A 72,089-nucleotide genomic window follows, 5' to 3' on the forward strand; every position below is an offset into this window, starting at 1 on the left:
GTTCAAGCGGAAGATATTCAAATTAGTAATGATGGAGTGGAAGATATTCAAATTAGTAATGATGGAGTGGAAGATATTCAAATGAATACAACGACTATAAACGGCTATAAATTCAAATGAATACAACGATTATAAACGGCTATAAATTCAAATGAATACAACGGCTATAAGTTTCATTATATATACCAAAGCCTCTAATGTAAATAAGTTACAAAAAAAAAAAAAAAAAACCAGAAAATATTCTTTGATCTATAATCACTCACATTTATTCTCTGAAAAATTCTCTAAGAAGTGTTCTTCAATTTTTGTTTACATCCTCTTTCAGAAATTATACACTGAGACGTATAGCTTTAAACCCATCTTTCCTGTGTGAGGTTTACAGAAAAATCAGAGCTTCATTTTTATATCTATCTTTGAGAGATAATGCTTGTAACTTTCTATAAAAGCAAAAACACCTTCTTTTCAACCTTGTAAGAGTGTAGTACACTCAGTGTTCTTGACTTAAAAAGTCTGTGTAAAATCTGTGGAGGATTGCTCCATTTGTAAAGAGGTTGCTAGCACTCCCGTAAAGTTAGAGCATAGTGAAAAATCTCAAGTGAAGTTTGAGGAGTGGATGTAGGCCGAGTTGAAACTGAACCACTATAAATTTGTTTGCCTTTCTCCCCCCTATCTCTTTATTTTATTTAAATTGCTGTAGTTATATTTCACATTTTCGCTGTGCTAAAATCATTAATTGACATAGTTGTTAGAACACTTATTTTAATTATTTTTATTTCATTAACTATATTTATCTATTGTGCTGGTCATAATTTTTATTAGGGTATTATTAATTGTTAATTGTAAAAACCTAATTACTTGTTAGGCATACTTATGAATTAGCGCTAATCATAGGTCGGGATTGTTATAATTTTGTCCCAAAATGACGTCATTTTGGGGCATAAGAACCACCGCAGGAAAGCCTTGTAGAGGGTTTGGACTCGAGTGAAGTGTATTGTGGAGATAGAGAAAGGGAGGAGGAAAGTGACATGGCAGGGGATTTGGCTGTGTGAGTGTGTGATGTGTGATGTGAGATGTGAGAGATTTAAGAGTTACCTTAGGTTTGTTTGGCAGATTAGGTTGGATGGAATTGTTAGTAAATAGATGATTAGTGAAAAAGTTGTTAATGAGAAAATTAAATAAAATTGTGTTTGTTTTGATGATAGTAGGAGAGATAATTAGTAATGAAATTGTTAAATTATTTTTATATAAAATAAAAATAAAATATTTCTATATTAAAAAGGTTGCACTTGGGTTTAAAAAAAAAAATGTGCAGCATGATCCTCTCACTATTTTTTCAATCGTAGCTCATCTAAGAGAAACCTAATCTGGTTAAGGTATGTGAACGATATTCTAGGTGGAGTAGCAATCCCCTCAACAAGGAAGCTACCAAACAAGTTATAGTGAAACCCACCTCGTTACTACTTCAAAACATGATCTAAGGTTAAAATGGTAAATGATTATCAATTTTTCATGCCTTCCTAATTTTCAAAGATTTCCCACTAATTTATGGTTTACATCTTCTCCCCCACGGGTAGGTAAATCCCCCTATTTTATTTTTATGATCATTTTAGAGACTAAATAAGTTTGAATTAAATACTTTAGAAATTCAATGGATTCAATCGATAATTTAGCGACTAAACAAATTTTGATTTATATACTTTCGGAATCTTAAAAATACAATTGATAGTTTAGGGAATGTACGGGGAGCAAATATTCGGTAATGCCCGTACTCCTTTCGTCCAAGCTCCTCGTCTGTCCGATCGACCTGCGAACACAACGGCAGTAAGCTACCCGGCGATGTGTGGCCGGAAAACCCCTCTGACGGTCAAGTTAGCACACACTCAGGGATAGAGAGAGAGTTGAGTGTTTTTTATTTATCTTACCACAAAATGTTTTTTTTTTTAGCATGGGGGGCGCAAACATGCTTATATACTTTCTACGCCCAAATTTGCTCCCATTAGTCTCTTGACATGTAGTGCTACTCTCTCATCTGTCAGCACAAATCCTGCAATCACCACCTAACCAAACCGTCAGGCTATATTAGCGGAGCCCGGCAGACCAGCAGAACCACCTCGGCCTTTCACAATCGCGCTGCGCAGCGTACCCGAGTGCTCCACTCGCCGAGCTCCAGAACGACCGAGCTCGATTGCATTCCGGCAAAGCCGAGTTCAAGATAGGTCGAGCCGGTAAACCGAAAGCCTTCCTGCCGCGCTAAACGCGTGAACCATGGAATCCAGAATGGCAGGCAATCATCTCGGCCGAGCAACTCAAGTAGCTCAGTTTCTACATAGACAAGCCCAAGCTACCACGACCCGAACATGTTCGGCCCCTCATTTTGCCGAGCCTTTACTATGACCCATTCCAGCTCATAAATCTCCCTCTCAATTGCCTCTTAATTCTGTCCGTGCAAGCGTGACTGGGATTACATGGTCCGACCAGGGTAGACTCTCCCTCGGTCCCTAGTTTGCAAGATTTAACCGCGCTAATCTCCATGCTTGGTTAATGGGCTTGCTCGGTCAACGCCTCAACCTGTCATCTTGTCTCTTCAGAACTGACGTCACCGCCATTATGAACACGCGTCGTGCATTTATTGGCCTCAGGCAGCCAACCCAGACGTCCCTTCATATTCAAATTTAGGCGCCCTTTCACTCTTATAAGTACGTCATTTCCCCTTCACTTTCTCTTCTTACTGTCTCTCTTCCATTCCTGGCGTCTTAGAGCTACAGTGCTTGACCTCCATTCTTGTTCTTTTTCTTCATTCATGCTTGAAGAAATAGCCTCTGCCTCTAAACTGGTAAGTTCTTCGAATCCGCTTTGTTGCTTTTTTTCATTTGGTATTTCACATTCTAGGGCATAAAATCCGTAGGTTTTAGGATATATCCCCACAAAAACCCTCTCCTATCCCTGTTCTTTTCGCTGTTCTTCAATTCCAGTAATGAACACACGAAGATCTAGAGGGGACCGGGCTCCAGGTCTTCTTTTGATCCCAAAAAACATCTAAACCGAGCAAATTGCAAGTTTGCAAAAACCCCTACAGAAACCGAGGTAGGCAGAGGACTTGACCGTTCGACCGGGCTAACGTCTGGTCCGCTTGAGCGGCCGAGCTCCTAGGTTTACCTTCGTGACCGAGGTGGTCTGGCACTCTACCTAACCGAGCTAAAGTCAAGCTCATTTTGCGCGACCGCGCTCCCGCTTACACTTACCCTCCTTTTCTTGCAGAGTCCAAGGGGACTACACACCAATACCGAGGCTCTCAAAGACCGAACAGCTATCAAACAAGAGACTATGCCAAACCACCTCAACCGCGCTAAGACCAACCGGCTATACATGGGGCGCTACCGCTTCCTGGTCGATACGCCAGTTGCTCTAGCCGCGTTCCGGGAAGAGTACGGTATCCCGGACGATGTACATTAGAGCTCGGTGCTGAGAAAATAACCCCTTAGGGAAAACTAGACCAGTGCTCCTTCACCGTGCTCTCCGTCATAGAAGGTGGCCTCCGCTTCCCGGTTAACCCCTTAATGTGCGAGTTCTTGTAGCGCACCAGGCTAGCACCAACCCAAGTCTCAACCAACACTTATCGCATAATAAACAGAGTTACTGAGCTAAACAATCGGCTAAGAACCAAATTAGGCCTGGCCAAGATACTCCGCCAGTATACCCTCGGGCATAAAGGCAATGGCCTTGCCTATTATTTAAAGATCAGACCGGGTAAAGTGAAGATAGTGACCTGCACCCCGGACAAGGACTTACATGACGACGACTTCTTCTGGGTGTTCGATAACTACGAAACAGCCGACGTGCCGGGCTGGTTTATCAGTAAGAATTTCGACGAAACATGTAAGCCGCGCTAACTGCTTGGTTAGATTACTTAACCATTTTGTACTAATGCGCTTTGTCCCTTTCCTCTTTGCAGTGATCGAAGCTTTGCAAGCCAACTACCATTACCCCAACGAAGCAGCAATCAGAATCGTGCTTCACTACCGCAACCGGGATTGCCACGATCTCCTCGATTACGTACCGACCTACAGATACTCTGCTCTACGTCGGAGTAAGGTCACAGACTTTCTCCGTGCTCCATCTCCACCTCCCGATCCCACTTTACCGGACGTGCCTCTTATCCGGTTGACTGAGGCAGAAGAGATGGCAAAAAGAAGCCGTATCAAAAACCTCATCACTGCTACCTCCACCGAGCTACCGAGCATGCCAACTCGAACAGCCGTTGTTGGTCAATCAAGCAGGACCGTGGTCGCACTGGCGTCTCCTGCCGTCGGGCAAGCAAGCAAAGAAAACAGCCGAGCTGGGAAAAGGCCACGTATCGACCTCTCTGCCGAGCTAGTTGCGGAGTTAAACACCGAGCAACCGGCGGTGACAATTGACCCAATACCGTCATGGAAGCCGCAGCTCAAGCACCGAAATAAGGAGATCCCGGCAACTGCCTCGATCAAAGGTGACAAGGAGCATCTACTCGCCTTTGACCTAACCAAAGCCTTGCTGCTACCGAGCGACGTGGTCAGCAGTGACCACGTACCGAACACCTGGCTGGTGAAGTCCTCGGTCAAGTCCATGACCCGGGTGAGAACTTTGCATACTCTGTTTAAATTTTTCCAAGTGTTTGCTCGATTTCCACTCTCTGATAAAGTTTTCTTCTTGCAGGCCATCCAGAAACAACACTTGGTGATGGAAAGGATCCACCGACTCCAGCAGAAGGCAACCGATACTTCCAGCCAAGTTGAACACCTTCAAGCCGAGCTTGGATGATCCAAGGCGTCACTGGAGATAACAAATTCTAACAACTCTAGGTTGCTCGGGCAGCTTGGTGTCGTCGAGCAAGAAAGGGACGCTCTCCGGACCGAGCTGGAAACGTTGAAGCAGTCAAGGAATGAGGAACTGGAGGACGCCAACAACGCCAGCTTCAAGGAGGCCGAGGAGAGCTACACAAAGCAAGTCCATGCCACCCAAGACATCTTCTTCAAGGCGGGCTAGAAGGCTGCTTGTGAATAGCTCGGCCAAAGATTTGGGACCGACGTGTTTGACTCTCCCCCAGCTGCCTTCCTGCCGACGTACCTTCTGCTATATGCCAATGACGTCTCCAGCAGGTTGCAGGCTGAGGCCGAGGAAGAAGAAGCAGAGGACGATGAGGAAAATGCTGAGGTTGACAACCGCCCAAAGCAGGCCAGCCAGGAGCAGACTAGTGTCCAAGAGACCACAACCACGGTCGACCTGCAGGCGACCGCGACCGGGGATGAATTCACAGACCTTTCCCCCTTAGTTTAGTTTTCTTTGTCTTCTTTCTTTTTCGCTTGAAAATGTAACCGGGCTACTGCCCCACCTTTTGTAATGCTATTCCTTATCAATGAAAAGTTGTATTTTCGTGAAGTGTTTGCATTGTGTTTAACCTAAGCAACTTTAGTCAAGAAAATCACTTCGGCTAAGCAAATCGTTAACTCGCCCTAGAACAAATTATCAACTTATTCAACCAGAGTGAAACATCTTGGTTGAAATCACATAGCTGACTAAATCATCAACATGGTTAACCGGAAAAAGACATCTCGGTTTTGATCATAGAGTTGAGTAAATTATCAACTCATTCAACCGGAATAAACCATCTCGGTTGAAATCTCAAAGTTAAGTAAATTATCAACTTGTATAACCGGAACAAGACATCTCGATTTGAATCACAGAGTAGAGTAAATCATCAACACATTCAACCGGAGTAAAATATCTCGGTTGAAATCACAAAGTTGAGTAAATCATCAACTCATTCAACCGGAATAAACCATCTCGGTTGAAATCTCAAAGTTAAGTAAATTATCAACTTGTATAACCGGAACAAGACATCTAGATTTGAATCACAGAGTAGAGTAAATCATCAACACATTCAACCGGAGTAAAATATCTCGGTTGAAATCACAAAGTTAAGTAAATCATCAACTCATTCAACCGGAGTAAAACATCTCGGTTGAAATCTCAAAGTTAAGTAAATCATCAACTTGTTTAACCGGAATAAGGCATCTCGGTTTAAGTCACAAAGTTGAGAAAATCATCAACTCATTCAACCGAAATAAAACATCTCGGTTGAAATCTCAAAATAAGCAACGGAAACAATCGGATGCCAAGGCAAAGATAAGACACTTCTATTGTATTGACAAAAAGAATATTACATTCTGAAGTGTGAGGCAAACAATTCCTTTGCACAAAAAGAACACAAACTATGAAAACTAAAAATAGTACAGTTTGAGGTTGGCCGTATTCCATAGCCGAGGTATTCCTCTTCCCTCCAAATCTTCCAAGTGGTATGCCCCCTTGCCCGCCAGACCGGTTATCTTATAAGGCCCTTCCCAGATTGCCCCTAGTTTGCCTTCACCTGGCACCAGGATGTTGCCCATGACCTTCCTTAAAACCCAATCCACAGCTTTGAATGGTCTGGGGTGCACCGTTTTGTTGTATTTTCTTGAAAGCTCTTGTTGGTACGCGGCTACATGGATGAGAGCCTTTTCTCGACGCTCTTCCGCTAGGTTCAATTCCAAGGCGATGGCTTTAGAGTTCAGCTCGGGGTCGAAACTTTCACTGCGGATGGTGGGTATGCCGATTTCCAATGGGATGAACACTTCCATGCCGTACGCCAGGGCAAATGGAGTTTCCCCAGTTGATCGCCTCGGGGTTGTTCGGTATGCCCAAAGGACACTAGGAAGTTCCTCGGGCCATTTTCCCTTGGCCTTCGCAAGTCTTTTCTTCAACCCATCAAGCATGGTCTTGTTGGATGCTTCGGTTTAGCCGTTGGACTGCGGGTAGGCCGGGGTAGAGCTGTAGAATTCAATCTTCAAGTCCTCACAAAATCCTCTAAATAAACGACCGTCAAATTGGGTGCCGTTATTAGAAATCAGAATCTTGGGGACCCCAAACCGCGTTACCACATTCTGCCAGACAAACCGCTTGACGTCTTTCTCTTTGATGGTTGCCAAGGGCTCAACTTCAACCCACTTGGTGAAGTAATCCGTAGCCGCGATAAAGAACTTTCGGTTGCCTGGTGCCGTTGGGAATGGTCCCACTATGTCCAGCCCCCACATCGCAAAAGGCCAGGGGCTTGTGAGGGGAAGAAGTTCTTTGGCCGGCTGGTGAATTTGGTGGGCTAACTTCTAGCATTTCTCACATTTGCGAACATATTTCTGAGCGTCCGCCTACATGCACGGCCACCAATACCCTTGCGAGATAGCGAGATAGGCTAAAGATCTGCCCCCGATGTGACTCCCACATATGCTTTCATGAATTTTGTACAAGAAAGCTTCTACGCTGTTTGGGTGTACACACTTCTTGTATAAAGAGCCAGATGGAGAAAGGCAAAACCGCTCTGACTTCACCGAGACTTTATGCGCTTCCTTTTTATTAGCCGGAAGGGTCCGCTCTTATAGGAAGAGAATAATCGGGTCCATCCAAGAAGGGCCAAGCTCGGTGCAAAGTACTTCTGTCTGCTCGGGTTCCTCTATACTTGGCCGTAGAAGATACTCAATCAGGAGAGGACTAGGAGATGTTCAGTCGACCATGGAAGCAAGACCGGCTAACTCATCTGCACGGCCGTTGTCTTCCCGGCCAATTTGTTGGACCCTGATTGCCTGGAATCGCTTGATGTGTTCCCTTACTAGAGCTTGGTACTTTGCCATTCTGTCATCTTTAGCTTCGTAAACCCCAGACACCTGGTTGACAACGAGTTAGGAATCGCTGTAAACCATTAGCTCGGATGCGTGCACCTAAAGGGCGCTCTTGAGCCTCGCCAATAGCGCCTCGTACTCAGCCTCGTTGTTTGATGCAGGGAACCCGAGGGTGATAGAGTGTTCGATGGTCAGACCATCTAGTGAAATCAGAACTATGCCCAGCCCGGCACCGTCACGGTTCGAGGCTCCATCTACAAAGAGTTTCCACATTTCGCCCACAAAGACCTTCCAACACTCTGAGGGGTCCTAGGAGGCTTGAAGGTTGATGAGATCTTGGCTGCTTGGCTGTTCAGTTTCTGGTTCGCTACCGTTGGCTCTATTTCATCCCTCCTCGGCGATGCAGCTCCGGACCCAACAGGTTAAACTGCCATACTCAAGTCCGGAGTCGCATCGCCGGGCTGAAGTACTATGCCGGCTGGAGGTTCTATGGCAGGGGGCGCAAGTTTCGCGTCGCCAACATCGTCCTGCTGTGCAATTTCTGGCGAGCCTACATTCACCTCCTCGGCTGCCGCAGCAAGATCCACCAGGCATACTAGATGAATTCCTGGTGAGAATTCAGCAACAAAGTCGGCCAATGTCTGTGCTTTTATGGCAGTTCGGGGTTGGAACTTGACATCGAATTGTCCCAACTCGACCGCCCACTTGAGGATTCGGCCAGAGAAATCCGCCTGCTCAAAAAAGGCTTTAGTGGGAACTCGGTTAAAACGATAATTGTGTGAGCATGAAAATAGTGTGCCAATTTTCTAGAGGCCATCATCAGTGCCAAGGAAAGTTTTTCCAGCGGCAAGTATCTCGACTCTGCTGGTAGCAAGGTTTTGCTTACATAGAAGATGGGAAGATGCTTGATTCTTTCCGATCTGTCACGACCCCAAACCGCCCCTAGTAGTTTGGTGTCGTGATGGCCAGTAATCCGAGATTATCGAAGGCCAACTTTCAAAATTCACACACAATCAGAGTATAAATATAGGGGGCTAACATGTGCGGAAGCAATAATTTAAAATACAAGTGGTCCATAAGAGCAGTGCATAAGTCAAATGGAATGACATACATCTTTACATAGTTTTAAAACTCGAATACAAATAAAATGAAATACAAAACTACATATTACATCTTGGTAAACGGCTTTTCAAGCCGACATGAACAAGGTACATGAAATACAAGTCAAAAAACAAAATCTTCAGGATTGCCGACATAACATGCATCCAAAACATCTTGCAAAACACACATCTCGGCGTAACCAACTTCTTGCTTGTTACCTACATATATACATAGGAAGGGTGAGCTTGGATACTCAGTAAATGGTACCAGTAATAAAAGGGTTAAATGAATGATACTCGAAATCTTTTCAAAACAATACATAGTATATCCTTGTCAAAACCATACATAACATAGCTTAGCTTGGCTTGAAATAAAACATCATTCGAATCTTGGTCTTTCAAAACTTACTTACTTGCTTAACATACGTCAACTTAAAACATGGGGTGATGACATCCCGGCAAAACAAGAGTATAACCTCGACATCGAGCACACCCGTTCATAGTCCGTCAGTGGCCGATATCTTAACAATGGTGCTACTTAGGCTTAACGTCCCTTAGCACGAAAGGACGGTGCTACCTAGGCTTAAAGTCCCCTAGCACGGAAGGACTATGCTACATAGGCTTAAAGTCCCCTAGCACAGAAGGACTATGTTACATAGGCTTAACGTCCCCTAACACGAAAGGACGGTGTTACTTAGGCTTAACGTCCCCTAACACGAAAGGACGGTTCCAAGAATGTCATCCAAAACACAGCTTATACTTGATACATAAAATAGGGATATCATTCATGCTTAACAAATACTTTTATCAAAACAAGGCAAAGCTTTATCAAAACCTTATAACATAGTTTTATTAAAAATACCACTCACATAGTTCTTGGGACGTCGGGGTCAAGGCAAAGGTCCAAGTCCTACAAACACATGGCAAAATCTACTAAACATACATCTCGAAACAAGTCTTACATATATGCAAATGATCTCGGAAAACATGCTGGTAGTCAAAACACTGTTTTACATGTCAGGAAGACATGCTGGGTACCAACCAGGTCTTCGCCGAGGTCCCACACCTACTGGCCGAGGTGTGGCTACCTAGGCTTCGGCGTGCGGTTGCATGCCGAGGTGCGCACAAGACAAACTAAGGTGTTAGTGGTCATGCAAGGTAAGCCAAGGTGAGATACGATACTTGGCCTAAGTGTGAGGTCTAGGTGAGAGTGATCTCGGCGACTACACTTAGGGAAATGAGGCTTGGATATCTGGGTTTCCACCCGTGAAGAACAAGAAGGACAAGAACATGAAGATCATGAAGAACATGAATGCTAAAATCACAACTCCTTTGTTAAAAAAAAAATCTAGGATTTCATGCTATGAGTTCGAAAACATAGACCTGGGCACCCATACTTGAAAACCATGTGAAAACAAACACAAAAACGTGGATCTTGGCATGAACTTTCGGATCAAAAAATGACTTTTCTTGAAGAACACATGAATGCTATTTTCTCTTTCTAAAACCGAACTTCAAAGCAATGCATGGCTTACAAATCATATTCGATCATGCAATGCAATAACATAAACATAAAGAACAACATGAGTAGATCAAGAATCTAACCTTAGAACACGGATCTAACGGTTCGATTTCTAGGGATCAAGCTTGGAAATCTACTCCTCTCTCAAGAACTCCTCTTCCTCTCCTAGAGCTTCTCTCTCCTCTTCAAAACAAAGATATAGAAAATGATGGGTTTCTCCCTCTGCCGGCTGACTTAACACACAGCTCGGACACGTGGCAACGACTGGTTGGCTCTCTTCAAAAAGGTGATAGATTGACAAGACAAGACTATGACAAAGTGTATCTAACAAGCCATTCGGTAGGGCACTCCGGCAAGTAATGACATCGGCTAACAACATGACTTCGGCTACTAAGGTGACAATGACCTCGGCTAGGAAGGACAACACTTGACTAAGCTGTGCCACACCTTAGCCTAGATGTGCCACACCTCGGTCTAGGTCATACCACTCCAGGACAAGGTCACTTAGGTGCAAAGGTAACATCTCGGCCTAGATAATACACATCTCGGCCTTGGTGATGAACACATCGGCCTAGATAATGACATCTCGGCCAATATGTCAAGGCGAAGGTGGAGGTCAAACAAAGTGGTTCCAAGATACTACTAGACTGAAGATGACCTCGGCTTGGAATGATCTAAGCCTAACATGACCTAGGCTTGGCATGAATTAGGCTTAACATAACTTAGGCTTAACATAGCAGGGAAGGGACAAAGCATGCAAGCAACACTTAGACATAACACATAAACACAAAGCAAAACAAGATTCATGAATGCAAAGCTATGCAAATGAACATGAACATGACCATAACATGAGTATGGGTTGTTACAGCAACTTAACATGGCAAAACATATAAATGCATACAAGCATGATTAGGACATGAATGTGGGTTGTTACATCCTTCCCCCCTTAAAGAAGTTTGGTCCCCAAACTTCACTTACCTTGTTCCCAAGCGACTCCGGATGTCAAGCTCTCATCTCTTCTTATCTTTTCTAGCTTTTGCCTTGGGACAATCCTTAATACGATGACCCATCTCACCGCATCCGAAACATGCTCCAGTTGCCCAAAGACAAATTCCAAAATGTAACTTCCCGCAACTTGCACATGTCGACTTGCTGCCACCTTCCTGATTCGCGTTATCGGGACTATCCTCCCTCATCTTCTCCTCGGCATCATTCGGGTCTGCCTCTTCTTCACGATCGTCATAAGTCTGCCTCTTCTTCTGATTCCTCCCCAAACTTTGACTTCTGTTCAGGTTGGCTTCTGCAAGGATGGCTTTATCTAACACTCCCGCATACGTCGGCATGTTAAGCAAATTAACCTGGTCTTGTATTGGCCCTCGAAGTCCACTCTCAAACTTCCTAGCTTTTCGGTATTCGTTGTCGACCATGTGAGGTGCATACCTTGCCAACTCGGTGAAAACGCGATCATACTCTGCCACTGTTTTGCTACCATGTGTCAACATCTGAAATTCTGTAGTTTTGCGATCTCGGACACTGAGTGGGAAATGCTTGTCATAGAACAGCTCCAAAAATCTGGCCCAAGTCAAGTCTGGATTACCTTCTCGGATCATCATCCACCATCTACGAGCGTCGTCTTCCAATGTAAATGCTGCCAGTGACACCTTCTGGGCGTCGGTGCTAGGAAAAACCTCGAACAACTTCTCCATTTCAAGTATGTTTCTGCTTTCATCGGCTCTATACCTCCATGGAACTTCGGCGGTTTCATCTTCTTGAATTCTCTGATCAGGGTCAATGCGTCATCTCCATACAAGGCTGGCTGCGGAGGCACTTGTGGCACTGGCGGCGGGGGAACTGCATGTCGACCAGTTGTCTGCTCGGCTTGGGTGGAGGTGGTACCGGTGTTCTGCTGCCTTGCTTGCCTTAACTCATTGGCCAAACTTTCAACCAATCTTTCTAATCTGTCTATTCTGTCTTCGGACTGATCTCGGCCAACTGGGGGTCTACCTCTTCCCATGATGCTAGGAGTATGCAGGATGTGACGCTTAGAACAAGATGAACAAATGAACATGTATGCAAGTGAACATGATCATGCCGATGTAACAAATGCTCATGCCGAGATGATGCACACCTTGTCAAGTAGCAAGCAACATGATGCAATCCTATCATTATTCTAAGGGACATCCTATGCTCTTTAGGATTCAAAGTGTGTGAATAACGTACTCTAAGGAACTTGTGCTCTGATACCATTTCTATCACGACCCCAAACCGACCCTAGTAGTTTGGTGCCGTGATGGCCAGTAATCCGAGATTACCGAAGGCCAACCTTCAAAATTCACACACAATCAGAGTACAAATATAGGGGGCTAACATGTGCGGAAGCAATAATTTAAAATACAAGTGGTCCATAAGAGTAGTGCATAAGTCAAATGGAATGACATACATCTTTACATAGTTTTAAAACTCGAATACAAATAAAATGAAGTACAAAAATACATATTACATCTTGGTAAACGGCTTTTCAAGCCGACATGAACAAGGTACATGAAATACAAGTCAAAAAAACAAAATCTTCAGGATTGCCGACATAACATGCATCCAAAACATCTTGCAAAACACACATCTCGGCGTAGCCGACTTATTGCTTGTTACCTACATATATACATAGGGAGGGTGAGCTTGGATACTCAGTGAATGGTACCAGTAATAAAGGGGTTAAATGAATGATACCCGAGATCTTTTCAAAACAATACATAATACTCCCTCCGTCCCAAAATATTGGTCCCTTTTGGGGAATCCAACTTTTTTTGGTAGTACACTTATTGCATTTGAAAAAAGTTGGTTTTCCAAAATTACCCTTTTGATAGTACATTTTTTGGGAATATCAATGTCACAATTGTACTTTTTAAATTGTTTATTAATTAAAAAGAAGGGCAAAATAGGAAATTTACATTATTTTTGTACTTGATTTATAAAGAGGGACTATTATTTTGGGACAATGAAAAATGGAATAAGGGACTAATATTTTGGGACGGAGGGAGTATATCCTTGTCAAAACCATACATAACATAGCTTAACTTGGCTTGAAATAAAACATCATTCGAATCTTGGTCTTTCAAAACTAACTTACTTGCTTAACATACGTCAACTTAAAACATGGGATGATAACATCCCAACAAAACAAGAGCATAACCTCGGCATCGAGCACACCCGTTCATAGTCCGTCGATGGCCGATATCTTAACAAGGGTGCTACTTAGGCTTAACGTCCCTTAGCACGAAAGGACGGTGCTACCTAGGCTTAAAGTCCCTTAGCACGGAAGGACTATGCTACATAGGCTTAAAGTCCCCTAGCATGGAAGGACTATGTTACATAGGCTTAACGTCCCCTAACACGAAAGGACGGTGTTACTTAGGCTTAACGTCCCCTAACACGAAAGGACGGTTCCAAGAATGTCATCCAAAACACAGCTTATACTTGATACATAAAATAGGGATATCATTCATGCTTAACAAATACTTTTATCAAACCAAGGCAAAGCTTTATCAAAACCTTATAACATAGCTTTATTAAAAATACCACTCACATAGTTCTTGGGACGTCGGGGTCAAGGCAAAGGTCCAAGTCTTACAAACACGTGGCAAAATCTACTGAACATACATCTCGAAACAAGTCTTACATATATGCAAATGATCTCGGAAAACATGCTGGTAGTCAAAACACTGTTTTACATGTCAGGAAGACATGCTGGGTACCAACCAGGTCTTCGCCGAGGTCCCACACCTACTGGCCGAGGTGTGGCTACCTAGGCTTCGACGTACGATTGCATGCCGAGGTGCGCACAAGACAAACTAAGGTGTAAGTGGTCATGCAAGGTAGGCCAAGGTGAGATACGATGCTTGGCCTAAGTGTGAGGTCTAGGTGAGAGTGATCTCAGCGACTACACTTAGGGAAGTGAGGTTTGGAGATCTGGGTTTCCACCCGTGAAGAACAAGAAGGACATGAACATGAAGATCATGAAGAACATGAATGCTAAAATCACAACTCATTTGTTACAAAAAATCTGGGATTTCATGCTATGAGTTCGAAAACATGGACCTAGGCATCCATACTTGAAAACCATGTGAAAACAAACACAAAAACATGGATCTTGGCATGAACTTTCGGATCAAAAAATGACTTTTCTTGAAGAACACATGAATGCTATTTTCTCTTTCTAAAACCGAACTTCAAAGCAATGCATGGCTTACAAATCATATTCGATCATGCAATGCAATAACATAAACATAAAGAACAACATGAGCAGATCAAGAATCTAACCTTAGAACACAGATCTAACGATTCGATTTCTAGGGATCAAGCTTGGAAATCTACTCCTCTCTCAAGAACTCCTCTTCCTCTCCTAGAGCTTCTCTCTCCTCTTCAAAACAAAGATATAGAAAATGATGGGTTTCTCCCTCTGCCGGCTGACTTAACACACAGCTCGGACACGTGGCAACGGCTGGTTGGCTCTCTTAAAAAAGGTGATAGATTGATAAGACAAGACTATGACAAAGTGTATCTAACAAGCCACTCGGTAGGGCACTCCGGCAAGTAATGACATCGGCTAACAACATGACTTCGGCTACTAAGGTGACAATGACCTCGACTAGGAAGGACAACACTTGACTAAGCTGTGTCACACCTTGGCCTAGATGTGCCACACCTCGGTCTAGGTCATACCACTCCAGGACAAGGTCACTTAGGTGCAAAGGTAACATCTCGGCCTAGATAATACACATCTCGGCCTTGGTGATGAACACATCGGCCTAGATAATGACATCTCGGCCAATATGTCAAGGTGAAGGTGGAGGTCAAACAAAGTGGTTCCAAGATGCTACTAGACTGAAGATGACCTCGACTTGGAATGATCTAGGCCTAACATGACCTAGGCTTGGCATGACTTAGGCTTAACATAACTTAGGCTTAACATAGCATCGAAGGGACAAAGCATGCAAGCAACACTTAGACATAACACACAAACACAAAGCAAGACAAGATTCATGAATGCAAAGCTATGCAAATGAACATGAACATGACCATAACATGAGTATGGGTTGTTACAACAACTTAACATGGCAAAACATATAAATGCATACAAGCATGATTAGGACATTAATGTGGGTTGTTACACGATCGGACAAGCACCGCACTAACTGTATACTGAGAAACGGCCAGATAAAGGTAAAGTTCTTCGCCGGGCTTTGGTGTGACCAATAGCGGTGCTGAAGACAGATACTCTTTGAACTCGGCCAAAGCCCGGTCACATTCGTCGTCCCATACAAACTTAGATTTCAAAGCTTGAAAAAAAGGGCGGCAGCGATCTGATGACCGGCTTATGAATCAGTTAAGCGCGGCGGCCATTCCGGCCAGATGCTGCACGTCCTTAGCCAAGCTGGGCTGCCTTAATTCTTGCACGGCTCGGATTTGTGTGAGGTCGGCCTCGATGCCTTGGTTTGTGACTAGGAAATCCAAAAGTTTTCCGGATCCCACGCCAAAGGCACGCTTAGATGCATTCAGGCGTAGCTTATGCTATTTGAGAATAGGGAACATCTCGGCCAAGTCAGACAGGTGGTCTGCTTGATGCCAGCTTTTGACCAGCATGTCATCAATATAAGCCTCCATTGTCCAGCCCAGCAGGGAAGCGAACATTTTGGTCACCATCCTTTGGAAAGTTGCCCGGCGTTCTTCAAACCAAAAGGCATGACTCGGTAGCAAAAATTCCCCTTGTAGTAGTGAAAGAAGTGATCTCACGGTCGGGGCCATGCATGGAAATATGATGATAACCGCGGTAGGCATCCAAGAAACTGAGCCTGTTATGTCCAGCCGTTAGATCCACCAGCTGGTCTATTCTGGGCAGGAGAAAGCTGTCTTTAGGGCAAGCTCGGTTGACGGTATTGTAATCGACGCAAACTCGCCACTTCCCATTCTTCTTAGGTACAACGACCGTGTTGGAAATCCACCGAGGGTAGTGCACTTCCTGAATAGCCCGTGCTTCAAGCAAGTTCTTCACCTCCTCTGCGACTACCTCGGCGTAATGCAGCGCCGATCTCCTTGCTCTCTGAATGACGGGCCTTGCACTGGGGAAAACATTTAGGTGATGACAAATAAAGCTCGGATCAATGCCGGACATGTCGTAGGGCGACCATGCGACGACCTCGATATTTGTTATCAAGAATTCTACCATCTCGGTCCTTTCTTGGGCGGTAAGGCTTGATCCGAGCAAAAAGTACTTGCTCGGGCTTTCTGTGTCAATCCGTACTTCTACCAACTCCTCAATAACTTTGTCCTCGGCCTTGGCGCCCACGTCTTCAAGGACTCCCCGGTCTTCCATTCCTTCAATCATTTGGACGAAGCCTTTGGAAGCTCAGCTCCCGTTCACTGCCACGAAGTATTGCTTCGACATGACTTGATCGCCCCAAACTTTTCCAATTTCCCCCATAGCCAAGGGAAATCTCATAACCTGATGGTAGGTCGACGCTACGGCCTGCTTCGCATGAAGCCATCCCCTACCGAGTATCAAGTTGTACGTAGATGCACCTGCAGTACCTAGAACTCCACCTGCTTGACCACATATCCTGCTTTGACCGGCAAAATTATTTTCCCTAAAAGCCACTCTAGTTGCGAATTGAAACCAACCAGTGGCGAAGTTTCCGGAGCCAAGTCTGTATCTCACAGTTTGAGTTGTTTGAACGCGTCGTAGTATATGATCTCAACCGAGCTTCCCTGGTCAATCAAGATACGCTTGACATCGAACTCTTTGACGCGGAAGGTAACCACTAGGGCGTCGTTGTGCGGCGTTTGAATGCGATCTAGGTCCCTTGTGGAGAAACTGATCACATCTTTCTCCTCGGTCTTCCCCCTCTTGATCGCGGGCTGGACCGACAAAACTTCCCTCATCTGTTCCGCCTTCTTGATCATACCACGGAGCTCGCATACGCGCGCCGGCTCCACTATGCCGTGGATCACATTAACAACTCCTTGAGGGGGCGTCTCCAAGTTATCCGGTCCATGCGGATCAATCGGGCCAGGATGTGCGGCCTTAACACCCCCATCAATGTAAAGGTCTAAGTGCCCGACTGCGACTAGCTCCTCCAAGTGTTGCTTCAGAGGCAAACAGTCCTCTGTCCGGTGTCCATGCTCCCGGTGAAATGTGCAGCGGTACCGCGGATTGAAGCCCTTTTGTGCATCGCCTAACTTAGCAGGAAACTGGACGTAATCCTCGTTATGGATTTCACTAAGTATGCGATAGATTGGAATCTTAAAAACTGTGGTGATGCTTGTCCGAGCTTTCAACCTTCTGTTTGCATCACCTACATCATCGCGGGGGTATTCATCTCGGTCATTCCGACGACCCCTTCCCCGATTTCGACGATTTGCCCCTCGGTCAGATTCCTCGGCGCGATCATTTGGACGATTGGTCTCCTAGCCAACCGCGTGTACCTTGCCAGCCGACCTCTTATCTGTTGCTACCGGAGTTGTCTTCGCGGTGGATGCTGCCGCATTATTTTCTACTCGGATGTGCTTGTTGATGCGCTACATTAATTGGCCCATGGATGTCGGCTGGATCATGGTGAGCGAGTCCCGCAACCGATGTCCGACCGGGAGACCGCCCTTATATTGAATGATTGCCAGGTTGATCGGGCAATCCAAAATCTCATTGAAGGTTTCCCAGTATCTGGAGTTGTATGCCTTGAGTGTGTCGCTCGGCTCCATTTTGACACTGAGAAGGTGGTCAACTTCTTTCGGTGTTTTGGTATTAGTTTTGAAACGCGTCACAAAGGCTTCCGCCAACTGCTGCCACCGTTCGATGCTTCCCTCCGGCAGCCTCTCGCACTATTTCAAGCCCAGTTCGCCCAAACTCGACGGGAAGATAAGGCACATAAGAGCGTCATTCGGCCTATGTCCGGCCATGACCTGTCGGAAGTGGCTTACATGCATGTATGGATCGGTCTTTCCATCGTAAAGCGTAAACTTGGGCTAGTGAAAGCCCGCGAGGAGCGGTGTTGTTTTTATCTCTGGGGAGAAGGGAGTCGCGCTCAGCCTCGTCAAATATGTGTCTAGAAGGAGAGGCACAGCTAGGCAGAGTAGTGGCATTACGACCTCTTCACTGGCATGACCCCCATAAGATAGCCGCTGGAACGCCAGCACCCTCTGAGTCTCCTGGCGGCGAGCCCGCTCCTTCAAGACTGCCCGCAAGTCCTCTGAGCGAGCAGAATAGGAATACCTCGACGTCGTCGCCAGACGTGAGGGTTGATAGGTACTATCTTGCGCGCTAGACTTCTCTACAGGCGCGTCGGATTCTCCAACCCTGTAGCTTCTGGTGATAGAAAGGAAGGGAGTGTGTCGCTGGCTCTGACTGCCTGAACGACGTGGTTGGGTGCGCTCACTGTGGTCTCCTACTCCAGCAACACCATTCCCACAGTTGGCACCAATTATACGGAGAGCAAATATTCGGTAATGTCCGTACTCCTTTCGTCCAAGATCCTCGTCTGTCCGATCGACCTACGAACACAACGGTGGTGAGCTACCCGGCGGTGTGTGGCCGGAAAACCCTTCTGACGATCAAGTTAGCACATACTCAGGGATAGAGAGAGAGAGTTGAGTGTTTTTTATTTATCTTACCAAAAAAAATTTTTTTTTTTAGCATGGGGGGCGCAGATACGCTTATATACTTTTTGCGCCCAAATCTGCTCCTATTAGTCTGTTGACACGTGGTTCTGCTCTCCCATCTATCCGCAGAAATCCTGCAATAACCACCTAACCAAACCGTCAGGCTAAATTAGCGGAGCTTGGCAGACCGGCAGAACCACTTCGGCCTTTCACGATCGCGCTGCGCAGCGTACCTGAGTGCTCCACTCGCCGAGCTCCAAAACGACATTCCGGCAAAGCCGAGTTCAAGATAGGTCGAGCCGGTAAACCGAAGGCCTTCCTGCCACGCTAAACGCGTAAACCGTGGAATCCAGAATGGTAGGCAATCATCTCGGCCGAGCAACTCAAGTAGCTCGGTTTCTACATAAACAAGCCCAAGCTACCATGGCCCGAACATGTTCGGCCCCTCATTTTGCCCGGCCTTTACCATGGCCCATTCCAGCTCATAAATCTCTCTCTCAGGGAATAAATAGACAATTTAACTATAGTTTAGGGTATAAAGTGTAATAAACCCTAAAATTTATTGTGTTACAAAAGTATATAAAAAATTTATGATTTACAAAGTCGCCTTTTTAGTTGGTTTTTTGGAGTTGAGACTTTTTTAACTTGAGACTAAAAAGTTCGTTTGCAATTTTTTTTGAGTTTTTTGACTTTTGTAAGAGAAAAAATAAAATAATTATAATATAGATATGATATTTTTTATCTTATTGACTTATTTAGTCTATTTTATTTTTTGTGATTTTTAAGTCTCAACTAGGATAGAATAACCAAACGAAGCCAAACTTAAAAGGTACATTATAAAAAAAAAAAATTATGATTTTTTTATTTATGAAATTTAAGAATATTTGTAGTATATGTAATGTCACATTGTGAGAAAATTGATGAATGATAAATTTATAATGTGTATCTCTAAAGTAAAAGTTATGAATTATTGTAAAACTATCTATTGATTCCATCATTGTCAATTCTTTTCTTTTTCAAAAAGTTAGACTAGTTGATATCAATTATCTCAGTTGATCGCCTCGCCTCATCATATGATCATTTTCAGTATCGATCGCGTTCATCATAGACAATTTTTCATATTTGGTAATAAGGTGAAATTTATTAAACAATAAAAAAAAAATTCATATTTAGTAGCAAGGTAAAATTTATTAAACAATAAAAATTGTTACAGATGACGAAAATATTTCATGAAAACCATCTGGAAGCTATGACCAAACAACCAACTAAACTACTAAAAAAGTTTAGAATCGACTGGCTAATTGACCAACAACTTCGAGATGATTTTCACAATTTTTTTTTTATTTCTATACATTATTGTTAAATTTTTTATTTCTATACATTATTGTTAAACAAATAGAGTGCAGACAGGTCTTGTGTCAACAATTCATCAGTTTATTAGTCAGTTATCTTGTTTATCAATAATTCAATTATAACATATCACATAATAAATAAAATAAGATAAAAATATAATTTATTAAAATGTTATTATCAAGTTTAACACTCCGCAAAGCCACATGGTCACATGCTTATCAAAAAGGTTACATAACAGAGACAAATAAATTTGACACAATAATAAGAAAAATTAAATAGAGAAAAACAAAGTAGTGTTTGTCCCCATTTTATAATAGTAGACAGATAAATAGATAGATATAATTTCATAAACAAAAAACCCTTCATCGATCACTAAATTTTACTTTGTCCTCGTCTTCACCACATTGAACATCAACACACAATACTTACTACTCTTAATAGTGCAATAACAAGTTACAACTTAGTCTCAATCATTCTTGTTGTTCAAGAACATCTTCCCTGTCAACCCACAAGTTAAGACCTCGTTTGGTATCTTCCCAAGCCGTCGGACACCTTCAGCAAACACAACCCCCATACCCATATGCAAATGAGGTTCTATATGACAATGAAAAGCCCACACTCCTGGATTATTCGCCACAAACCTCAGAGCGGTCCATCCGAATGGAAACACCACCGCGGTGTTCCTGTAAGGCGGGTTTTTCAAATTAAAGCTTTTTTCGTCATTCTCATTCGAAAACTTTCCCTCTCCGTATCCCAAAACCCAAAAATCATGGCCGTGTAAGTGCCACGGGTGGATTTCACTCGTGTTCACGGCCAATGCGTTGGCATTTTGAAGGATTATATCTACTGTGGTGTTGAAACTGAGCATGTAGACTGCACTCCCGTACGTTGAGTTTGGGTTTTGGGCTTGTTTCATGACATCGTAGTTACTTGGGAAGTTTTCCGGGGGGGTTTTGTGATCGAAAGCATTGTTTAGATTGTATTTTATCGAACCCAAGTAAGGCGTGGCAGGTAGGACTAAAGAGATGTTGTTGATGGCCCATTTGGTGTAACCGTCAATGTAGTTTTGGGTATTGAGGAGGATGATACGGCGGTGATGGGTGGTCGGAGGTGGATTAGGGTTTCCCATTAGGGCTAGGATTTTTTTGGTGAATAATTTGCTGTGGGTATAGTTGTTCCATAGAGGAGCCACTGGTGGCGGTGATGGTGGAGGTTTTGAGGCAGACGTTGTGTTGTGATAGTTAAGTATTGTTAGTGCTTGAGTGGTGTTGGGTTTTCGACCTCTTACACTTACTGAAACCCAGTAGTTGTTGGAAGGGTTTTGATCGGTAGTGAATAGAACAGAGTAGCTCTCACCGGAGTAAATGTCCATATCGTCCACCGCGAATGGTTGTAGGTAGTTTCCATCAGCTTCAACCAACACCATCTTGTGATTCTGTATAGAGACAAAAGAAAAGAAAAAATGTCAATCGCTCTTCGTTTTCTATGGTGTTTCTCATGGATAACTTCACACATTCAGTTGAAAAGAAAGAGTAGTTTTGTTGTTGTTGAATTGAAATTATCTACATGAATGTTATGGCATTACATTTAGCTAGTGATCTAGCTCAGGATCTTAATTTTGTGCACCAATAAAAATGAATTCTTGTGATCTTCATATTATTTTTAAAAAATGGAAATATTAATTAATGACAGCTCACGTGGATGAAAACAGCTTCTTTGCCATGCACGCTGTGCAGTTTGCCATTATGGCTCTCACCAAGGATCCTCTAGAGTGAAATTTTCCTAAAGTTTCCTAGAGTGCTACATTGTGTGGTTGAGATTTACTGACAAGTCACATCAATTTTTCTGATGTGACTTGCCAGTAAATCTCAACCACATAATGTAGCACTCTAGGAAACTTTAGGGAAAAATCACTCTAAATGATCCTTGCTCCTATGGCCCTACCTTGATAATTTGAATTATTCATTTCATAAAATTGATTGAATGGATTATTTATATTAAAAATCACATAAATCGAATGTAAAACTATTGATATTCAATTAATTTAATTTTTTATAAGAATAATCTATTTGACGAGTTGTACAAAATAATTATTGAAATAAGCCTGAAATGGGCCTTAATGATCAAATTGCACGCTAGGTTCTAAATTTCTAATTATTGTAAGTAATTTTAATTAATCAAGTCAGTAAAAATAAGTCTGAAACTCGTAGTTGGAATCCAACTTTTTTTATTTTTATTTTTTGTTAAATTGAAAGAAATCCACCCTTTGAAAAGGGATATATAGTTATAATTTTTTTTGAACGATAAAAGAAATTTTTATTAATAAAAACATACAAAATATTATAAAAACATTACTAAAGAAGAGTTTGGAGTTAACACATGCCCCAAGCATCAGTTGATGAGAAATGAATATAAACTCATACTTCAAACTCTATAGTGACTAGTTGGTTGACCAATTACTAATCAAAATAATAATAACACGGTGATCACCAACCAACCCCTATTTAGAGAGTTGGAGGGGACCTTTTTATTTATTTTATTTTGAATCTGCAACTCACCTTTTTCTTTTTTCTTTTTTTGCAAATTGCTTGAATTTGTAGATTACGTTATATTTAGCTCAAGGCCAGCTATATATATATTAACGATTTGCACACATGAGGTGTGTGTAATTTAAAAAAAAATAATGATATTATAAAAAAAAATAACCAAAAAAAATGCACATATAATATATATTGTTCAAGTGATAAGAGACCATGAGTTTGAGACCGGTCCTCCTCTTTATATAATTTTTACAAAAAAAACTCCAAATCTATGAATATTTTGAGAAAATCCAAAATATAAGACACCCAATATATGAGATACATTTGTGTCAATAGCACCACCAGTTCTTCACTCTATAATAATATATATGTATATATATATATATATATGATAGATATAGACAAATAAACATAAACAAAATTAAATTTATTTAAAAAAAAATTATTCAATATTTTTAAGACATCACGAAACACGGGTAATATACCAACCACCATCTACTTTTTTATTTTTTATTTTTAATTTTTTTTTTTTAATCTTAAAAAAAGGATGCTCTGAGATATCATCACTGTATCCGTGAACCTAGACCCCGAGATAACCGGTTGCCAGCTTGATTTAACCAAATCCATAGGAAATGACCCACCACCGAGGCACCAGAAAAGCTCAATCATACAGAACGAGGTCTCCGCAGAGAGCCACTAAAATTACCCAATATTTCAGTCAAACTTGAGTCACACTTGTGGAGAAAGATACCTTCTTCACTAGGCCACCAGCCTAGTGGTAACCACCATCTACTTTGCTCTTTTTTTTTTCATCTCAAATAACAAAATCATGAATGTCAACTAGGGATTTCAATTTGAACCCGGCCCGACGGGGACCCGCCCCCCGACCCCGATTAGAATGGTTTTTTCCCGAAAAATACTCTCGACGGGCCGGGAATGGTATTCAAAAATGAATCCTGGATAATTTTCGAGCCCAGGATGGCGATATATTCCCCAGCCCTGGCCCCGACCCCGGCTCATCCCGTTTTTTCGAACTAAAATTGCTATTATACCCCTTTATATATATATATATAAACCAAATCCTCACACACAAACCTCACACTATCTCCTCTCTCTCTCTCTCCCAGTCATCGATTTTGACATCACTCACCGCCTCCTTCATCGCAACGTCCTCCGCTACAGCTTCGATGGATGATTTGGATTTCGATTTGACCTAGACGACGTCATACGGCTTAAACCGGCCAGTGTGCCAATTGACGTTCTTCAAATCTTCATATCACCATCAATGGTGTGCTTTACATCATGATCATCAATCCGATCATCAATCTGATCCAACCTGGTGTAATCAAACTCTCTCTCTCTCTCTCTCTCTCTCAATCTGTCTGATCTAATCTGTGAGAACAACTTAGATCTTTTTTTTTTTTTTGGTTAAGGTTTTCTTAGATCTGATATATATATATATATATATATATGTGTGTGTGTGTGTGTGTGTGTGTGTGTGTGATGAACAATTTCAGATGCCTGTTGTTAATAAACAATTTCAGATCTTTTTTTTTTTTTTTTAAGTTGTTGATGATTGTTGTTGTTGTTGTTGTTGTTGTTGTTGATGACGACGATGAAACATACTAAAAACAGATTAAGTTTTTTTAATTGTTCTTGTGTTGAACAAATTACAAAAAAAAAAATTAAAAAAAATAGATTGGAGATTTTTCGGGATCAAAGAAATCCAATCCCCCTTAGGAAGCGGGGGCGGGTGCGGGATGATGGCATCCCCGCTGGGGATTGGGAGCGGAAACGAAAATTTTTTTACCTTCAAGAGTCCAAACGAGGAAGTGTAATCTCCGACTCCACTCTAATCCGTTGCCATTACTAATGTCAACCTTTTCATCAATCACAAATGCAAAGAAGCAGGCAGCACTGACAATGCCACGGGGTATCACAAATTCAACGAAGCAGGCAGCAATGACAATGCCACGGGGTCATGAAATAATTTCATCATATGACATGACTCAAATCAAAACATGATCTATCACATGCTAGCATAAGAAACAGAGTTGGTTATTTTGAGGGTTGTGGAGAATGATTGGTGGTACGTTTTTTATATAATTATTTAGATTTAATTTTTAGAGTCAAACTATAAGAATTTTTTTTTTTTTTAATTTCCTAGTCTCGGCATGGGTGGAGGATTTGTCGAGATATGTTAAACAATTCGAACAACTCTTGTTGTTGTGACTTTTCATGTTCATATTATTTCATTCAAGAAGTTAATTGGTATTAAAATTGATAGGGAAAGTGAAATTTATAATTTTATACTAGATAATTAAAAAACATAAGCGAATATGATGCATTATAATTGATGAGTAACATCACCACGTAGTGTCTCATTAACACCAAATAATTTTTCTCACTTATTAGTGTGTGAGCTGTGTGTGCTAGTCAGTACCCTCTATGGGGCACCAATCCATGCACAAGGGTGTACTGCCTTGGACGTGGTGGAGGTCGCTGTTGTGCGGTCTACTCGGCTTTTGTCTCATTTTTTTTTTTGATAATTAATATTATTTATAATGTAAGATTCGTTAGAAAAAATTATTTATATTTTAATTAACCAAAAAAATCACATTATTGATGAGCACAAAAAAAAAATCATGCATAACTAAGATACAACAACTCTAGTCAAGGCCATTGAATTTGAATGACTTTGTTTAGAGGGTGTTTAGTTTGCCCAGGTCTCATTTGATTTACCTTTGTGTTTTTTCATTTTTACTTCACTCTTAGCCATTGACTCCACATTTGATTAGTTTATTTTATGTTTCAACTTTAGTTGAGATATAACTTTCAAGTTATGATTTGTTTTTATCTTGGCCTTTTGTGTTTTCTTAATATGATTTGTTTGTACATTTTGTATTGATATTTTACATCAATAAATTTTTATTCTGCAGATCAAAAAAACAAAAAAAATAACTAAGGCACAACAACAATAAAAAATGAAAGGCAAAAGAAGACCACTTTATTGATGAGCACCAAAGAAATCTTCTATAACTAAGGCACAACATCAATAAAAAATGAAAAGGTAAGTGTGTGGGTGATTTTCCGACCACATTACCAACTTAGTATTCAACTGGAGAACACTGGCAGAATAGATGACACCTGGCTAACCTGCAACAGAAAGAGAAGATACTCCGACGATCAAGTCAGTATATCTCTCAAAGATAATCAATAGTGTTAATCTCACTATTCAGAATACAAATTGCGTACCTTAGACCCACGGGGGTGCCTCTCTTTTATAGCTAACTCAATCCTTGTCCCAACAGGAGCCTAGCTCTAATGGACTTAGGATTACTATTAATCTTGGACTCCTAGTAGGATTGGGATAAACTACATAAGAGTCTTATCCTTTCCCAACTGTAGTCTTCCTCCTTTCTAGGACTCTTGTGCCTTATCCATTTATCTCGGATTCCGATATCTTCGAAGGTAACCTCGGCCTCGCCGAGATCACCTCGGCGTCATGACCAGGACACGTGGCACCTCGGCTGACACGTCGGCGTCACCTTAGCCACGTGTTGGTACTCATAAAATATATCTCCATAACTGCCCCCTAGGTTCTATTACCTCGGCATTCTGAGGTGATGGAACCTATATCATTCCTTCCTGCCAGTACATCGTCTTAGCTGAGATCATCATCATAGGCCGATATGTCTTTTTAGAGATCAAGAATTCCAAGAGCTTCTTCACGCGTATGAGCTGTTATACATAACAACTCAACCATTTTAGGCCACGTGCCTTCCCCTTACTGGATCGTACTTGTTACGCGTTCGTAAGCCGTCTCGCGCCTACATGCGCCGTCTGACGTATTAGCTGTTCCAAGCACATTAATTGCCCTGTTTTTGGCGCCGTTTCAATTTTTTAACAAAACTTGTTTCCCCCTTTCGTTTTTCTCACTTTACATTGTCTTTATTCAGAACTCTTTCTCTCTCTAGCTTCCTCTAATCCTCCATTTTTCCAAGCTCTGAAGCTCTGCAACTTGCTCCATCCATTTCTTCCGTCGAAGTTCTCGCCAATCTGTTCCGTTGCCGCCGTTCTTCTGACTTCGGCGATCTCAAGCATCGGCTTCTTTTCTCTGGTAAGTCACCATTCCTCCTGGTTTTTAGTTCTTGTTGTGTTTCATGAAATTTTACTTCATCATTAGTTGTCATTGTTGTTTTACTTGAATATTTGATTCACGGATCATGTATATGAGCATGTTTATTTCATATTTTTGCTCTTGGTCCATGTCTTGAGCACTCAGTTCACATACCTGTTGGTTTCTGCCACTGTACTTGGCCTGATACATTTGTGCAAACTTTTTGTCTTGATTTCTTGATGACTTCATCACCATTCTTGTTTCTGAAACGGATCCTTGTTTTTCTATTTTCCAGATTCGTCCTTTCAATCTTCATCTCCATAGTTTTAGGTTTGGGACTTGTTTATAAAACCCACAAATTGCTAGAAAAAACTGGAACGAACTCCTTCGAAATCCATACAAACCCTTGCCATAGTACACTTTTAGGTTTTTAGCCAAGGTCATTTAAACCCTCAAAAATACTTCTTCCTGAAATCCGATACCTCTATTTAAGCCGACATCATGGGTATGTGGGAATACAAGGTAAACACCCCGGAAAAATTAGAGTACTTTAGGCAGGAGTTCGAAATCCCGGCCGATGTTCATCTGAGATTGGCTGGGGAGGATGACTCTATCATGCCCGATGAAAACCTCATGTCTTTTCCAGTGGTTGCATTTATTGAGTGTGGACTTAGGTTTCCGCTTGACCCTTTTTTCCGTCAATCCTTCATTTCTATAAGTTAAACCCAATGCAACTTGCCATCAACTCTTACCGAGTTATTAACAATACCATAGCTTTAGCCAAACAAGAGAGTGCTAGGATTACTCTTGCCGATTTCCAGTACTGTTATACCATGTGTCGCCTGAAATCGGAAAAAGGCCACATCTATTACCTCAAACCGAGGTCCACTGAATACAAAATCATTGCCGACCTCCCTGACTCCAACAAGGGAGCAGGGGATGATTACTTCATCGTCTCGGGAAACTGGGAGTTTCAGCCAAACGATGACCTCCATCTTTATCCCCTTAGTCGAACAGTTTTCGGGGAAAGAGCTGGTAAGGGCCATCCTTCACAAATTTTCTTGCTTTCTTGTATAAAGTTTTCAACATTTTGTTCTAATATCTATGTTGTTTTCTACTTTGCAGTTCTTCCTCAGCCACCAAAGGGCTTCCGTCAGTCTTTCTTTCCCAACAAAGACTTAAAGAAACTACTGAATTTACCAGTTCACAAGCGGAAGACCCCTCTGCTTCTCAACTTTATCCCCACTTACAAGTCAGCTCTCTCCGACGTCCCAAAAAAGAAGAAGAAAAGTCTTTCTCCACCTTCTGCCACAACTCCACAAGTTGAGTCCGCATCTCGGACAGACCAAGGATCAACCTCTGATCCAACTGAGCAATCTTCAACCTCGACTCCATACCTGATTCCGATATCCCAACGTCGTTGCCGACGTCGAACAGTTTTTCCCATCGAGATGGGTCTCCAAAAGGCAGTTGCTAAGGATTTTTTGGCAATTATCCCTGATTCAGTTGATGCCCAATCTGCGCCAACTCAACCTCTAAAAGTTGAGTCCGCATCTCGGACAGACCAAGGATCAACCTCTGATCCAACTGAGCAATCTTCAACCTCGACTCCATACCTGATTCCGATATCCCAACGTCGTTGCCGACGTCGAACAGTTTTTCCCATCGAGATGGGTCTCCAAAAGGCAGTTGCTAAGGATTTTTTGGCAATTATCCCTGATTCAGTTGATGCCCAATCTGCGCCAACTCAACCTCTAAAGCCAAAACAAAAAAGGGTGAAGAAGGCTCAACCAAAGGCAAAGGTGACTCAGGTTGACACTGAGGATACTTTGCCAATTTCAAATTGGCTCCAAGTGAGAAAACCACCTCCATTCCCGAGAAGAGATCTGCTGAAACACATCCTGCCAAATCCGCCAGATCAAAGAGGCCGAGGTCGTCTGCTGTAACCACCTCGGGGTCCTCAAAGCACGAGGCCCCCTGGGCACCCCAAATCACTCTGGAAGATAAACCCGTTATGGCCAACGATAGCGCCGATGACATCAATGTCGGCGTTGCCCTCAGCACCGCTTTGCTTCTTCCCGGCGATCTCGATCGAAACGCCGAGTTGAGTGAGTATGAGAACAATGCTCTGATGCTTCAGCGCTCTGTTCAAGTAAGTGCCTCTATTTGGTTCTTTTTCTTTCTTTCTAGTACTTAGAAAATTTCCTAATACCTTTTGTTTTGTTCACTTTCAGGCCATCCAGCATGCTCATTCCTTCTCAATTCAATCTTTCGAGAACCGTGAGAAGCTAGCCGAGAAGAAGATGGAGGTCTTCACTCTTCAGAAGACTAATAAGAACTTGCAGTCAAAGATGAAGACCCTTGAATATCAAGCTGAGGATGCTATCAAGGCTCAGTAGGACGCCGAAGAGAAAGCAGGTGCTGCTGAAGCGATAAAAAAAGTTCTTCAAGCCCAACTGAAAGAGGCCGAGGACAAGATGGCCGAGGCCCAAAAGGAGCTTCAAGACGCCCTGGTCACCAAAGAGGCCGAAGTTAAGGCCGCCGATGAGAAGGGCTATAACGAAGGGGTAGCCGATGTCACGGCGGGCTACGAGAAGCAAGTGAAGCAGGCATGCAACAAGGGTTTCACCCTTGGTTGGATGTCTCTTCTAAAAAAGCTTGATGTCCCCGAGGACTCACCCCTCAGGAATGCCGATGCCATTCCTCTTCCATTCCCTCCAACTCCAAGCCAATCCGCCGACGACGACTCTAAGTCCGAGGAGGAGGAGGTTTTGGTAAGGAAGTCCAAAGACGTTGCTAGGGTCAAGTCTCCTCCTCAAAATGAGCAAGTCCTGGACTTGACTCAAGATGAGGAGGATGAGGAAGTCGCCAAGGATGCTGCTCCAGAGAAGGCGTCATCAGACATGCCCCCTGCTGATAAGAGCCTAGATGAAACCCTTCAGGAAATTGATGCTGAACTTGCGGCTGAGAAGGTTGCCGAGATGTCTTCTCAGCAGTCCTCCGAGGTCCAAACCCAGCCTACTGCTGAAGACTCTTAATTTTGGTGTTATTTTCTTCCATCTTTTGTACTTTTGCTTTTCTTCTTTTGGGAACAATTGTAAGCTATTGGCCGACGTGCCTTTTTTGAATATTAATACAACTTTCCTTCTCTGAATGCTTGTATCTTTGTCTTTTCTTTACTGCTTTTGCATGATTCTATACTTAGAATATTTTTTGTATCTTTAACATGTACTTCAATCTTTGTGTAACCTTCTCGGGGCGACACACCTCGGTCATACAGACTTGGTTTAATTTTAACTTGTAAACTTTTCTCAAGCTTCAACAAGTATTATCATCTCGGTTTAACTCTAACTTGTAAACTTTTCTCAAGTTTCAACAAGTATCATCATCTCGGTTTAACTTTAACTTGTAAACTTTTCTCAAGTTTCAACAAGTGTTAAACATTATATCGATTTAACTTCAACTTGTAAACTTTTCCCAAGTTTCAACAAGTGTTAAACATCATATCGTCTCTCTGCCCCCCAATGTGAACCTCAGTTCCACTTGGGTTCTCATTATCCATGTATTCAAGAAATATCGGCAAGTATCTAAGAAATGTAGAAGAATTCTACTGAAATTTTATTCATTATGTCGGCAAGAAACAAGGAAAATCTAATGATAAAAAAATTTCAGATTACAAGTGTTCCAAGGCCTCGGCAATTCTTTGCCCTCATTATCTTCAAGCTGATATGCCCCATTACCCAATACCGAAGTGATTCTGTAAGGTTCTTCCCAGTTTGGGCCAAGCTTGCCCTCCCTGGGATCCTTCTTGTTGCCGACGACTTTTCTCAAGACTAGGTCGCCAACTTGGAACTCCCTTGGGTTAACTTTTTTATTGTAAGCTCTGGCAAGTTGCTGCTGGTATGCTGCCAGCTGAATTGCAGCTCTTTCTCTTCTTTCTTCTAGTAGGTCCAGATCTCGGGCTAAGAGTACATCATTAGTCCCGTTCTCTACTCCCTGGGTTCTGATCCCAAGGATGCCGACCTCCAGCAGAATGACAGCTTCTGTGCCATAGACCATGGCAAAGGGGGATTCCCCCGTTGATCTTCTCGGCGTAGTTCGATATGCCAGAGCATACTTGGTAGTTCATCCACTCACTTTCCCTTCGCTGTCTGTAGCCTCTTCTTTATCCCATCCAAGATAATTTTGTTGGATGCTTCTGCTTGTCCATTGCTCTAAGGAAAACTTGGGGTTGAAAAGTAGTTCTTGATCTTGAACTTTGCGCAGAAGCTCTTGATTAGCTTGCTGTCAAATTGTGTTCCATTGTCAGCAACTATTGCTCTCGAAATTTCAAATCTGGTGATAATGTTCCTCCATAAGAAGTTCTTCACGTCTACATCTCGGATCTTGGCTAGGGGCTCCGCTTCTGTCCATTTGGTGAAGTAATCTGTTACTACCAGCAGGTACTTCCTTTGTCCAGTTGCTTGGGGCAGTTGCCCAACGAGGTCCATGCCCCATTAGGCAAATGGCCAAGGACTGGATACTGGGTTTAGGTCTGCTGCTGGCTGGTGTATCAGTGGTGCAAACCTTTGGCATTTTTTAACCTTCTTGACATAGGCTTCTGCATCTTTTTGCATGTAGGGCCACCAATACTCCTAGGTAATGGCCCTATGGGCTAGTGATCTGCCCCCGGTGTGGCTTCCACAGATTCCTTCATGTATTTCATATAAAAAATCTTCAACTTGTAAAGGATGTACACACCTCAAAAGGGGTCCAGTGAAGGATCTTCTGTAGAGATGTCCTTCCACTGTCAGAATGAATCTGCCGACTTCAATCTAATCTTGTGTGCCTCCTTGTGGTCGTCTGGCAGCTTTCCTTCTTTCAGGAATGTAATAATTGCATCCATCCAGCTTGGTCCCATGTCCACACACATCGCTTCGCGCTCTGTGGTCAGTGGTTCGATGCTCGGGCCCGACAAGTAATCAACCATTATGGTCCTTACTTTTCCAGGTTGTACCGCACTAGCTAAGTTGGCCAACGCATCGGCGTGGCTGTTATCATCTCGGCTTACCTGAAGTAGTCGGCAGTTCTGAAACAAGGCTGACAACCTAATGACCTCCTTTGCGTAGGCTGACATTCGTTCATCTCGGGTAGCAAACTCGCCCGTTGTCTGGTTAACTATCAGTTGTGAATCACAAAAAACTATTACCTCATCTGTTTGTACTGCCGCTGCCAGCTTCAGCCCTACAATGAGTGCTTCGTATTCTGCTTCATTGTTTGAGGCCTTGAACCCCAAACGAATCGATTGTTCTATTATTTGCTCATCTGGAGATATCAAAACTACTCCTGCCCCCGCTGCCTGTCGGTTGGAACTCCCATCAACGAACAGTCGAAAGGAGTCGCCGATGTAAATGATGCAGGGTCTGAGTTTTTTCTTCTTTCTTTTGTTCTTTCGCCTTTACCTGGGCTTCTCCTTGCTTGTTTGGACATCGTTCATCTTGGCTCAATGGAGCCCGATGTACGATGGATTCTGGCATGAACTCGGCCACGAAGTCGGCCAGAACTTGGCCTTTGATTGCTGCTCTGGGTTTGTACTCCAGGTCATACTGGCCCAGGGCGACTGCCCATCTGGCTATTCTTCCTGTCAAGTCTCCTTGTTGCAGCAAGGACTTCAAGGGGTGTTCAGTTAGCACCACAATTTTATGGGCCTGGAAGTAATGGTTCAGCTTCTTTGAAGCCATTACCAAAGCCAGTGCCAATTTCTTTAAGGGTAGATACTTTGTTTCTGCATCGGCCAAGGTTTTGCTTACATAGTAAACATCCCTTTGCTCCATTTTTTCTTCTCGGATTACCACTGCGCTCACTGCGTGTTCTAAAACCATTAGGTACAGGAACAGCTCCTCCCCAGGTTCTAGATTTGAAAGAACTAGAGCTATGGTCAAGTACTTCTTCAGGTCGGCCAAAGCTCGGTCCATAGGAAGTCCGTGGCTTTCTTCACTAAGTTGAAGAAAGGTTTGTATTTGTCTGAACTTTTACTGATGAACCTATTCAGGGCTGCGGCCCTTCCAGTTAGCATTTGCACCTATTTTGCCGATGTCGGGTTCTTCAAATCCAAGATGGCCTTGATCTGATCTGGGCTGGCCTATATGCCCCTTCTAGTCACCAGGTATCCCAAAAACTTACCAGATCCTACTCCAAATACACACTTTACTGCATTGAGTCGGAGCCGATATGTCTTAAGGATGTCAAAGACTGCTTTCAGGTCGGCCAGATGACCTTCAGGTTCCTTGGTCTTTACGACCATATCGTCAATGTACACTTCTACCGTTCTGCCAATCAGGTATTTGAACATCTTGGTTACCAATCTTTGATAAGTTACTCCTGCGTTTTTCAGCCCGAAAGGCATCACTCTGTAGCAGTACAGTCCTTTGAGGGTGATAAACGCAGTCTTCTCTTCATCTGGGGGGTACATGGCTATCTAATGGTACCCCCTGTATGCATCCAAGAAGCTCATCCTCCCATGCCCCGAAGTGGCGTCTACCAGCTGGTCAATCTTGGGTAGAGGAAAACTGTCTTTGGGACAAGCTTTGTTTAAACTGGTAAAGTCTACACAGACCCTCCATTTACCGTTCTTCTTCACCATTACTGTGTTCGATAACCATGTCGGGTAATTTTCTTCTCGAATGGCCCTGAAATCGAGAAGTCTGTCTACTTCTTCTTCCACTGCTTCGACGTGTACCAACGTCAGTCTTCTTACTCGTTGAATTATAGGTTTGGCCGACCTGTCAACGTTCAACTTATGGCAAGTGACCTCGGGGTCAATGCCTGGCATTTCGTAAGGTGTCCACGCGAACACCTCAATGTTTGTTCTCAAAAAAGCTTCCAATTCTTTTTCCTCTTCTTCGGTTAAGCCCGAGCTGAGAAGAAAGAAGCGTTCTTCATCCCCTTTCTGGACGAGAATTTTCTTCAGTACTTCTTCGCTCTTCTCGGCTGGCTCATTGCCGACATCTTCTAGGACCTCCACGTCCTCGTCTTCGATCTCTGCCTTTTCTGGTTCTCGAATGCTGCAAGTGGATTTCATTGCTGCCATAAAGCAATTTTTTTCCTGCAGCTGATCTCTTCTGACCTCTTCAATCCCATGCTCTGTTGGGAACCACAATAGTTGATGCAGTGTTGAGGGAACAGCCCCCATTGCATGCAACCATGGCCTTCCCAAGATGATGTTGTAAGGGAAGGGTGTGTCGATTACGGTGAGTTCTGTTGTTATCTTCTTGGTGCCTACCCGCACCTCTAAGCTGTTTTGTTCCTAGTGGCCATGTCGGCATTCCATTGAACCCGATCATTGGGCTATTGGATTACTCCATATCGTCTGGGTGAAGGCCGAGCTCCTTGTAACATCGAACGTACATGATGTCGCAAGAGCTGCCTTGGTCAATCAGGATGCGTTTTACTTGGCACTCCCCAACCTGGAGGGATACTACCAAGGCGTCATTATGCGGATGCTGCACCATCTCAAGGTCGGCTTCTGAAAAGGACACTATTGGTCCTTGGCACTCCTCTGCCCGATATCTCTTCTCCCCAACTTGGTAGACATGTTGCAGGTGTTTTACCTTCTCGGTCTCCCCCATAATTTCGTTCTCGTTGACCTTCGAGTGAATCACATTAACTACCCGAGGTCCTCCTGCCTAAGGTTGTGGTGCTGGGGGAGGCGGAGCTGCTGGCGCCTGAGGCAATCTTTCATGCTCTTCCCTCGTCCTAGCCTCATCAACAAGGTCTCTCAGATGGCCTTGTCTCACCAGGTCTTCCAAGTGTGTTTTCAAGGCTCTGCAGCCCTGAGTCATATGCCCATCTTCGTTGTGGTAAGCACAACGCCTACCAAGGTTTCTTCCCATAAATTCTCCTGGAGCCCTTGCTGGTGCTCTGAAATAGGGTTGATTTTGAATTTGTTCCAGGGCTTTATGAATTGGGATTCGGAACACAGTTGTCACTGCCTGTGCAGCCCTTAGTTCTGTTTCTTGTTTGCTCGATCAATTGTTACCTCAGCCTCACTTCGGCGAGCCGTTTTCTTTCTCTTGCTTTATCTTCTTAGTCCCCGACGTGTTTTCTTCGGCTCTGGCATACTTCTCAATTCTCACCATGAGCTCTTCCATACTTTTTGGCAATGTCTTTGCCAAAGACTTTCGTAGTGAACAGTTGTCTTTTAGGCCGTTCTTGAAAGATACGATCGCCACCTCTTGATTGCATTCGGGTATTCGGTTGAATACCTCATAGTATCTTTTTGCATAGGCCCTAAGGCCTTCATCCTTGCTGATCTTCAGAGCCATCAATGCGTCCACCCTTAATGGCTGCAGCTTGTTTGTTACGAACCTAGCCACAAACATCTCGGCCAGGCCTTCCCAAGTCTTCACGCTTCCCTTTGGTAGTTTATGGAACCAATCTGACGCAATCTCCCCGAAGGATGAGGAGAACACTTTGCAGAACAACGGCTCATTCCCACTATACAATGCCATTGAGTTCAAATATAATCCAACGTGGAAGTTAGGGTCTGACTTACCATCATATATTTGGAAGCTCGGCATACTGAATCTCTTCGGCGCCTCAAACCTGTCCAATTCCACCGAGACTGGTGTCCTCGACTTATCTGGGGAGGTTACTTCGACATTGACGTTCTGTTGCTTCCTCTTGAGGTAATCTCTTAAGTCCTCCATCATCCGCCCAGGAGCTCGGCTATCTCCTACTCTCAGTCTTTTTGGTGCACTATTTTCAGCTTCGTGGTGAGCCCTTTTCGACCCTTCTCCATGAGTTGTATCGAAGCACAATGCCTGCCCCTGAATATGCCGATGTCCTTTGGGATCTGCCTCCTTTGTGCGATGTGTCCTCCGTGATTCTTCTCTTCTTGACTTTTTTCGTCTGACTTCCCTAGAAGGTCGGTGAGAGTATCTTTCACTCCCGTTGTGCTGAGGGGCTACGGGGATCGTTTTCTACCCTCCCTTCTGGGCATTGGTGGCTGGAATCGGCGTGTCCTGTAGCGGAAACGGTGGCTGCATGACGTTATTTTGCATCATGAAATTAACGACCGACTGCAGGTCTGCCAATTTGTTTGCCATCTCTTTTACCTCTTCGTCCCTCCGCAGGCACCTATCCTTCCATACTTGGAGGTCGTCCTCATTGTAGTATCCACTTCGATCTGGTTTCTTTGGTGTGTCGTCAGTCTGGCCAACGTCTTTTACTCCGTGATTCTGGTCACGAGTTTCTGCGTTGCATTCGTCTCCTGTGATATCAAGGTCGATAGGTCTCCCACTCCCAACAGGAGTGTCGTCCCCAATCTTTTCTTTTTGTCCGTTACTGGCCATCTATTCTCCTTTCTTTCCCACAGACGGTGCCAAATTGTGTGGGTGATTTTCCGACCACATTGCCAACTTAGTATTCAGCTGGAGAACATTGGCAAAATAGATGACACCTGGTTAACCTGCAACAGAAAGAGAAGATTCCGGTGGTGGTTTGTCCACCGGGGGGCACTCCGACGATCAAGTCAGTATATCTCTCAAAGATAATCAATAGTATTAATCTCACTATTTAGAATACAAATTGCGTACCTTAGACCCACGGGGGTGCCTCTCTTTTATAGCTAACTCAATCCTTGTCCAAACAGGAGTCTAGCTCTAATAGACTTAGCATTACTAAATCTTGGACTCCCAGTAGGATTGGGATAAACTCCCTAAGAGTCTTATCCTTTCCCAACTGTAGTCTTCCCCCTTTCTAGAACTCTTGTGCCTTATCCGCTTATCTCGGATTCCGATATCTTCGGAGGTAACCTCGGTCTCGCCGAGATCACCTCGACGTTATGATCAGGACACGTAGCACCTCGACTGACACGTCGGCGTCACTTTAGCCACGTGTTGGTACTCAGAAAATATATCCCCACAGTAAATGTAAAACACATCAAACTAACCTGTCTTGTTCCAAGATGGCACAAAAATGAAAGCCCAATCATTTCTTTAAGAAAATCAAATTGATTGAACCCACATGATCCTATCCTAATTTTCTTTTAAAAGATAAATAATTTGTTATCAAAATCATATTGTGATTTTAAATATTTAATTAACTTAATTTTTTTAATAAATTACTTATTCAAAAAATTTTACAATAAAAACAATTCAGATCATCAATCCCCAACACTAAACCCATCATCCACTGGGCCCTAATTCCTTCACAACACTTCACTAAAGCCACCATGTCCGTGTGACTTTTTTACCCATGCTCCAACTTGTCAACTACTCATAATTATATATACGGGAAAAAAAAAATTAATAACACAAAAATCAATCATATAATTACATCTATATATATATATATATATACTTAAATTTTTGTAAGTTTCACCTCTGAATTAATGGTTAATGTCAAAATGAAATTTATTTTTACTTTTTTATTTTATTATTTAATATGTCAATTTAATTATCAGATTGTATTGAGATACATAATATTAATGATGGAATCCATTATACTTATGTGGACAAGTAAAATGATTATTAGTCCATAGCCTTGGGACCTAGAAGCATAGAAACAACTGGTGTTAGCAAGAAAAATTTTAGGGGTTCAATTATAGTCGAGAGTTAATTTAATAACTAATAATTAATTTTTATTAATTAAAAAATAATAATAATAATAAGGTCTATTTTAAAATTCATTATATTTGTCAAAAAGTTATTATAAAAAATGTTAATTTCTCTTTCTATTGTTTTATACATCTTTTTTATAAAAAAAATTTAAAAAATTAATTTCCAAAACAACCGTATGATATAAAAATATGATGAGTAAAAAAAAAAGTTTTTGAATCGGTAGCGTGCCATCACAAATAGCATATTTGTCGACGGAAAAAGTTTTTGCGACGGCACTGCGATGGCAACTCAAGGGACGAAAATGGTCAGGTCGCAAAAGGTTTTGAGTGGGCAAGATGCCGACACAAAAAGATTCAATTTTTTGAGATGGTAAGTTTCTGACGCAGAAAGTAGGGCTGCAAACGAGCCGAGCCGAGCCGAGTTTTAATATGTTTGGGCTTGTTTATTAAGATTTTAACGAGCTCGAGCTCGAGCTCGAGCTAGAGCTGAATAAAAAATTAACGAACCGAGCTCGAGCCGAGTTGGCTTAGGCTCGACTCGAGCTCGAGCCTGTTCACGAGCCTTAACGAGCCAAAAAAAATTATAAATTCATACCTACATGTGAGGCTAAAGTTACAATTAAAACTTTGATTATACAATTATATATACAATATATATAAACATACTAAAAAAAAGTCAATATTTTACTAAAATAATAATATCTACTATCACTATTATGTAAATGTACTATCTATAGTTAACTATTATTTACATTTATATTTTTTAAATATATAAATAGCATATTTCTCTTATTTTTTATACATATTTTTATATTATTTAATATATAAATAATAAATATTAAACGAGCCAGCTAACGAGCCGAGCTTTAGAATGTTTGGGCTTGTTTATTAAAAATTTAACGAACTCAAGCTCGAGCTCGAACGCAGAAAAAATCTAACGAACCGAGTTCGAACAAGCTCTTACCGAGCCGAGCTCGAGCCTGTTCATAAACGGATCTGTTCATTTGCAGCGCTAGCAGAAAGTGGTTAAATGTTTTAAAAAATCTAACCCATAATTTCCTCATTGAGGCTCCCAAGATTCAAACCGGTTTCATCTGGGTAACTTGAACCCAACATACCACACTTAGCCCACTGCACCACAATATTTCTTTTGATTCTAAATGAGATATATATTATTTATAGTCTATGCACTCAATATTAATACAAAAGTATATGTATAAACAAATATATTTATTAAATATAATCAAGTAAATATATATATCTTGAGTATAAAAAATATTTTTGTTGCCACGACATTAGTTGTCGACACAAAAAGGTCTAATTTTTTGCATCGGAACGGGTTTGCTGACTCAAAAGGTCTATCTTTTGCATCAATAAATTCAACCGACTCAAGTAATGCTATAAAATATTAATTTTTGTGTCAGCCAATGCTAAAGTTTCGTATTTGCATCAGTAACTCCGTACCGTCACAAAAAAACTAACTTTTGCGACAGCAAAATCAACCGACTCAAAAAAATCAACTCAAAAGGCCATTTAATTAGTAGTGGTAATTTTATTGCCCACCTAAAGTTTAGACTGTGACTACACTAATGCCAACTCAAAAAAATGGATTCAAAAGACCTTTCAATTAGTAGTGGTAAGATTATTGCCCACCTTAAGTTTAGACAGGGACTACACTAATCAATGGCTGAGATGTCATGTGTGAGGGATATATTCCATTAGTTAACTTTATGAAAACAAAACAGAATAATTGCAAAGTTTCTTACACCTTAGTATCTTCTCCCTCCTTTTGTTTTTGCTCTTTAGGAAATTATTAAGATGTCTTTGTGATGCTTTCTTTATGCTATGCAATTTCACAACTTCATTATCAATACTCATGTTAGCTTTTCCACACCCAACTTACATACAAATATATGCACATATATAATACATAAAAATATCAAGTAACTCTCACTTAATCTCTAGAAGGCTATGATAGTAGTGTTGTTGTCCATTATTAGGACCCTTCTTTTTTTGTATTCTATGCTTTTGTTGTGAGGCAATTTGTCCAATATCAAAAAGTAGAGAATAGAAGCTTCGAGGCAATGAAGTGGAGCAGTGTGGCCCAAGGACATTGAGATGGAGATTTTTTGGGAAAAATTATTAAACAGTACATATAGTTAAAAACGATTATAAACACATAAAAAGTATTTTTTTTTAATAAAAAACATAAAACTTAGACCTCAAAAAAATTTTCACATTTTAATAAATATTTATCTCACTTTTTACTAAATAATATATATATATATATATATATTGGAAAAAAATTACCACTAGTGATAATTTGAAAAAAAATATTAATATTTATAAATTTTATTATTTATTTATAATTATTTTTTAAATTTCACACAAAAATAATTTTTTTTTCTTCTCATCCACCAGCCACTAGGGTCCTGGTGACTAGTCATAATGGCTAGTACTGGTGGGTCAGCATGTACTGTAACTATATTTTATATTTTTTTAATACAAAATGAAAACGGTCACAAACTCAAAATTCAATTTGGGTTTGGAATTATGTCCACTTGCAAAAGATTATTCTCACATATGAATAGATGCATCTGAATACAGTCTAACATCTCCTTTGGTAACTTTTAATTTTAATTAAAAAATTAAAAAATTATTATATTATTTTTTTACATATTTTTTTTATAAAAATTTAAAAATTATTTTTTATAAAAAAAAATTATTAAAATAATATGTTCCTAAACGAGGTCGGAAAAAATGATTGTGAGAGCAGACAACTCATTCCAATGTGAGTGTGAAGTGTCCATGAAGGAAGAAAGAAATTTCTGATATTATTCATAAGTACTCTAATATTATTACCAAATTCTAATTTCAAAATATATTTAAAAAAATAACGTGAGATTCAAATTCATTTTAAATTATCACAAATCTAATGTATATATGTTTTTTTTATTTTTAAATTTTCATAAGAAGTCGGTATACCTATTAGTTTTATTTGAAGCATCCAATAAGACTAATTTCAACACATATCTACATAATTATACACTTGTATAGAATAAGTCTAATAGTTGTGCAGCACCATTTTATGGTATAAGGTTGCAGATTCCACTCTTATGAAGAGAAATTTCTTTGTCGATATTTTTCTTCCTCGTTATGGAAGTTGTACATAATTTATTTCTTTTTAAATTCTGGCTAACGATAGTAGTTGAACTTTGTAAATGTTGGCTTTTTAAGTATATTGTTAGACTTTAATTGTCTAATCTGATGTAATGATTATCATATTTGTAATTACTTTTTATCAATTAATTAAAAATATATATATGTATAGGATATGCAATTATTTCTTAAAATGTATGCATTATTGAATTGCTAACCATCAATTAATACCCGATTCTTTTATAAGGGAGTCAACTTATGTTGAATTTATTATTACTTGGATACCATGTTAAATTACTAGCTTGGAAATATAATTTTATCTATTATGTATAATGTGTGTGTAAATATAAGAGTGTATGTGCACAACATGGTAATTTTGTTACCGAAATTTGCAAGTTGAGAGATGCGAGTGAGGTGGAGCTGGTAACCCTGAGCCTGTAGATTTTGTTTGGACGCACTCGGAGGATCTGGGGTGCGCACTGTTCGTTACCCCTAAACATGCACTGACTGGATGAAGAATTGCTATAATGCGCAGCTAGAGAACAATTGTACTGTCCTCTACCATTCATCAGCAAAGTCTGAATCAAACGAGGAGAAAGTCACTTTACAGTAAAACAGTCACTCAACTAAAAATAAAATGTCACGTGACAGTACTTTCAAAGATAAAGTAAATTGTATTCACACTGCTTGGTTTTGGTTGGAAGAATTTTTTTTTAGAATTTTTTTTTTTTTGTATTTTTTTATTAATTTTTTTTAATATTTAGACATATTTAACATAAATATACTTAAAAAATATAACTTTTGTAAAAAAAATCTTTAAAAAATTTACTAAATATAAAAAATACAAAAAAAAAAATCAGTATATTTTTCATATTTTTGCATATTTATTAATTTTTTAAAATATTTTTCTCACAAATATTGTACTTTTTAGATACATCTAAGTAAGGTACATTTAAAAAAATAAAAAAATTTAAAATTTAAAAAATATTTAGTAAAAATAAAAAAAAATACGAAAAATAAAAGACTTAATTTTTAGAAAATTGAAACCAAATACATTAATTAATCTTCTTAAATTTTTTTAAAATATATAATAATTTTAACAAAATTATATTCACTTTTCTTTTAATAAAATTAAAGAGAGATAAATTAATATAAACTAGTGGCACAATAATTCAAATAAGTAAGAATATAAATAAATAATAAAAAAAATTGATATCATAATATTTATGTTGCCTAAGTGGTAAGAGTGTTTTAATGAAATCCAAAGCCTTGAATTCAAACTTTCTCTATCTCTATCGGTAACTTTTTATTTTAGGCTAAAAAAAGCTGCCATGTGGCATGACGTGAAGGTTTAGACACCAAGTCTAATCGTCACTTCTCTATGTTTATCTATAACTTTATATTTTAGATTAGAAAAAATTGACACATGGCATGACGCGAAGGATTGAACACCAAGTCTAATCTTCATTTAATAATAGTATAGATAGACGATAGATAGATATAAAAGATAGATAGATAGTGTAAAGACGTGAGAGTATATATATATATATAAGATAAAATATATATTTTAATATAAAAAGAATAATAATAACAATATTTTTTCCATCCATATGACTAAAAAATTACTAATGAAAAATTGCTAAATTTCATGGGAATTAAAATTTTAAAATAGGTCTGATATAATGATGTAACCTTGTGGGACTTATGTATTTTTTTCAAATTTTAAGAGAAGGCAGTGTAATTTACCAATAAAAAGTAAAATAGACTATTCTTTAAAAATTTGTTAAAAATTTAGATTATAGGTTAAAAATAAGTCAATAAAATTTCATATTAAACAAAGTTAATCCAGTTGGTATATTCATGATGTTTAGACATTTTATTAATTTTTAAAGTGGTTAAGGATTTTATTTTTTTTGGAGAAATAAATGTGCAAAGTGATTTATTTTTTATTCATCAAAATGAGCTCTTTTTTTTTAGTCAATAAACTAATTTGTTACCCGTTCCCAAATGAAACTAGGATGTTGATTAATAATTAAATAATGTTAAAAATGATAAACTTTCACAAATATATGAATGATAATTGTCTGTTGTCAAAATATAAAACAGAAGATATATTTTGGAAAATTAGTTAAAAATTAACTTTTTGACATTTTTAAAATATATATATATATATATATAAAAATATATAGAGACGTAATGTGATACAAAATAGGTTAAAAATCAATTTTTAACTTTTAATCAAATTTCTAAGTTTACAAAATTGTCATTGCTCATCGAAGTGGTCAAAAAGATTATTAGAAAAAAAAAAAACACGAAAAACAAATTCAAAAGGCTTCTAAGACAAGACAATAACAAAATGACAACCACTTCTTAAAAAAGATGGTTACCAATGTTGATATATTTGTAAAAAAATATATATACTGTACTAAAATTTTAAATTCTTTTTTGACATTACAGGTTCTTAATCAACGTTAAGTGAGTGAATGACTGGTAGACAATATATTAAATTAGATTTAGATATTCTTTATTACATTTTAATATATAAAATTGTAACATATTATTAAAATTTAAAATCAATTATTCTTTAATTATTATGACAATTTAAATTTTAAAATCTCTTTGATTTTTTGTAAAATTTAAATTTAAAATTAAACTATGTCGGTGTAAATTTTTTCATAATTATTAATATGAAATGACATTTCATTTTATCGATGTAATCCATTGATTTGGTCGGCTAGAATTTGACTGTCCAATTAAAGTTTACTTTTTCTTTGTGATATATATTTGTGGTTTATTTATGTTGAATCTCCAAAGATTATGCTTATGTGCTTTGATGTACATGATTGGATAATATTATAGTACACATTCTTAAAATATGTAATTTATAATATTTATAGATTTAATTATTTAAATGTCATAACTCAATTTTATACTATTATAAAGTGAACAGGAACTTTGGTATCCTGAAACTTTACTCTCTTCATGTCATGTGGCAGTATTTTTTATTTTTTTAAAAAAACTTAAACAAAGAGATGGGCAAGGCTTGAATCCATGACCATGGGTTTAAGTACGAGAACTCATACCACTTAAGCTAAGTACACATTATAATATTAATTTCATTATTATTATTTTTTATTCCTACTTATTTAAATTGCACACGCATCGTGTGTGCCACCCACTAATATATATATATATATATATATGTGTGTGTATAAGATTTTTGTTTTTGAAAAATTTTAAGAAATTAGTTTAGTATTTTCATATGATTCTCATTTTTTCGGATCAAAAAAATATGATTCTCATTTTTTGGCATGAAAATAAATTTTTTTAATGTTTGTTTTGGTCGAACTATAACTCTTGTAAGTTTTTGAAAAATATTTACAAATAAATTATGAAAATTCAACCAAACAAATTTTTTTTTGGCAGTGTGATCAAATCAAATTAGTTGAATATAATGCACGTTGAAAATGATGTTTCAAAAAGAACATGGCTACAAATATTGGAATTTGGAAAGTATTGCTAAAAATATTGAAATAATTTAATTTTTTATAGGTGAAAAGTCAATCATAGAGAAGTAAAAAATAAAAATAAAAAATCTGAGGAGTTAATCCTTATAACAAAATAAATTTTTTATTTTTTATTTTATCAATTTAGATCTTAAATTTTTTATTTGTTTTCAATCTAAACTATTTGTCTATTTTGGTTCGATAAAATCGATAAAAAAAATAGATATTAGTCATTAAGCTCAATGAAAATTATATTTTATATTTACATTAAGTTTAATAACCAAGATACTTTTTTTCGTCGATTTTACTTAACAAAAATAAGCAAATAATTTATATTAAAAATAAATTAAAATATTAGAATTTAAATTGATAAAATTAAAAAATTTAAACTTTATTTTATTAAAAAGCTCAAACTCTAAGATTGTTTTGTAATTATCCTAAAAATTAATCAATTAAATTATCAAAATAGAATTCACGAGGAACTGATGGCCTGAACTAAACAGTGTAGCCATCTTAGAGAATTGAAGATGAGACAAGCCAATGGTTGCATATAAGTTTTTAAAATTATTTAATTAATTAAAAATGCATTAACTAATAAATTAGTTAATGTTACCTGGGGTTCACCAATCCAACGAAATGGCTTGGAAGAGAGGCCGAGCTCTTGTTCATGAACGCTTTCGTGCCACCAATCACTCAATAGTATGTTAAACTCTCCATCGTAATGGAATGGCTCTTTCTCTCCCTTTGCCACGTCAACTATCAATGACCCATATAACCCTGCTGCTCTTTGCATCCCATAGTGTCCATGGTAAAAATATGTTCCCGCCTACATACGAACACACATATTATCCCCATTCAATTAAAATCTCCAAAATCATGTATGTTTTTTTAGTACTAATAATATTTATATATATATATATATAAACTCGGGTTAAAGTTTAATTTTAAAACTTTTGGACCGATAGTCTATAATCTCCAATATTCCTATATATTTGTTCATATGTCATTTATTTATTCATTTTCAATGTCAATCACCGACAACTTTTTCTAATTTTAAGAATAAAGAGAGAAGCTGCAAATAAAATATATATATACATATAAAGTTAAAATTGTTATAAATATCATTTTTGCCTAATAAGTACAAAAAAAAAAAAAAAAAAAAAAAAAAAACCCTTCTCTTTTTGACCTCAAAAGAAAATTTGACATTGTTCTAATGTCCCATTAGCTTCCCTCTTTGAATTTATCACCCAAAAAAATTTTTATATAAAATTTCTATATCAACAAAACATTATTAAAATAATACTTATTTAGGAATATGAGATTGTCACATTATTTATATATACATATGTATATATATTTTGTAAAATATATATATACTCACTAATACTTTTACTAATTTAGCATTACTTTTCTTTTTTAAGATAGAAGTCATCTCAATCACTCTTTTCTTGTGTGTTTGGTTACTAATTTAGCATTACTTTTCTTTTTTAAGATAGAAGTCATCTCAATCACTCTTTTCTTGTGTGTTTGGTTACTAATTTAGCATTACTTTTCTTTTTTAAGATAGAAGTCATCTCAATCACTCTTTTCTTGTGTGTTTGGTTAAGATGTCAAAAAAAGTTGATTTCTTGTTGACTTTTACAAAAGATAAAATCAAGAAAAATGGAAAAGATGAGAAATCATGCGCAATAAAACATCATATAAAGTTAAGGGTGTAACTTAACTTTAAAATTATACATTGAATCCTTACAATTATAAAATTACCTCACCTTTTACCTCACCAGAAAAGGTAAATTTGTGAAGTTTATATATATATAAAATTATAGTCCTAAATATATGATTTTAGATAGGGAGATAAAGGAATATTAAATAATGCAATTAAACCGATAAAAATTAATTTTAAAACTCATTTTCTCACAAAACTTTGAAATTCACATTCATCAAAAATGGAAAAAACAATAAAAGTGATATGCATAATCATTTGTATCTTGGAGTACATTATTTGTATTCAGGGACAGATCCAGGATTCAGACATAGAGGGATAAACATATATATTAATAAGGACTACAATCAGTGGCGGAGCTAGAAAATTAAATTAGAGAGGGACACTTATTAATTATAATAACTTTTATAAAAATATTTCACCCAAGTTTTTACGATTGATTTCAAGAAACATCAAAAAAAAAAAATTAGTGTGTTTAGTTTTAGTTTTCTAAATTCAGTTTTTTGAAAACTGAATTTTTTTATTTTTCGTATTTTTTTATTTTTAGTGAATATTTTTTTGAATTTTAAGTAATTTTTTTACTTTTTTATATACACCTTACTTAGATGTAGGGGTGTTCGCGGATCGGTTTTGTGCGGTTTACAGTTTGGTTTTGACCCGCCCGCATCTATGCGGTTTGGGAAAAAGTCAACCCGCAACCGCCCGCAGTGCGATTTGCGGTTTGTGCGGATAGGGTTTGCAAATGTGCGGGCGGTTGCGGGCGGTTTGCGGTTTACACTTTTTTCTTTAAAAATTAATTTTTGAGTTTTTTTTCCCAGCGAATTTAGGCATCAAATTCATTTTATATATTTGTGATAACAATTTTTTGATGAGTTTACAAATAAAAATTGAATATCAATGCATTAAATGAAAGTACCCAAAACAAAGAAACCCTACACTAGCATTTTTGTCATGAAAAAAATGTATATCAATGCATTAAAGGTTGTACTCAATTAGAATTGCCAGTTCAGTAATCAATAATCAAACTATAAGTTCTATCGACCATTAGAAGGAAAATTTTATTAAGAAAAAGTGGATGAATCACCAATGAAAATCATATAAGAAACCAAGTTTAAGACTTGATAATTCTACGGCATTAAGAAAGTTGAGAAATACTTAAAAATAAGGATCCTAGTGTCATAGAGAATATAATGGTGCTCCTGTAAAAGTTACAAAGTTGGTACATAAAAAATAATAATACTAATAATAATAATTAAAGTGCGGGCGGTTTTTGCGGATTGCGGGTTTAAACCGCAACCCGCCCGCAACCCGCAAATTTGTCATATTTCAAACCGCATCCGCCCGCATTATGTTTGCGAAACCGCCCATTTATATGCGGGTTGGGCGGATTGGGCGGTTCGGATAAATCGTTGCCCACCCCTACTTAGATGTATCTAAATAGTAAAATATTTGTAAAAAAATATTTTAAAAAATTAATAAATACACAAAAATACAAAAAATATACTAAATTTTTGTTTTTTTTTTTTGTATTTTTTGGTATTTAATGTATCTTTTAAATTTTTTTCCCACAAATATTATACTTTTTAAGTGTATTTATATTAAGTGTCTTTAAAAATAAAAAATAAAAATTGCTTAAAATATTAAAAAAATTCATTCAAAACATTAAAATACAAAAAATAAAAAACTAAATTTTCGGAAAACTGTTTTCTGAAAACTGGAAACAAACAAGCTGAATGTTATTTGTAACTAGTGTATCATGGACAATAAAAAAAAATATAGATATAAGTCTTCAAATAAATTATACAATGATAGATTATTTTTTGATACAAAATTTGATTAAAAATTCAATATAATGGTAATACCACGTCATCATTGGTATGTGATATCACCCACTAATGATAAATAAACGCGTAAAGAGTGAACCTCACATGTCAAATGTAACTAATAATCTAATAAATTTCATATCTTTATAGTGAGATTGCTTATAATTGCATATCACTAATAATGACATCGCCTTTACATTCAAAAATTTTATAGCTAATATGGTTTATTTATAATAGTCTCTTCATTTTCAATCAAAACAATCATTATTGTTTTTATAATTTTTAAAATGTCATTGACATTTCACTCTAATAATATTTTTGTAATTTTTTATTTAAAATATTTTCTTTATGTTTGCAAAAAAAAAAAAAATCTCAAAATCCAGGGAGGGCATGTGACCCCCTTGGTTACATGCTCCCTTCGCCACTGACTACAATAATAATTTATACAAATATAAAAAGTGAAAAAATAACACAAAAATATATATAACTAAAGTATTGTTTTCTTGTATCCATGTTAAGTTATGAAAATAACAACCGTAAAATAATCTATTCACTAAACTGAGATATATTGAGTTGTGCTCGACAATCTTTTTGTTATCATGGCATCTATGATAAAATCAAATTAAAATCCCAAACCATGTCTTTCTCAACAAATTTTATCAAGTCAATTGGTATGAGAAAAAAAAAATTCCGTGTTAAATTGTCCAAAACTTTTAATTTCATATTTCAACACTCATGTTCCATAGATAGAGGGGAGTGGCCACTTAAATTTTTCCAAACTTTAGAGGGGTGACTACTTAAAAGTTTTTAAATAAAAAAAAATTAAAAAAAAAAAACATAATGGGGCGAGTCCATACAATTTGGAGATAATTATTAACTAATACTATTATATAGTAAAGAAGATTTTTGATATCGTAAGGGGCCATTGCCCCCTCATGCCCCCTGGTCTCGTATGTATTAAAAAAAACATAGATGTGTGTACGTAGCAAAAAGTAAAAATTGTATAGGACCTACTCTCTACTCATTAGGTTTCAAAAATAAGAAAAAAGAAAATTAGAGAAAGAAAAAAGCAAAAGTTAGCCATGACATTTCATTTTCTCCAAAATAAGTACTAGGGTGTATATATCTGTCCTACCTAGAAAATTTGTTAATGTGCTTAGCAATAATACAAAATTGTATGTAGTACCTAGTTATCAGGTTTCAAAAATAGGAAAAAGAAAAAAAAAAAAAAAAAAAAAAGTTAACCATGACACTTCATTTTCTCCAAAATCAGTAGTTGGGCCCAAAATGCAGCTTATAAAAAGCAGCTTTTATTTACTTTTATTTTATTTTATTTTATATTTTTTTATCGATTAATTTAGCTTGTCAGCCAAACGCTTCACTTCACCCCAAAAAAATCGAAAAGAAGATGCCCAAGGATTCTAAAGAAACTACAACCAAACGGCTAAGTTGGATGTTTTGGGGTTGCAGTTTTGCTTGGAGTAAGCACATATTCCATCCCACAAAGTGTCATATCGTGTTTGTGTCGTGTTACTGTTGGATACGATGTGCTATCTTTTTAAAAGTTTTTATACTTTTTACAGAGGTGTTAGAGACCTCGAGCACCACCAGCACGCCACACTTTTTGTGAGAGAGAGGGAGGAGAGAGAGGAAAAAAATAAATAAATGGGTGATTACAAATCAATTAATTGTGAGTTGTGGGATCATAAATTGTGGAGATCTTAAGTATTATTCTACTTTTTATAATAATAATGTTTGAGACTATTAAAAGTGGTGTTTTAAAAACATCACTAGTGATGATGTGATAATGAACGAGGCTCACTGCTTATGTTTTTTTTTTTTTTTTTTTAAATGCTTACCAACTCATTATTGATATTTTAGAACACCACTTTTAATAGGATGTATTATTACCCTTTTATAATGTATGTTGTGCAAGTTAAAACATACTAACCATTACAAAATATGTGTTTATATATACTAAAAGAGTATACACATTATCATAGAGAGTGCAATTAAAACGGAGTCACAGGTGAGTGTAGCGAAAGACCGTGTTCTGCGTAGTGGGCAACATTTTTTTGATTTACACAATACCTATCTAGTAAATGTAATATATGAAGGAAAAAAAAAATATTCAGTCTGTTTGGTTTGAGTTTTTTGGATTAAATTTTTTAAAAATTGAATTTTTTAGTTTTCGTATTCTTTTGTTTTTAGTGAATATTTTTTAAATTTTAAATATTTTTTTTTACTTTTTTAGATATACCTTAGTTAGATGTATCTAAAAAATAAAAATTTTGTAAAAAAATATTTTAAAAATTTAATAAATACATAAAAATACAAAAAATATACTAAATTCTTGTATTTTTTTATATTTTTGGTATTTAGTGAATTTTTAAAAGATTTTATTTACATTTTTTTTATTTTTTAGGTGTATTTTTGTTAGGTGTGTCTAAAAAGTAAAAAAATTACTTAAAATATTAAAAAAAATTCAGTAAAAAAAAACACGAAAAATAAGAAAATAGAATTTTTTGAAAAGCGTTTTCTGAAAATTGAAAACAAGCAATGATTTTTTTTAGAAATAAAAAATGCATGACAGTTTTAAATAAGTGAGTTTTTTTTTTCCTTTTTTTTTTAAACGGCTAAAATAAAATTTATTGATGAATAAAATAGTACAATCAATACAACAATAGTGGTACTCTAATTTAAAAGTTAGACTTATTTTTCAAACTCAATATATAATGTGGAAGTTTATTAAAATATTTAAAGCAACTCTATCTCTTATATCTTTTTTAATCATCAGTCAATCACCTTTTTTATATATCATTAAATCTAAAAATTGAACTTCTATATTTTTTTCAACAGTAAAACTCATCAATGAAAAAAAGACTTAGGCTTCGTTTGGAAAATGAGTTGGCTTTTTGACTTTTTGTTTTTTTTTTACTATTTTAGTCTGGGCTAAAAAGTTTAGTTTGGAAAGGACTTTTTGATTTTTTGATTTTTTTAATTTTTTTTTTTGTGAGAGAAGAGTGTAATGATTATGGGTTAGATGTGATATTTTATTTGTTGTGACTAAAATAACTTATTTTATCTTTTGTTACTAAAATAACCAAAAAAAACTCTCAAACCAACGAGGTTAGCACTAAGCAAAACCAAGCCCAAATAAAATCAAGTAGCCAAGGACGATGGCTCCAAAAAGGAGCAAATCACCAACCTCAAGCACGGACAACATCAACTACTAAAATAGGAGAAATATTAGGGATAAAAAAAACTTTTACTAAAATTTTTACTTAATACTAACATGAGTATGGAATCCATACCACCCACACTCATATAAATATTTAATATAATTTTTAAAGTTTAACATTTTTGATGAAATAGATGATAAACGAAGAAAATTTTAAACTAGCCAAGAAATTTTTTAAACCAACTCCAATCATACGTAATTTTCTCTTATATGCATAATTTTTTTTTACCACACGGAAAGATATTAGTAAGTACTATATATAGGGCTATTTTGGGAACTTGGCTAAAAGTCACTTTTTTTGGTTAGTAGCAAAAGTTAAAAGTTGGCTTTTTTGGCTTTTTTTTCATTTGGCAAGTTGGTTTTTAGCCAACGGTGCAATTACAATTTTACCCCTCATGGGTCACAATGTGTTACATAGGTTCAGTTGTAAATATTTTAAATAAATGGGGGTAGTTTAGTCATTTTATTATGATTTGACATCATAAACAAATATTAATCAAAAAAGTCAAAAGTCACTTTTTACCAACTTCCCAAATCATTTGTCTAAAAAAAGTCAAAAGCTTGGTTAAAAGCCAAAAAATCACTTTTTACCATCTTCCCAAAACAACCCATAATTAGATTATCACAATAAGTTGACACTACTTTATTAATTCAAATTGGAAGTCACCCCTCACGTTATTAATTAAGTGTCCCTCGTGATCATTTAAAAGTTAAAGATGAGATCCTCACTTCAAAGATATATGTATTCATATGGAGAAATTATTTAATACTCTTGTAACATTACTAGGTGATATTTCAAAATACTAATTATTGACCTGAACTATAAGACTCCTCACTTTTGTGTTAAGAGTTATAAGAGATAATTGATGGTATCTAACATGTAAATGAAAAAGGGCAATACTCCAAAAATATTAAATAATTTCCCATTAATATGAGAGTGAGAGAGAGAAGAGAGAGTTTAGTTACCCTCTCAACTTTGAATCTATAGACAAAGGTTTCTCCTGGGTTAATAACACATTGTGAAATGGATGCAGTTCCATCAGCCCATGGTGTTCCTTGCTGCAAAAACACACACACAAACATTACCAATTAAGAAGAAAGAACAAACGACTCCATAACAATGTGAATGAAATCAAAAATTACAACATACAAAAAGATAGATACAGAGAGTGTCTTAGTATCATTTGTACATCAATTTTCATCAATAAAATTTCTTTTTTACCGAAGAGAGAGAGAGAGAGAGAGCAACCTGTCTGATACCATGCCAGTGAATGACAACTCCTTCAGTAGTAAGCTTGTTTTTAAGTTCAACATTAACAATGTCTCCCGCTCGAGCGCGGATAGTTGGCCCCGGAAACTGCCCATTGATCCCCAACACCACACCCTCGACACAGTCGGGAGACCAGTACATGTACTCAACTTCCCATTTGAAATGCCTGGTTTTGGATCCCAGAGACGACTCGACCAAAACCGACAAACAACAACAAATCAGAAGGGCAACCCTACAAGCCCTTGAACATGGGTCAGCAGAAGAGGAAGGTACTAAGATTCTGTTAAAAAATGAACCACCCATTGTTTAGATTTTCGGAAGATGGTCTCTCTTCTCTCCTCCAATAAGAAGATGAAAGAAGCTATAGTGTGTGAAAAGACATGACTGGGTGGAATGTAAAGATGCCACTGTTTTGCATCACCACTAAATCCAGTTTATATAGAAAATCTAGCAGGCTCCCTGTTTTTCTTTTTCTTTTTTTTTTCCCTTCTTTTTTTTTTTGTTTTTTTGTTTTTTTTTGTTTTTTTTATATAAAGTAATGTTATTCATAATCTCATTTTTTGTCTAATTTTTTCACTACTAACAGTAAGATCTATATTCATAAATGTATATGAAATTCACTGACTCATATCTTCTAATGAGAAAAATGAGATAAAAATGTGATTATATATAACTTTTTTTTTAATCTTTTCTCTCTGTCCTTTTTTGTGTATATTCTGTGTTGTGGGTGGCGTAACTATTATGTATGGGAGAAAAGTTAGAGATCATGAAAAAATTTTCATGAAAATGATCATGAAAGAGTTATAATCCTTGGATTACCTTGATTAGTGTGTGGTGTTTTATTCTAAGTGTAATCCAAGAGTCACAAAACTTTCATGATTATTTTCATGAAAGATTTTTCATGATACCTAACATTGCTGTTATGTATGGTGCCAAATGTATCTATTCGGTAAAAGAAATTGGATTTGGTTCCTCTCTATTCCGGCATGAGATTGGAGAATGTTATTCAATATAGTGGTGGGCCTTGATTCAAATCCATCTCGATCATTCAAATCATTCAATGGACATTTCATCTTATCCCATCAAAAAATCATTTCGATTTGATATCGATAGACATTTAATCATATCACATTAGTAAGTATAAGTTTTAAAATAAATTTATGACAGAAATGTGATCTGATCAAATGACTATCGATATCTGATCAATATGATTTTTTACAGGAATAATATACTCGACGGAGTTCTACATGTTGAACAATATGGATCGTCGAGATTGGCCCAGATCAGGGCCTACCACTACTGAATAGCACCTTACTAGAGTGGAGCCAAGAAAGTAGTGAGAGAGACCAAGTTGAAAGTATATGATGACCTATACACTAAACTAGATAGTAAGGAGGGAGAGAAGAGGGTATACAAACTTGCTAAGATACGGGAGAGGAAAATAAGATATTTTAATCAAGTAAAGTGCATCAAGAGTGAGGATTCTAAGGTATTGGTGAAGGATGATGAGATTAAGGAAAGATGGAAGAATTATTTTGAGAAACTATTAAATGAGGAACATGAAGGTACGACAATAAGGGAATAAATAGCCAGTAATACGATAAACCAAGATTATAGGTTCTATCGCAGGATTAGGAACTTTGAAGTGGAAATTGCACTTAAGAAGATGAAATCAAATAAGGCTTTAGGACCCGATGATATCCCTATTGAAGCTTGGAAGTGTTTGGATAAAAAGGGAGTTGGTTGGTTGACTAGGTTGTTTAGCAAAATTTTGTTGATTAGGAACATACCAAATGAGTGGAGGAAAAGTATTTTAGTTTCAATCTATAAGAATAAAGGTGATGTCCAGAATTGTAACAACTATAGAGGAATCAAGCTAATGTGTCATATAATGAAAGTGTGGAAGAGGGTGATGGAACGCCGATTGCGAGATATAACAGAGGTGTTAGAGAATCAATTTGGGTTTATGCCTAGTAGGTCAACAATGGAAGCGATCTATCTTTTGAGGAGAGTAATAGAAAAGTATAAAGAAAAGAAAAGAGACATTCATATGGTGTTTATCGACCTTGAGAAAGCATATGACAGAGTGCCCCGGGATATAATATGGTGGGTGTTAGAGAAGAAATGAGTGACCAAAGGTTACATTGACGTGATTAGGGACATGTATGAAGGGGTGGTAACCACTATTAGATCACCAGCTGGAAAGACAAATGAATTTCCTATCATTGTAGGGTTACACCAAGTATCTACCTTAAGTCCTTATCTTTTTGCTTTAGTTATGGACGAGTTGATGATAAATATTCAAGATGACGTGCCATGGTGCATGCTTTTTGCAGACGATATTGTGCTAATGGATGAGACTAGAGAAGGAGTTAACACAAAGTTAGAGATTTGGAGAAAGCTCTTGAATCTAGAAGATTCCGAATAAGCAGAACTAAGAAAGAATACATGGAGTGTAAATTTAGTAACAGTAACAATGAAAGCAGAGGAGAAGTGAAGATTGAGAACCAAGAATTGCCTAAGAGTGAACATTTTCGTTATCTAGGGTTGATTATCACAACAGCGGGAGAGATTGATGCAGATGTGGCCCATAGGATTAAGGCGGGATGGTGTAAGTGGAGAAATGCGTCTGGGGTATTGTGCGATAAACGAATACCCACTGGACTAAAAGGTAAGTTTTATAGAACGGCTATTAGACCAGCTATGTTATATGGGACGGAGTGTTGGGCAACCAAGAAATAACATGTAGATAAGATGAGTGTGGCTGAGATGAGGATGCTAAGGTGGATGTGTAGTAAAACTAGACAAAACAGGATTAGGAATGAGTGTATTCGGGAATGGGTAGAAGTAGCACCGATAGAAGATAAGTTGAGAGAGAATCATTTGAGATGGTTTGGTCATGTTCAACGGAGACTAACAGAGGCAGTAGTGAAGAGATGCGATGCTGTAACGGTAGATGGAAGTGTTAGGGGACGGGGTAGGCCTAGATTAACGTTGACTAGCGTTTTAAATAGAGATATGAATCTACTTAATTTGACTAATGCAATGGCCTTTGATAGGGCCGCCTGGAGAAGAAGGATTCCTGTAGCCGACCCCATTTGATGGGACTTAAGGCTTGGTTTGGTTTGGTTTGGTTTGGTTTGGTTCATTCGTGAATTGGTACTGGAATACTTTAATTCTCTATAGTTCAAATATAACCAGAAAATCTCCCTATAGTTTTGGACTAAAAGTATCACAATTAGTTTTTCTATCTAAACTAATAGATAGTGTTTCATACACCATTTTTTAGAGTAGGTTTAGTTTTTTGAAAAAAAATAAGTGAAATTAATGCAATAAAAAGAAAATTTTATCCAAATTTTCTCCAATCCTAAAATTATAATTAAAATAGAATACAATAAAATAAAGGGTTAATCTAAAATGTAAAATATAATTAAGGGTTTATTTAAAATATAATTAAATAAAAATATAAAATAAATAATAATTAATAATTGATCTAAAATATAATTAAATTAAAATTAGATTAAAAAGTCAAGAATTACAATAAATAATTAAATATTTAGAATTAATTCTTATCTAAAATAATAAAAAGCTAATAATTATAATAAATAATTAAGAATTTATAATTAATTGTAATTTTATTAAATTAATGTTAGATATTATAAATTATGTATATGAGAGAGGAGAAAAAGAAAATAATAAAAAATGTATAGGGTTTGAGGGTATTACAATCATTTCACATGTATAGTTAATGGTGTTAACAATTGCACTTTGATTCAAAATCATATGTGACTTGCTGGCCACATTTGAACCATAAACAGGAAAAGTATTCTGATCTCAAACAAGAGGTAAAATAAATTTTATCCAAAAAATTATTGAGAAACTATTCAACATGCACAAAGAGAATGAGACATAGAATATATAGACCTTTTGTCTCAATCAAAAAGTGAATAATTTTTGTCTCACATCCAAGGTCGGCTTAACCTCGATGAGGGGTAAAGTAAAATTTTATTAGAAGAATTTTTATATTTAAACTTAATGTAAAAAATATTTATTAGTTTTATAGTGCAAATTATTATGTAAAATTCATATGTTCCTTCGATTTTCATTATTAAAATTTGGGGGGTTATTTAAAATATTTAGCTATGAAAAAAAATTAAAAGTGTAAAAAGTTATCAAATAAATAGAACTTATAAATTCAAAAGCAAAAACCAAAAAATGTGAAGACTAAACATGTAGAACATATTGTAAATTGGTGGGAGCCGCTTTTAAAATCGTATTTTGTAAAATTACTGTTGGCTTTTTTGACTTTCGAAGGTTATTTTTGTAATTGTGAGCATGCCAGTAAGGATCAATCAGTCCTACAGAATATTAATTGCCAACCAATTATCAAACGATTGTGTTTTAGTTCTTTCAGCCTCAATGAAGAGGACTTCTATTGTGGCTTTGCTTAGGAGAATTAACTGACAATGATCAAATAAAGAACAATTGCAGCATTTCATTAAGTAAAAATAAAAGACTTACAATGATCTAATTCAGCCTCGTAGAGGTTTACAACAACAATCTACTTGAAACTACTCCTACGAACGAAGTGCAGTGCAAGAATTTGAAGTACAGAAATGTAAAGAACAAGAAATGTAAAACTGTAAAGAAAATAAAGTAGAATAAAACTGGTTTTATGGATCTGAGTCAGGGACTTTTCTAGGCCTTCTCTGCTATTTATACTTCTCAAAGATAACCATCGAACTGCACTTCTAACCGTCGAACCGCTCCTCTATGATCGCTGATCATGTTGCCTTATAGTTAGGGCTGCAAACGAGCCGAGCCGAGCCGAGCTTTAGTATGTTTGGGCTTGTTTATTAAGATTTTAACGAGCTCGAGCTCGAGCTTGAGCTGAATAAAAAATTAATGAACCGAGCTCGAGCCGAGTTGGCTTAGGCTCGACTCAAGCTCGAACCTGTTCACGAGCCTTAATGAGCCAAAAAAAATTATAAATTCATACCTACATGTGAGACTAAAGTTACAATTAAAACTTTGATTATACAATTATATATACAATATATATAAACATACTAAAAAAAAGTCCATATTTTACTAAAATAATATCTACTATCACTATTATGTAAATGTACTATCTATAGTTAACTATTATTTACATTTATATTTTTTAAATATATAAATAGCATATTTCTCTTATTTTTTATACATATTTTTATATTATTTAATATATAAATAATAAATATTAAACAAGCCAGCTAACGAGCCGAGCTTACGAGCCGAGCTTTAGAATGTTTGGGCTTGTTTATTAAAAATTTAACGAGCTCGAGCTCGAACGTAGAAAAAATTTAACGAACCGAGTTCGAACGAGCTCTTACCGAGCCGAGCTCAAGCCTATTCATGAACGGCTCTGTTCATTTACAGCCTTACTTATAGTTAGCTCCATTATGCCAATACCTGCAATTAGGCTTCCCTCCTGATTTTGAATTTAAATGTGAGTAACCGTTAAAGCCACATCACTTTGCATCTCTTTGTTGATCCAGTACTATGCAGATCTACAAAAACCAATAATAACTACCACGTGTGTGATCATGATTGAAGACTTAAATTGCCTTCTCGTGTTGCCTTCATCTTGCCACGTGTCGAACTGTAATTGGCTTATACAAAATATGTAGCCAACATTACCCCCCGCACTAATATACCCAATACTTTTTTATATTAGTGGATTAAGGCATTTTACCCACGTCTTAAAACGTGCATGGGCTTTTGCATTTCTCATAAATGCAACTGTCATTCATCATTTGCATTAAATTCTCTTCTAACCCTTGAACACTCCCACTATCTCAGTATTCGAAAAGACTGATTCATCTTTTATGGCCAAGCCAATCTTCTCTTACATTGATCATGCATACGAAGAGTTATTTGATGACATTGTTCGTCTTCGAAAGAACCTTCATGCATTGATTAGCCGTCTTTATCCACTTCCATTTATACAGGTTATGGAAGCTTTCGCAAATCACCGTTATTCGAACAAAGAACCTACTACTTATGATTCTCTAAAACACAAATTTGCAATCATGGATATCGGAAGCTCTTCTTCTGGAACGAAACTATCCGCGTGGGACGAAGTTGATGCTGCTTCTTTTTCTTCTTCTACGGCTTCTGGCTGGGGAACTTGGTCCACTACTGCTCAACCTCAAACAAAGGAACGCATTCATCATCGGTTCCCTGAATTCGATGACCCTCTTGACATTTCTTCTTCCAAACGCAGTTCAGTAGTATATCCATGTGCTTCTATTAATCGTAGACGCAGTCTTGAAGACATTCTGCTTACATCATGGTATACTTCTACCTTGCCATCTCGGATGGTTCGAAGTGTCCCACATCCCGTTGAAACTCTAGGGATCAGCCCTGCGCTTTTAGCCAAAAAAGCAAAACTTTACCCCTCTGATTGGCTAGAATGTGTGACCAGACCTGAATTTCTAGACTCACCCAAAGAACCTCCGACTGCTCCCCCTCTCCCTTCTAACCCAGATTGGATTAATGAGTTGAAGATCACTCTCTCTGAAGGCCAATCATTTCCCCCTTACAGGGTCCCAGTGCCTCCAACTCCATATCAGCAATTCAGGGCTTAGATATTGCTTGTTGCATTCTCTCATTTATCCTTCGAGGTCCTTCGAAATGATATTCCCCACCAAAACTTTCTATGGGCTTGTGACATTATGTCTCGAAGCCATCTCCTTAACCCTGTGGCCCAAATGGAGCTCTGTACATTTTTAGACCAACTTCCTCTTCACTTCTATGCTTCCATTGCTAGTGAAGTTCTGGATGAAGCCATTTCTGCTCGATCTCAGGTTCAGTATGAGGCAAAAAACCTCCTTCATGACTATGAGGTCCTCAAGAGCCCGAATTCCGAGTATGGGGAGGATGTTGTGATGAGCGAAGTGCATGGAGAGGAATAAATGGACGTCATAGACAAAACCCTCAAACAGACAGAATTTGAAGTGAAAGCCCAACAACTCACTTCTCAGTTAAGGGCTTACCAATTAGATAAGCCAAACCTAGACAAAATAAAGGATAAAATAGGAAAAGAGTTTTCTTTTATTGAATTTTGTTGGACTAAATTTCATAACCTTGTAACTCTGTCCATTCCGTATTTCTACGAAATCGAGAATGTAATCAAATGAACTTTAGTATCAACAGCATTTATCAATAAAACTGAGCTTTCTGAATTTCATTTTTAGCACTCAAATTATGAACTACATGGTTGATGTGCTTTAACTCCACTTTGACTCAAACTCTTCTAAAGTGTGAAGTCTTTTCTTTTGAAAAAGTAATTTTTGCCTTTCATACCGACCCTAAGGCTGACATAATTCTTCACCCAACGGCTTCGAATTAACCAACCTTACCCTTTGAAACGTTATTCGAGCACATTCAATTTCCCAACATATGGTTAATACAATCAAATGATTTCAAATCAATTAATTTTCTTTCGAACAAACAGTCTATATTTTCCAAAATATGGAAACCTCTGCTAAATATTGCACTGTTTTATTTGGAAAGAGTAATTTCTTCTGTATACTATCAAACCAGCTATTGGTTTCAAAATTTGGAAAAAACAATTTCCAACCATGAGGTATTTCAAACTTTTGCTTCGAAGGATCCTACTCTCATTAAGACACCTAAAACAGGTCTTTAATCTCTTTGAAGTAAACAAATACTTGAGCATTCTTTCATCCTTAGGTGTGGAATGTGCTTCGAAGTCGGCTTCCCAGTTTTGAAGCCGTTGTTATTTGACTTTGGCGCCAAAATCTGGTTTCGAAGCCAAATATTTTATTTCGAAGTTGACATCAGCATCTGAGATGTGTTTCCCTCTGAAAGTATCAATATTGAAGAAAATTCTTCGTATCTGTACTTTTAGTACTTCTTTACGAATTACACGATATATTTTCCAAACACAAAGGTTTTAGAACACTTTTATTTCGTGCTCTGAATTCACTCGTTTGCTCAACACACAAACCCTTCCCCTCTATTAACCCTCTTTTCCTTGTTGCTTGCCACCAATGGATTCTTCTTCTCTGAAAGTACCAACTGGTGATCGTATAAGCCCAACAATGGCTTTAAAGAGATGTATTGAGAAAGAGATCACCAAATTTAAAGCTGTTGGGTCAAGTGACATAGACGGACGCCTCTTTGTTCCTTGCCATAGCGATAAACAAGAATATGTTTTAGGTCCCATCTGCCGAGAAGCTCCCGCTCAACTTCCAGCTTTATACCCTCGTTTGGAGGACCACTTTCTTCTCTATAAAGGGGGGCTCGACTAGGGAAATTGGAGAATGAACCGACCTCACCGTTGCTAGGCGACATTGAGGGCTGAGTGGGAGGAATGGTATGACAGAGTTGTGCCTGCAAGAGAATGTGACCTGCAAAAGCTCTGTATTCTCGACACCCTTCGTCTTTCCAGGTTTATCATTCCTGAAGACCCTTTTTTTGATTCCTGCTACTCTTTGCTTTTGGAACATGGCTTTTAATTTTTTCAATTTCGGTGAGGCATGATGGCCCCCACCGTTCTTGATATCTGCCATCCCTTAGGGCTTTCACCACTTGGTACTCCTTTTACACCCAGCTACCCACACATTTCTATTAAGTTTTCTCTTCCACCCTTAAATTCCTCATTCAGTGATTTTGTAAAGGCTGAAAATAAAAGGGAAGGCCCCATGAGAGATCGAGAACTTTTTTCCTTTATTTTATACTGGTTGTATAAATTTCTCTTTTGTACATCATCTCAGCGTATCATGCCTGAGTTCGCCCCACTTGCGACGGCCCTTGTTTTGAAGAAACGAATACCCTTGGCCCCTTACCTTTTAGGCCATGTCCATAAAGTATGCTCCCAATTTTGTGAAAGACCTCTCGACATCAATCAGGGAGGCCCTTTCTAGGTGCTTCAACTCTGGCTATTTGCATACTTTACTGACCTACATCCTAAGTGCTTGAAGTTTTTAGTTCAAGACCCTAGTACTTGCGGAGAAAAGTATGCTAGAGTTGCTCTTTATCCTGCTTCCTTTGCCTACTGCCTCACCTTTTTTCATCAACTTTCTATTTCCCCAACTGCCAGCTTCTTTTGCCCCTTTGATGCCAACAAAGGACCAACTTGGCTGCAAACAATCTTGGCTGATAAGGAGTGTTCCATCCCATCACACAAAGATATGTGGGCTTCCATTTTGTTGCTGAAGGAACTGTTCATTGGTACTTTAAACCCTAGAGCCTACAAGTGCATGTCTGAGGTATATTGCCCTTCTCAGCTTGCCAGACAATTTGGGTTTACTCAAGGAATTCCCATTCTACTCTGCAGTCTCTCGAATGTCCATCTCACAGCTAGAGATCTAAGAGTACCCAAATCCAAACTAGAGGAGGCAATATTTAAGCTGTTGAAAGGCTTGAGTGAGTTCAAATTTACACCCTTCGTCCCCTCTGGTTTAGCTTTAAAGAGATTTCAAAATTGGTGGACAGCAAATATGGAAGTGCATCTAGCTATACATCCTCATGATTTACTGATAGGACTAGGTGTGCCTTCTAAGGCTAAACCAACAACAGCCGAGAACATTCCCTCTCTTTCCACAGCTGCCAAGACTGTTCTTGCAGTCTCACCCCCTCCTGCTAAAGTTACCAAAGCTGCTTCGAAAAGAGGTATGTATTTTCAAGTTTCTTTTCTTTTAGACTTTTCTGTCTGCTTTCTTTACATTCATACCTCTTGGTGTAGGGTCTTATAGCGATCCCGGTTGTCCCTCTACTATTCTGTTGTATTCCGGACTCGGTTTCATGGAGTTGGTAGTTGTATCTATCTTGTTGTCATCCTTTAATTCTATTTGTTTGAATTTTAGGATGTGTTGGGCATGTTTCAAACAGGTGGGTTGAACCTCGGTCTAAAATCTTGTTGCTAGGTTTTTGGTCGTTCCGCTCCAGCGGGCCTTGTTGCTCTCGAGCGGATATTGCACACTCCCAGCTTTTTTTGTGTCCCTGCAAAACTTCTGCAGGTGTGATTTTTACGCTCGAGCAGGTTTCTTCACGCTCAAGCGGTAGCGCTCGAGCGGGTAGAACTTTTTTGTGTAAGTTCTGGGAGGGGGAAATCTACGCTCGAGCGGACTGGTTTTCGCGCTCGAGCGGATGTACTTTATTCTTGTGTCTTGGCGCTCAAGCGGGCCTTCTTGCGCTCGAGCGTACCTAGTTTTTTGTTCTTGACGCTCGAGCGTTGTGTTCTCCGCTTGAGCGGGAATGTCGTATATCAGTTGGCAGCTGGGCATTTTAAAATCACTTTTTACATTCTCTCTCTCTCTCTTACTTTCTAAAAAGACATTTTGAGAGCTCCTCTCTCTAGAAACTCCCTTCTCTCTAGGGTTTGATCTAGTTAGAGTGTCTCACTATCCTCCGACCTTTGTAAAAAGTGTGTGAATCGTCGAGGGCCCCATTTTGATCCGTGGATCTTTGAGTTTAGAGCACTTTGATTTTCTTCAACTTCCCCGTTTGAGCTCTAACTTCGAGGTAGGGATATCCTACTCCTTCTCATGAGTTTTGTCTTTGAATTTTAGTATTTTGATGAGTTGGGGGTTATTGGGTAATTTTGAGAAAGTTTGGGCCTTTGTGTAATTTTACAAAAGTTAGGATTTTGTTTATATAAACATATATGCATGTTTGGCATAGAGAAATGAGATCAATATTGGTCTATTGGTAAAATGGAACCTTGGGGTTGTGATGTTAATTATAAGAAATGCTCTAATTACATTGGTGAATTAATTGGTATAATTAATTTGAAGAAAAGAGAAATTAAGTTGAGAATGTTGGAATTGGAGGTGTATGGGATTAAAGGGTGTAGTTAGATTCGTTCATCACTCACCTAGTTGAAATGTTGATTAAATATCCATTTGGTGCATTTATTTTCAGTATAGAAATAACTGCTTTGGGCTATCGGTGGAGGATAGTCTTGATTGTTGCAGACACTGCATGATGATTAGGCAAACTAAAACTAATCGATTGAGTACGCTATTTAATATAGCAAGTGGAATAATACATAAATACTATGTATTGATTGATTGTATATGATCTATGTTTATATACATGTGTTGTGTGGGAGGAGATGGGGGATGTACTCCACGGTTTAGGGGAAGATAGGGGATGGACCTCTAAACCGAATTTTGTGTGACAGTGATACAGCACTACAATGTGTATCAGGCTGCGAATTAGAAGTGTTTTTGTTTTATTAATACAGCACTACAATGTGTATTATTTGAGACTTATGGAAGTGTTTGAATTGATTTGATAGAGCACTAAAATGTATATCGTTATCAATTGTAAAGTATATAAGTGATTCTATGTTATGTTGATACAGTACCGAAATGTGTATCTTTCGCAAAGTGTGGGAATGGTTTATGTGTTATTAATACAGCATTAAAATGTGTATCCCTCATGAATTTTGAAAGTGTTTTAAAGATGAGTCTTAACCTCATTAAGTTATTTGGCTAGGCGTTGAGCCTTGTTTTCAAAAATCAAAATTTGAAAGGACATGGGAAATGAAATGTAACATGGACTTAATGTCATGAAATCGAATGTGATATAAGTGGATGTATCTGTGTTGACCATCTATCAACTGCTAATCTTTTAGTCATTGTTCATGGCTGGTTTAGTGTATTTCGACTGGGCTGTGGCTCACCCTTTATGGGACATCATTTTCAGGTACAGGTAGCATGCCACCTCCAAGGACATAGCTTGGGAGGCTAGAGACAGACAGATTGTTTTGTTTACTTTTTTTTGATGTATTACATGTAAATTCAAGCCAAGGGCTTAATATGTATTAAGTTAGCACTCTTATTTTTGTAACCAAGTGTTAACTTGAAAAGCTGTAAGCCCGTAGGGCATTTGCTTTTGTTGTTAACATGTAATACTTTTGTGAGGAACTACTCTGATGAATAGAAGAATATTTATCTTTTATACCAATGCATATCTAAGTTGATGGGTTTTGATGTTCTTATTTTGAGGGCGTTACAGGTCTCCACAAGAAGAATCTCCTAAGACAGCTGAAACTCTAGCTACTCTCAAAGACAAACATCAGTAGAAAAAGAAAAGGAAGCTAATACTCACTCCTGAAGAATCTGAATCTCAGATTGAAGAGAGAGAGATTTAGAAAGAGCAGGAGATACCATTATAGAGAAAGAAGATGACTGTCTCTCCTTCTGATTTGGTCGAAGACCCCACTCATGAGGCAGTTGCCAAAGCAGTAGAAGAGGAACTCACTCCTAAAGAGTCTGAATCCCAGATTAAAGAGAGAGAGATTGAGAAAGAGCAGGAAATACCATTACAGAAAAAAAAGAGAAAGAAGATAACTGTCTCTCCTTCTGATTTGGTCAAAGACCCCACTCATGAAGCAGCTGCCAAAGCAGTAGAGGAGGAACATTCCAAAGAAATAATTGTTTTTCAAAAAGCTGAGAAAAGGCGACAGCAACAATTACTAAGGGATGAAGCAGCTACCACTGATGCAACCCAAAGAGAAATAATGAGAAGGCAACACACTGCCGAGCATTATTCCCTCTGTAATTCTCCCGTCATTGCCATCACCTCTGAAACCAGTAATTTTCTTTCATGTCTCCACTTTCTTTTCCCAAATTGTTGATATTGAGACTTAACATTGTTTTGCACCTTTTCCTTTGCAGTAACAACTACTGAGCTTATTCTCCCAATAAGGACTCCTTCTATTTCGGTTGAAGTTGATCAATCACAAATGTGAAGTCTATTCAGATAATACTCCCACTTTTTGGGCCTATATTCTTCATACCCTCCTTGCGGCCAAGTATCTTTGCTCCTCTTTCTTTTGATTTAACTCCATACCTCCCTCATTTGTCATTCGATTTTACTCAATTTGATTCTCTTTCGAGTTTTACTTCTCCTCCCCCTCCTAAGGAAATTTCAACTGCTACTTCATCTTTGATGGTAGCTGATTCCTATAGAGAAAGTACTAGTAGCTCTCCAATCCATCATCCATTATCATTGCCTAGCTTCAGTCCTTCTTCTCTTGACCAATTGGTAGCTAAAACTATAGAGATTGCTAAGGATACTCCACATTCTTCTTCTATTTCTATGCAGTCATTTCTTCCTTCTACCAGGGCTCTTTCTGCACATTCCATGTCAATGGATGAGGTGGATATCCTTGAGGCTAGACTTACTAGTCTTTTTGACATACCTTCCACCTCTCTAATGACTAGCAATGAGATTGAGCCATTAGTTCTAGCTGATTCTCTGCTAGATATTTTTGAGAGGTCTTTCTCCAGTGGTAAGATTTCCTTGCCTTCGATAGACTTGGACAGCTGTCTGGAACTGCTGACATCTTTTTCGAGGATTCCTTTCGAAGCCTTACAGAGGCCTATAATCAAAAATGGCTTCCTCCAATGTTGCAAGATTGCTGAGCAATCCAACATAGCTGTCTCTAGTTATTTGTCTCAAGCAGCAGCCACCATTGATTTCTACATCAACATTTGTCATGCTGCCAAGGTTGCAGAGGAGAAATTGGTGAGGGATCAGAGCTTTGTTTCCAAAGTACAAACTGAGGTGTCAAAATTGAGGGAATAACATTCTTCTGTCTCCCAATTTCGACCTCAACTATTGGAGAAGAAAACTCAACTTGAAGATGAGCTATCAGCAGTCAACCAAGCCTTAGATCGAACTGCCACCAAATTGCAGATTACCAATCAATGATTGGCTGATCGAAAGCAGGAGATGGCTACAGCCATCCAGTTGTTCCCATCACTTCAGAATAGAGCATCTATTGTAAAAGAACAACTGAGAAATTGTACTGACTTCTAGGCTAATCTATGGCTACATGTACTCAACTCTTTATGAAATAATTTATTTTTTTTTATCATTTGAGTGTTCTCATGTTCTTTTATTTAGCACTTATTCTATTCCTTGTGTTTCCCATATGGTTGGATAATAAGGCTTCAAATATCTGCCATTAATTTTCTTGGAATGTACATATCCATTCAAATTTTTTAAATGATATGCTCCCATAGGCAAGACTCTATGAACTTGATACGGTCCTTCCCAGTTAGGTAACCATTTGCCAAACTTGTGGCTTTTAATCCCTATTGGGAGTATTGTCTTCCATACCAAGTCACCTTCATCAAAACTAATGTGCTTGACTTTCTTATTATAGTTTTTGGCTGCTTTCTTCTTTTGGAACAGAATGTTATTTAATGCCAGAATCCTAGCTTCATCTATATTTTCTAATTTCAAGCACATACTCTGATGGCATTGTTCAAGATCTAACTGGTCTTGGCATCTCACCCTCAAGGACTTAACATTAATTTCCACAGGTAGCACTGCATCATGCCCATATACTAAGGCATAAAGAGTGATTCCTGTGCTTGACCTTGGGGAAGTCCTATAAGCCCACAATACATCCAATAATAAGTTATGTCAATCCCTAGGATTGCCTTCCACAACTTTCTGTATTCCTTTTTTTAAAGACTTATTGGATGATTTAGCTTGACCATTGGCTTGTGCATAATAGATGGTGGAATTAACAAGGCTAATTCCAAACTCTGACACAAAAGATTTTACCATTTTCCCATCAAATACAGTCCCATTATCAATAGTTATAGTCTGTGGGATACCAAATCTATGGATTAATTCCTTAATGAATCCAATGACTTCAGTCTGGTCTACAGCCTTGTATGGCTTAGCTTCAACCCACTTAGTGAAGTAATCAGTGACCACTAAGATGAAACAATGATGTTTCGAAGAGGGTGGGTGTATTTTTCCCATCATATCCATAGTCTATCCTCTAAATGGCCAAGGCTTCACAACTGCATGCAGGTCAGTTATGGGCACGTGCCTTATTGTTCCATACTTTTGGCATGTCTGGCAACCTCTTGCATATTCTATGCAGTCTTTAAGGATAGTTGGCCAATAGTAGGAATGCCTTCGAAGCAGCCATCTCATCTTCACACCGGGCTGATGAGCACCACAGATGCCTTCATGAACCTCAGCCATAGCTGTTAATGCTTCCTTTGGGTCTAAACATTCTAATAATAACCCATCTCCCCCCCCTTTGTAGAGAGCATTACCACACATTATGTATTACATAGGCTGCAATTTAATTTTTCTGTTGGCTTTCGAAGATGGGCCAGCCAGATACTACATTATTGGATGCCTCCAATCTTGTTCTTGTAAGTCATTATGATTGACTTCCAGGACCACATTCCTTTTATTTAAGGATGGTATTAATTTCTGATATGTTGTTTGACTTATGTCCCTTTGAGTATTATCCCTTCTCTTGAAATTTAAACTTTCTGAACCACATCATTAGCTTTATTATCCAAGAATCTTGGGACATGAGTTACATTTGCTATATGAAATTGAGAAAGCAGATGTAATGCAACAACATAGTATGGAAACATGCTTATACTTTGACATTTGAAAATCCCTTTCACTTGGTTAACTACCAATTGAGAATCTCCAAATATGTCAAGTATTTCCAGTCCCATTATTAAGGCTTCATATTCAGCTTGATTATTGGAACAAGTAATTTCATCCACTCTGAAATCATGCATGGTTTCTACTCCTTGTAGTGACTTAATTACTACACCAATTCCAATTAGACCATTGGCTTTTGATCCATCGAACCATATTTGCCATGGTTCAACACCAGCCATACTAAGGTCCATTATCTCTTGGCTTTCTGTTTGATATGGATGATCTGCCAAAAAATTAGCTAAAACTTGTCCTTTTACTGCGTTTTGGGGGACATATTCTAGATGAAATTCTGATAAAGCTAGTATCCATTTGCCAATTCTTCCCCTCAACATGGGTCTAGATAACATATATTTAACCAAATCTTTGGTTGCAATTACCAAGATAGTTGTAGGCAAAAGATAGTATCTTAATTTCATTGCAGCAAAATACAATGCAAGGCACAGCTTTTCTACAACTGAGTATTTACATTCACAAGAATTTAGAAACCTACTAAGGTAATTGTAGACGCGCCCGCGTGGGAGCCTTTGCTACTACAGTTCGGACTCGATTTGTGTCACGGTTCTGAGTCTGAACCAAAGAGTCCAAATCTGGCAAATCGTTTTGAGAAACAGATTTTTTGAAAAGAAGTGCCAAACATGGACTACTTTGCCAGATACAGAATCGCCACCTAAATATTTTAAAATGGGGAAATTTAGGAAACCCTGACTCGGTGCCGAAGGCCACATGTCCGTCATCACCGGAGTTGTCTCGGCTCGGGAGCTAGGGTACGATTGGGGAAGGTCAGCTATGAGCACCCCCTCTCGCCCGGTCCGAAGACCGGCCTCTACTAATCATGATATCCGTTTTTGAAAACTTTATGTGTTCTTATTCCGGTTATTAGCCTAGAATTACTATGTTATGCGCACAGCAAACAAGTATAGACTAGATCGCCTAATTTGGAAATAAGCATTGCATATCCGTTTGTTTTGAAAAGCGTTTTGGAATTTGCTACTCGCAAGTAGGCTAAAACACGGATTTTAATGATTTTTTCCAATTCAAACAATCTACCCTTCACCCACAGGCATTCAAACAATTTATCACGTAAGCACTTATTCGCATGGCAAGCATACTGTCATGGCAACACTCACACGCATGCGGGATGCTAAAGCATAACTACTTACATCGTACTCCGTGCCAAAACAGTAAACTAGTTAGCAAATATGCATGTCCTAGTTCATGTTAAGAATGGATAATGCATCGCATGCAAAAATGCAATCTAGACAGGCTCGGCTAACCTAAACATGGCATGTGAAATGCGATCAACTACCACATATTCAATTTGTGAATTAAAGTACAAATGCAGTTAGCGTGATGTACCGACCCTGATGCATGCAATACAAATGCATGAATGCACGCATGCATAGCATAAGGTATGCTAATTTTAAAAAATGCCCTAGTCTACCATCATAAGCAGGTAAATAAAAGGGAAGAAAGACGTGAGGTTGGAAGACATACACACACTCACGCACACTTATTACATCATTGCCCTCACTTGGAGGGGCCAAATAAATATTACAGTCCAAATGATAAGCAAATAAATTATTACAGAATTTCTAATTAATTAATAGAAAGAATGCAAAAGAAAGAAGGGGATGGCCGCGGCCTCTGCTTCGAGATGCGCGAATGATGCGTGCTCGAAACCCGGCTCGCCTGAAAAACCCGTACCCTACCATTGCTGCCTCTGTTTATACTGCCCTGTCTCTCTGAAAATTGCCAAAGCCCTAGGACAGGTTCCTTGCATGCCACAGAGTACCACCGGCTGGGGGAAATCCCCACCGGCAGTCCAGGATTTCCATCGGCTGTCTTTGGATTTATCGGCTGTTCAAAGATTGCCGGTCGGCACTTAATTCTGCCGGTCGGCAGAAGCTTCCTGCAGAAGACAGTTTTGACAGCAACAGAGAACAGACAGTATACGGTATGGGATTTTCAGGCACATGTGAGCATGATCATGCTTCCCCTCATGCTTTGAACTCAGGGAAGCATGGCCCTCGATCCCCGAGCCATCAATGGTGCATGATAGCCCAAAGGATCAAGTTTGCCACTTGATGTAAAGATGCATGCAATCACACAAATGAAGACCAAAGCCTTATCATGTCGAAATCAAAAGCCCCGGTGACCGAGAATCAAGGGACATTACATCACTTGAAGTATGAATGTTCCTTGACCCTCACACTTGGTTTGACACCCCAAACCAAGTAATGCAATGCATGTTATGCAAACATGGTTCAAAATGCAACAATGACATGGAAATGCAAGGCATGCCGAATGTTATGCAACTCGTATGGCAAGTATGCAATGCTAGGTATGCAAGACATAAACATAATGCAAACATGGACCGTTCGAGCAATGGGATCAACACATTACAAGGCTTAATGAAGCAATCAAGTAATGGACATGAGACAAGCATGCAAGAAGGCTTTGAACCATAAAGGGGCAGACCTTGATCCACCCCAAAACAGTGGCCAAAAAGTGTCCAAAAGGTGGACCAATGCTCATGCCAACAAGCAAACCAAAGGCCCTAAGGCTAAGGCACAAAATGAGCCACTTCACTTCCAACAACAAGACCAATCATAGCATGATTTAGACAAGTAAGAAACAGAATTTTTACAGGCAAAATAGGACTCCAAATCCTCCTAATATGGCAGCTAAGGTGGCTCCAAAGGGGTGTATGCACCAAGGCTCATGTGTAGGCATAAAAAGGCGCACCTTTAAGGCATGAAAGAGGTCATGTATGCACACATACAAACATGATTCTTGGACTGAAATGTGGTCCTAAATGATGCCAAATCATGAGGATGGTCAAAACTATGCATGCTAGAGGTCAACATACTCAAAACTTACAAGCCAAAATGCATAGCAACCATAACGAATATGTCAAACATGACCAAATTGATAACCAACAGACTTTAAGCATGGAAAAACAATGCTAAAAACTTCTTAGTGCCGAACCAAAATCATGCTCAAATGATGTGTTACAACATGGCACTCTTTAAGCCAAATGATGGGGTTTCAAAGCAAGTATGTTATTCATGCAAAAGGCCAATAAACCCAACATAGGACAGAGGTATAACATGATCCAAAACATCCAAAAAACCTCTGAAAAGCAGTCATAAACAACTGAGCATACATGCTACCATATTAAGCCAAAAATGAGGACAAAAGAGGGACCGAGGGAGAGGGGTGTCCCTCCCCTATGCAAGACTTCAAAGTTCCTTTTTCACCACTGAAAATCCACTGGATTTCAGTGGTGAGAAGGCCAAGACACAAGAGTGACCAAAGCTTAACAAAGATGGTACAAAAAGGGGCCAAACAAGGCTTAATAAGGTGAGTTTGCACTCAAACCACAAAACAACCTTAATGAAAGTTCTAAAGCATGAAAATGTAAGCTTTTTTTATGTTATACACAAAAGCTAAATCAGCAAGAAAAATAGGTAAAAAACTATTGCAAGTTTGGAGAATCTAAAGTAAAGTGCTCACCCTTGAAGATCCTTTGAAGAACAAATGGTCCAGCCCTCTTCTTTTGATCAAAATCAGTCCCAAAACACAAGAATCAACCCCCCAAGTCCCTCAAACTCAGAGCAAGGTGTAATAGTGTGTGTAATGGTGCAAAAGTAAGGTAAAATCACACTTTTGGGCCGAGTAACACACACAAAGGAGGAGAGAGATGGAGATATAGAGATAGGATGTATCTATATGTAGAACCTCTGGTTTTTGCTTCCAAGTCTCTAACCTAGAGCCAAGAGGAGAGCCTTCCTCTTATAGAACTCCCTCTTGCAAAGTTTATACAACAAGCTTGCTTAGAGGGAGATCCCTCCATACACGTGTATGGAGGGAGGCAGAGTTGGTGCCAGCTATCATAGCTGGCACAAAATATCTACATAAAGTAGATGAACAGTGGTCGGCTGCCCAAAAATGTCATTTTGACAAAATTTAGTGCCGACCGGCAACAAAATGTGCCGACCGGCATAAAAGATTGCCGATGGAAGCAAAAACCAGCCGGTGGCATCTAGCCACTGCCGGTGGTGTGTGGGGATGTCTCACAAGGCATTCCCTCCCCTTCCAAGGCAAAATACAAGTGTTTGGTGCGAAACCAGACACTAAACAGTCAAGTTCGGAGATCCTGAGGCAAGGCGCGCAACCGAGACCTCCGGGAACTCTAAACGAACACAAACATGGATAATCACCGAGTGTTCAAATGGTGACGTCCAAGTCTTGAGGACGGTCAAAAATGGGGTGTCTACAATTG

The 72,089-nt window shown here is 38.4% G+C and overlaps 1 protein-coding gene across 1 annotated transcript; it reads right to left on the reverse strand.

Annotated features, from left to right (window-relative positions):
• Nucleotides 1-20,558: 20,558 nt before the first annotated feature.
• LOC145806664 (L-ascorbate oxidase-like) lies at nt 20,559-52,695 on the reverse strand. Its single transcript, XM_082904141.1, has 5 exons — nt 52,271-52,695; nt 51,988-52,080; nt 44,848-45,060; nt 41,112-41,306; nt 20,559-21,744 (listed from the first exon to the last, which is right to left on the reverse strand). The coding sequence occupies exons 1-5, from the start codon at nt 52,592-52,594 to the stop codon at nt 20,776-20,778; spliced, it is 1,794 nt and encodes a 597-aa protein (XP_082760267.1). The 5' UTR covers nt 52,595-52,695; the 3' UTR covers nt 20,559-20,775.
• Between the last annotated feature and the right edge of the window lie 19,394 nt (nt 52,696-72,089).

Source organism: Camellia sinensis, chromosome 14 (genome assembly GCF_055761805.1).
Source record: "Camellia sinensis isolate YWXY chromosome 14, ASM5576180v1, whole genome shotgun sequence".
Classification (NCBI taxonomy): domain Eukaryota; kingdom Viridiplantae; phylum Streptophyta; class Magnoliopsida; order Ericales; family Theaceae; genus Camellia; species Camellia sinensis.

Coding starts and splice junctions, on each gene's coding strand:
- LOC145806664 (XM_082904141.1), bottom strand. CDS start 52,594: ATGGGTGGTTCATTTTTTAACAGAATCTTAGTACCTTCCTCTTCTGCT. Junction 52,081..52,270: donor ACTGGCATGGTATCAGACAG/GTTGCTCTCTCT, acceptor GTGTTTTTGCAG/CAAGGAACACCATGGGCTGA. Junction 21,745..41,111: donor CTCTCAACTTGCAAATTTCG/GTAACAAAATTA, acceptor GTCTCTATACAG/AATCACAAGATGGTGTTGGT.